Source organism: Mobula hypostoma, chromosome 1 (assembly GCF_963921235.1).
Source record: "Mobula hypostoma chromosome 1, sMobHyp1.1, whole genome shotgun sequence".
Taxonomy (NCBI): domain Eukaryota; kingdom Metazoa; phylum Chordata; class Chondrichthyes; order Myliobatiformes; family Myliobatidae; genus Mobula; species Mobula hypostoma.
The window spans coordinates 114066785-114138873 of NC_086097.1; the positions used below are offsets into that span (position 1 = coordinate 114066785).

Sequence of the window (72089 nt, forward strand, 5' to 3'; positions counted from 1 at the left end):
ACAAACTTATCAATCACCCCTGCTGGGGACCACTTCTGGAGGTCCAAGACGCCAACTTCTACGAAGAAGTGATCCGTATGCTCCACGACCACTGGACTAAGTGTGCAAATGTAGGAGGGGACCATGTTGAAAAATAAACGTGCTAGGTTTTCTAAATTTAACTCCTTCTACTGTAGGCCACAAACTTATCAATCACCCCTCGTAGATTGTAATAGCTGAGTCCTTAGCACTGATCATTGTGGCTGCCCACTAGTTAAAGATTGCCAGTCAGAAAACAACCCAGTTATCCTGACTCTTTGTTTGTAGTTAACTAATCCTTTGTATATATCAGTATGTTACCACAACACCCCCTGCCAAACCCAAGGCGCTTTTATTTTAAGGAAGCCAGAATTCTTAAGGAAATAGGACTGCTGATGCAGTATTACCAAGTTTATCCATCATTTAACAGGGCAAAGCTACAATGAGCAGGATAAGACTACTACTAATAGAGTGGGAACAGCAAAATTGGGATTCTACTAAAGCATAAGACATAGGAGCAGAATTAGGCCATTCAACCCATCACAGCTGATTTATTATCCTCTCAACCCTGTTGTCCTACCTTCTCCCTGTAACCGTTGTTACCCTTACTAATCGAGAACCTATCAACCTCCACTTTAAATAAACCCAATGAGTTGGCCTCCACGGCCGTCTGTGGCAATGAATTCCACAGATTCACCACTCTCTGGGTAAAGAAATTCCTCCTCATCTCTGTTCTAAAGCACTTGTATTCTCAGGCTGAGCTGATTGGACCTATCCAGTACTAATACTGAACAGCATGATTTCACTGCACCGGGATATTGCACCATAAATAGTTTTTTTTTTTGGTCGAAGCAAATTAGTGAAATGATAGGCTGATGCATTATTAATATTAACTTCTATCAGTGAAGCAGCAAGGATTCAACTCCTAATTAGAAACATAGAAACATAGAAAATAGGTGCAGGAGTAGGCCATTCGGCCCTTCGAGCCTGCACCGCCATTTATTATGATCATGGCTGATCATCCAACTCAGAACCCCACCCCAGCCTTCCCTCCATACCCCCTGATCCCCGTAGCCACAAGGGCCATATCTAACTCCCTCTTAAATATAGCCAATGAACTGGCCTCAACTGTTTCCTGTGGCAGAGAATTCCACAGATTCACCACTCCCTGTGTGAAGAAGTTTTTCCTAATCTCGGTCCTAAAAGGCTTCCCCTTTATCCTCAAACTGTGACCCCTCGTTCTGGACTTCCCCAACATCAGGAACAATCTTCCTGCATCTAGCCTATCCAATCCCTTTAGGATTTTATACGTTTCAATCAGATCCCCCCTCAATCTTCTAAATTCCAATGCGTACAAGCCCAGTTCATCCAGTCTTTCTTCATATGAAAGTCCTGCCATCCCAGGAATCAATCTGGTGAACCTCCTTTGTACTCACTCTATGGCAAGGATGTCTTTCCTCAGATTAGATTAATTCTGATATGTGAAATACAATAATAATTTGCATAGTCAGTAATAAACCTTCATCACCAGAACTTGAATTGAATTGAATTGACTTTATTACTTACATCCTACATAGACATGAGGAGTAAAAATCTTTACGTTACATCTCCATTTATAACAGAAGAAAAGAATCATTCAAATGCACTTGTGTATTATTTATTGTATAATTTATACATTAAGATCATTTATTGGAAATTGTTTCATGACAAAACAATCTGCAATAAATGGTTGTAATAACTTTATATCATATTTTATTGTATAATCATTTTAACCTTATTCATTGTTTTCCATTTACTAAATACGTTCAGTGCTTCTAAGCTGTACCTGGAATATTTTCAATAGAAGCTGGGGGTTGTTTTTATGCATTTCTTCACTTTCTGAGTTAGACACTGCAAGGAAAAGTAATCTGTACTGTGATAACAAGCTTGAATGCAATTGTGTTTCAATTCTCCTTTTCTTTACATTCAAGTGAAAAGGCCAGAGAGAAAAAAAATCACCAGCTGAATAGTCTCTAAGAACCCTTGGGCAAAGATGTGAGGAGAAAATAATGGCTAATTTTGCTTTTAATTTATATGGAAATGAAATACTGGAGAAATGTATGATGGGTAATTGATCCAATGTCTTCAATTTTAGTGCAAATACCCAAAGATAAACTTACCCACAGAGTTTTTCTCCTCTAGACTCAGTAGTTACCTTGCAATAGTGGAACTGCCATTTTACGGTGTAATGCCCACAACTCGTGCTCAGAATCTGATCACATGAAAATGAACTTCAAAATAATGTATTCAAATAATGTTGGGTGCTGTATTTGGCATAGGAACAGATGACTTTATCTGCCAGTCTTCACTCTCATTTGATTGGCGTGGCTAATCGATCCTATCAGTAATGGATCAATGGATCACCATTTTCCCTGACTGTCAGTAATCACCGTGGGCAGTGCATTTACATATGAAATCAACTCTTGAATGAAGATTGTCTTTAGTGGATTTAAACATCCTGTTATGTCACTTTAAGGTTGTTAAATATTTCACATAGCTAGGAGGGGAAATGCTACCAGAGGTCAGATTCAGGAAGGAGAAACTGTTCAGTGATTTTACAGGTGGTCTAGGGAGAGGTGGGGATTGGAAGGAAATGCAGGAACGTCACCCCCAGGGATTGGGTTACAGTGCAGGAAGATGTTCATTGATTTCCATAAGAGCTAGAACTGCCAGGCTGGGTACATTCTTCCATTGGATTTCTTACATCCTGCTGCCACCTAGCACACACGTACACCCTGTCCGAACACCCTGCCCTTCCCCTCCTCCTCCTCATCTCACAGACACACTCTCATTCTGCTCTGGTCACTTCTCATCTTCTATTGAAATTGTTTCACATATTTATACTATTTGTTACAGAATGCCAGTAACATTACACTGTCTTACATAAACATACACTGCACTTCACACTTTGTGTCTACATGTCAACCTTCGGGCCATGCCACTCAGGGAATTGTGATAATATTACTTGTGACTGTATGTGCTGCATCGTAACTATATGCCCCCTGTGTGACTAGCCTTTGTGTAACCATGTTTTATTTAGCGGAATCATTCTTTAGGAGAACATCACACTCAACTCCATTGATCACGCTGCTACTAGTGTAGCTACATGTACTTTGATAATCGGTCTCACCGTTTGGGCCATGATGGTACACCCTGTCAGCAAGTCTCCACCAAGAAAATGGACCCAGAAGAGAGAGACAGCTGACCTATTAACAGTGCCTATTACAAGTCAATAAACTATTGATCTCTCTCTCTCACCCCCATTCTCCCTCTCTCTCTCTTCCCCTCCCTCCCTCTCCCTCTCACCCTCTCTATCTCTCTCTCTCTCCCCCCTCCCCCTCCCCCTTGGTTCCCATCTACATTCACGGCATTTCTCATGGCCCTTGATCTACTCAGTAACTTTCAATTCCCCTCATCTTCACTACTGACGTTCAATCCCTATACACTTCTACCCCCATTAAGAAGGCCTCAAAGCTCTCTGCTACTTTCTAGACAAAGGAACCAACCAGTTTCCCTCCACCACCACCCTCCTTCATCTGGGAGAACTGGTCCTCATCCTAAGCAATATTTCCTTCGGTTTCTCCCACTTTCTTCCAAACTCAAGAGATAGCTATGGGCACCAGCTATCCTACCTCTTTGCTGTCTATGTAGAACAGTCCATGTTCCAAGTCTTCCCCGATAATGCTCCCTTACTCTTCCTTCGCTGCATTAACAAATGCATTGATGCTGCTCCATGCACCCATGCTGGGATCATTAATTTCATCAAATTTGCCTCTAACTTCCAACCTGCCCTTAAATTCACTTGGTCCATTTCTGACACCCCCCCCCCCACCTCCTCTTTCTCAAGCGGAAGGGGGTTCATGGAAGGGAGGGGCATGCAGCTACAGTCCAGGTGCGGGTCGATGGGACTGATAGTTTGGTATGAATAGTTGGGCTGAAGACCTGTTTCTGTGCAGTAATGCTCTGGACTCTATGACCTGACTTGAGGGAAGCCACTAAGTAGAATCAAATGAATTAGTGACTAAGTAGAATCAGATGAATTAATAGATAATATTTTTTAAAGGGACAAAAGATTGACATTTATTGGTTGATGATTTAAGGAAACAGTTTGGGTGTCTATTTAAAAACTTCACTACTTTTGCATGCTGACCTGCTGAAAGGCCCTTTCTAAGTCAGGAAGTCATTGTTGTACAAATCATCTTAATGGTTTCAATACTGATTAAGCGAGCAGCAGCTAAGGCTTAGTATAGCAGGGGTTGGTTTCAGGGAGTGGAACTTGGAAGCTCTCTTGCCGCTACGGCCTATTAATTTATTCCCTCTCACTTCCAACTGCAGACCTTGTGACCTTTGCCTTTGAAGAGTGATACATAGGTTTAAGCTGCAAAATATGGCGGTGGACGTATGTTCGCACTATGATGGACCATTAGCTGTAAGATCTAAGTTGCTTTAGATGCCCTCCAGCCGTCTGAAGGGTAAAAGAGTGCAGGCATAGTGTACAGAGTAGAAGGGCAACCTTTTGACGAGCCAGCCCACTCTTGCAAATCGCCTGGTGCTTCCCCACAATGCGTGAACCGCTTCACCTCCGTGTTGATGGCCACTCAGTAGCAATTCCACTGAGTCTACTCTCAGTGGGAAAGAGGCAGGGCTGATGGGGGAAGTGGGAGTGCTGTGAAGACTTCCAAATAAAGTAGGTGACCTTACTTCTGGCTAAGCTGTGGTCCAGTTACCCAATGATGTGGAAATTTGCCATAAAAGCAAGAGCAAATTCTAGAACAGTCTATTTCAAGAGCGCCGTAAAAATATCAGGAACTGGTGGTGTTTGAACACAAATGTTTGAAGGTAACAGGACATTTTAAGAAAGTAAATATTTAGTAAATATAATTAGACATGTAAGTTACAAAAACTAGGAAATTAAGCTGCTTGGACTAAAGCACAGTTGGATCCCAGCTAGGTATGTTTTGCTGGGTAATGAAGGGTATAAAGAACAAACAGATGGTATGTAGGATTGTAGCTATAAGAAGAGAAACTGAACTATTTCTGCTAAAGCATCAGTGACTGCCATAGGGTTGATAAGAGTGTTTAAACTTATGAATAGTTTGGACAGAGAAACTATCTGAAAAAACTTGATAAGCAGAGGCACAGGATGAATTCCACTGTCTCCCACATCCCAAATCTACACTCGGGGTCACTTTATTAGGTACACCTGCTCATTCATACAGGTATCTAATCAGCCAAGCATGCAGCAGCAACTCCTGCATAAAAGCATGCAGACGTGGTCAAGAGGATCAGTTGTTCAGACCAAACATCAGAAAGGGGAAGGAATGTGATCTAAGTGACCTTGACTATGGAATAATTGAAGGTGCCAGATGGGGTGGTTTGAGTATCCCAGAAACTACTGATCTCCCGGGTTTTTCACACACAACAGTCTCAGCAGTTTACAGAGAATGGTACAAAATAAAACACATCCAGTGAGCGGCAGTTTCGTGGACGAAAGTGTCTTGTTAACAAGAGAGGCCAGAGAAGAATAGCCAGACTGGTTCAAGCTGATGTGAAGGCAACAGTAACTCAAGTAATCACACATTACAACAGTGGTGTGCAGAAGAGCACCTCTAATCGTACAACATTTCGAACCTTGAAGTAGATGGGCTACAGCCGTAGAAGACACTCAGTAGAAGACAGCAGTAGACAGTCACTCAGTGGCCACTTCGTTAGGTACATGAGGTACTTCATAACATCACCACTGGGTGTAGATTAAAAACAAATCCAAACAAGTCCCAATCCAAATCTTCAGTTCCAAACAGTTCACCAGTACACAGTGTTTAAAGACCTTAGTACTAAATCCTGCTGGATGCTAAATCATTCCCAACGGTTTCAGAAGCAGATTCGGCAAAAGTTGGGTTTTCTGATTTCCAACTTAAATTCTAATGTTGGATGCCAATTTCACCACAAGACTACATTTCATTCTCTAGGCTTCCGCCAGCTTCAATGGTAGAGACACCAGGACTGTTTTCCAATAATAAGGGGGAATTTGTGGATCAGGGTTGTTAAGGGTGGGGTTTTATGGCAGAATGGAAGTGAGCTTCCTGGTATACCGGAAGATTCAATTGGCCAACATGTAACTATTAACACTCTATGAAATCAGTCTATTACAGGCAAAACCATTCCTACCATTAAGCAAATCTGCAAGGATCACTACCACAGGAAAGCAGCATCCATCATCAAGGTCCCCCACCATGCAGGCCGTGCTTTATTCTCACTGGTGCCGTCAGGAAGGAGGGCCAGCAGTCTTAGGTCCCCACACAACCAAGTCCAGGAACAGTTATTACCGTACAATGATAAACCTTCTGAACCAGCATGAATAACTTCACTCACATCAACTCTGAATTGGTTCCAAAGCTATGGACTCACTTTCAAGTCATGTTCTCAGTGTTAGAACAAGGATTCATCAGTATTATTTCAGAATCAGAATCAGGTTTAATATCAGTGGCAAATGTCACAAAATGTGTTGCTTGTGGCTGTAGTACATTGCAATATGTAATAAGAAAAATATACAATACAATATAGTATATAGGTATATAAAAATATGAAATTAGCTAAGTAGTGCAAAAGCAGAGGTTAAAAAAAATTAATGAGGTAGTGTCTATGAGTTCATTGTCAATTCTGAAATCTTATGGTGGAGGGGAAGAAGCTGTTCCTGAAACATTGTGTGTTTCTTCAGGCTCCTGTGCCTCCTTACTGATGGTATCAATGAGAAGATGGCATGCCCTGGGTGACCGGGGTCTTTAATGATGGATGCTGCCTTTTTGAGGCATTGCCTTTTTAACGTATTATTGATGGTGGGGAGGCCAGTGCCCATGATGGAGCTGGCTGAGTTTGCAACTTTCTGCAACTTTTTCCAATCCTGCACAGTGGCCCCTCCATACCAGACAGTGATGCTACCAGTTAGAATGCTGTCCCCGGTACATCTGCAAAGATTTGTGAATGCCTTTGGTGACATAGAAGGTCCTCCTCAAACTCCTAATGAAGTATATGTGCTGGTGTGCCTTCTTTGTAATTGCATCAATATATTAGGATCGATCTTCAGAGGTGTTGACACCCAGGAACTTGAAACTGTCCACCCTTTCCACTGCTGACCCCTCGGTGCAGACTGGTGTTTGCTCTCTCAACTTTCCCTTCCTGAAGTCCTTGCTCTTATTGACGTTGAGTGCAAGGATATTGTTGTGGCACTGCTCTACCAGATGATCTATCTCACTCCTGTACACCACCTTGTCACCATCTGAAGGTCTGTCAACAATAGCTGCGTCATCAGCAGATTTATAGATGGCATTTTTGAGCTGTGCTTAGCCACACAGTTGTGGGTGTAGAGAGAGTACAGCAGGGGGCTAAGCACGCATCTTTGAGGTGTGCCAGAGTTGATTGTCAGTGAGGAAGAGATGGTTTTTCTGATCCACACACACTATGGGCTCCCAGTGAGGCAGTCAGGGATCCAGTAGCTGAGGGAGGTACAAAACCTCAAGTTTTGGAGCTTGTTGATTAGTACTGAGGATATCGTGTTGAATGCTGAGCTGTAATCGATAAACAGCAGCCTAACGTAGTTATTACTATTCTCCAGGTGATCTAAGGTCGAGGGGAGAGCCTGTGAGATTGCATCCATTGTAGACTTATTGTGGCAATAGGCAAATTGCAGTGGCTCCAGGTCCTTGCTTAGGCAGAAGTTGATTCTAGCCATGACCAACCTCTCAAAGTACTTCATCACAGTAGATGTGAATGCCACTGGGTGATAATACTTAAGGGAGCTCACGTTACTCTTCTTGGGCACTGGTATGATTGTTGCCCTTTTGAAGCAGGTAGGAACCTCCGACTGCAGCAGTGAGAGACTGAAGATGTCCTTGAAGACTCCCACCAGTTGCTGGCATGGATTTTCAGAGCACTACCAGGGCCTGACACCTTGTTCATCTTCTTGAAAGACATTCTGATATTGGCTTCCGAGACAGAGATCACAGTCACCAGATGCTGCAGGGATTCACACGGGGTAGTTTTATTCTCCCTTTTAAAGCGTGCATAAAAGGTGTTGAGCTCATCTGGGAGTGAAGCATCACAGCCATTCATGATGTTAGGTTTCACTTTGCAGGAAGTAATGGTCAGAGCTGACATGCATCTGATTCAGTCTCTAACTTCAGACAGGATTATTTTTTTTGCTCATAAAATAGCCTTCTGTACGTCATACCTGGACTTCTGGTGTTGTTCTTGAATGCCACATCTGTATTTAGCCCTCAGTAGACTACGAATCTCCTGGCTTTTAATTTGGGTATGCCTGAAATGGCGGGGGATAGCCATGTTTTCGTGAAGCAAGTTACACAGCATTGTCCGTAGTGCAACGATCTTGCTCTGTCTTCAATTTTATTTTCCAGAGACTATATATTTGCTAGCAGGATAGATGGGAGTGGGAGTATAACACCTCCCCATTTCATTTGTACCTGTAGACCAGTTCAGCTTCCATGTTTCCATTTTCTTAAAGGGGAATTGAACTCATGACCTGAGTCTGCAGTCTGGGATCTGCTGATTTTGAGAATTGATAGATTTTTTAAATATCTTAAAATGACGTTGCTTACTGAAACTGTGGATTTCAACTACAGTAGTCCTAAACCGGAATATTTGATGATTCCCATCGGAGCTGCACACAAAGAGTCACCTCTTATTGGTGCCATCTTGAATATTTATGTATTTATTTATTATTTACTTGCAGCTTCTCCATGGGCTGATTCAAGACTGGTGCTGCTGCCTGATGTGTTGTGGGAGTACACGGAAGATCGTAAGCAGTGAGTTGGCTGCAGGCTGTGTGCCCAGGGACACGAGTTCCTTGGACACAGAGCTCAGAAAAAGCGACTCAACAGACTTTTAACACCATTAATCAGCGAGTTGTTTGTTATGTCTCCCCTCTCACTGTGAAACGGAGACATCTCTTTTATCCCTTATTAGGGAGAGAGCGAGCCTGTGGTATGCCAAATACCAGATGAACAAGTAGTTTTTGGGGTACTGCAAGTCTGTGTCTTTATTGATGCTTTGCTGCATGCTTGAGTGCTTGGTGGGGGGGTGTCGTTGCTTTTTTTGCTGATGGGGAGGGGTCATTGCTTTGCTGCTGCTTATGCATGGGAGGGGGAGTTGGGGAGGCTTTGGGGTTCTAACATTTTTTTGTAATATAATTTCTATTTAATTTTCAGAAAGAATACATGAAAAAAATAGAATCTACCCTCCCCCCTCCCCTTAACCCTTCCCCCCCCATATATAGTCCTACCTAAAAAGAGAGAAAAAGAAAAAAAAAACATTTCTAACATTTAACTGCAATTCATTCCTTGGGGCTCTCCTCTGTTTTCATGGATGTTTGCGAAGGAAAAGATTTCTGAATGTATACATTTCTCTGACATTAAATGTACCTATTGAAACTTTTTGAAACTTCTGCCTGTCTCTAACAAGATGAAGTACGAAAGGATAGCAATACAAAGAATCATTCACCCACTGTGCCTGTATCAGCTCTTCAAAAGAGCTCTTTAGGACTGAAATTAGTGACAAAAGAAGGTCCGCCTCCATCAGTATTGTAGACATGTTACATTAACAGACTAGTCCCCACCAGAATAGTTCTAAAGCGAGTCACCTGCCTAGAAGTTCAAATCCTGCCAGACATGGTTAGTGAGTCTCTTGAAGCCTTGCTACAGATTCAATGCTGATCTCCTGTGTCTGAGCATTGTTTCACCTCTGACCCAGGTCCTGACTGCTCCATGGTAGCAGGCACTGTCATCTTCCCAAGACTGCAGACTAGGACCTTCCAAACTGACTAAAACAGCATCAGATCCGTCATGGGCACCCGGACTGGCGTGAGGAGGGTGCAAGGACCTGACAGATGATATGGGGGAGTCAAGGCATACTTTCTTCCACAGTGCCTCTCCCAGATACCACACACTTCCAATTGTCCCATGGTCTCTTCAGCTTAGGAGTTAGGGTGAGACTGTTGATTCCAGGCCTCAAACCCACATTTTCTTTACTGACTCTGCTGACATCCCACATCAATGTCAGACAAGGAGACCAAAAACAGAAGACAGAGGAGCCTTTCCAGAATTAGGAGACTTCAGCACCCTGCAAGATCATAATTATCAAAATTGTGTTGGATAGAAAGAAATGGATAAAGATGAGTTATAGAGTCATGGAGAACTACAAAGCAGAAACAGGCTCTTTGGCCATCTAGCCCATGCTGAACTGTTGTTCTTCCTACTCCCATTGACCAATACCAAGACCAAATCCCTCCATACCCCTCCCATCCATGTCCTTATCCAAACCTCTCATAAATGTTGCAATTGAACCTGCATCCACCTCTTCCGCTGGCTGCTTGTTCCACAGTCACACCACCCTCTGAGTGAAGAAGTTCCCCCCGGAGCTTCCCCTTAAATATTTCACCTTTTACTCTTACCCTATGACCTCTAGTTCTAGTCTCACCCACCATGAGTGAAAAAAAGCCTGCTTACATTTACCCTATCAATGCACCTCACAATTTTGTATACTTCTATCAAATTTCCCCTCATTCTCCTAAGCTCCAGGGAGTAATGCCCTACCGATTCAAACTTTCCTCAAGTCCCGGCAACATCCTTGTAAATTTTATAGGTACTTTCCTGTATGTAGGGAACTAGAACTCAAAGTTCAAAGTAAATTTATTATCAAAGTACATGTATGACACCGTATGCCACTCTGGGATTTGTTTTCTTGCAGACATACTCAGTAAGTGCAAAAAACATAATAGAATCAATGAAAGACCGTACCCAACATGACGGACAAAAACCAAAGTGCAAATGCAAACGAAAAGAAGAAGTAATAATAATTATCAATAAATAAGCAATAAATATTGAGACCATGAGACAAAGAGTCCTTGAAAGTGAGCCAATAGGCTGTGGGAACAGTTCAGTGATGGGGCGTGAACTTATCCCCACTGGTTCAAAAGCCTGATGGTTGAGGAGTAATAACTGCTCCTCAACCTGGTGATGTGAGTTCTGAGGCTCCTGTAACTTCTTTCTGATGGGAACAGAGAAAAGGGAGCGTGACCTGGGTGGTGGGGGTCCCTGATGATATATGTTGCTTTCCTGCGACAGTGTTCCATGTAGATGTACTCAATGGTGGGGAGAGCTTTACCCGTGATGGACTGGGCTGTATGCACTACATCTTGTGGGCTTTTCCATTCAAGAGCATTAGTGTTTCCATACCAGGCTGTGATGCAGCCAGTCAATATACTCGCCTCTGCACATCCTTAGAAATTTGTCAAAGTTTTAGATGTCATGCTGAATCTTTGCAAACTTGTAAAGAAGGACAAGTGTGTGATTTCTTTGTCATTTCATTTACATGCTGGGTACTGGACAGATCCTCTGAAGTTCCTCCTCCCGAAGTCAATAATCAGCTCTTTAGTCTTGCTGATATTGAGTGAGAGGTTGTTGTTGTGTCACCACTCAGAGAGATTTTCAATCTCCCTCCTGTATGCTGATTCATCACCACCTTTGATTCAGCCAACGTCAGCGGTGTCATCAGCAAACTTAAGTATGGCATTTGAGTTGTGATGAGCCCTCCCAGTCATAAGTATAAAGCAAGTAGGGCAGGGGACTGAAAACACAGCCTTGTAGCACATCTGTCCTGATGATGATTGTGAAGGAGATGTTGTTGCCAATCCAAACCGACTGGTGTCTACCAGTAAGGAAATTAAGGATCCAATTGAACAAGCAGATTTTGATGCCAAGATCTTGAAGTATTTTGATTAATTTTGAGGGGATGATAGTATTGAATGCCGAGATGTAATTAATAAATTGCATCCTGGTGTATGCATCTTTGCTGTTTAGGTATTCCAGGGTTGAGCGAAGAGCCAATGAAATGGCATCTGTTCTGGAGCTGATGTGCCTGTAGACAAATTGAAGTGGATCCAAGTCATTTCACAGGAAGGAGCTGATATCTTTCATCAGCAACCTCTCAAAGCACTTCATCACAGTGGATGTAAATGTTGCTGGATGATAGTCATTGGGCAGGTTGCAAAGCTCTGAGGCACTCATATAATTGAAACCTGCTTGAATCAGGTGGGTACCTCAGATTGCCAAAATGAGTGATTAAGGATTTTGGTGAACACTCCAGCCAGTTGATTAGCACAGGTCCTTAGTACTCAGCCAGGTATCCCATCTGTTCTGGATGCATTCTGTGGGTTTCACCTCCCATGGAACTGCACGCAGTACTCGAAAATTGGCCTCACCAACGCCTTATACAATTTTAACATAGCATCCCAACTCCTGTACTCAATACTTTGAATTATTAAGACCTATGTGCCCAAAGATATCTTTACAACCTCATCTGCCTGGGATGCCACTTACAAGGAATTATTGATCTGTATTCCCAGATCCCTCGGTTCTTCTGCACTCCTCAATGTCCTACCACTCTCTCTTTGGGAGAACAAACCAGTCCTCTCCTGGATTATTCTCCTAAAGTTCAACACCTCACACTTGTCTGCATTAAAGTCCAGCTGCCATTTTCCATTTGGTCGTGGTCCTGCTGCAAGCTTTGCTAGCATTTCTTGCTATTCACTATGCTCCATATCTTGGTGACATCTGCAAATTTACTGATCTAGTTTATCATATTATCGTACAAATCATTAATACAGATGACAAGTAGCTCTGATCCTTGGGGCGCATCACTAGTTACAGGGGGGCAACAGTGAGAGGGGTAACTGTCTACTATCACCATCTGGCTTCTCCCAATAAGACAATGTTGAATCCAGTTTCTTACTTCATCCTGAGAGCCAAGCAGCCGAACCTTTTGGATCAGCCTTCCATGCAGACTTGTCAAAGAACTTCCTAAAGTCCACTGCCTTTCCTTCATCAACTTTTCCTGGTAATTTCATCCAAAAGATGGTTAGACATGATCTATCACATAAAAGTTAGTGTTGTCTGTCCCGAATCAGGCCCTGTCTATCCAAATACTTATACTGAATATCCTGTCACTTAGAATACCTTCCAATAAAAAGGATCTAGTGCTTTCCTGGCCTACATAATGAATAAACTCTTCTCAGGCTTCCAGCCAGGTATAGGTATCTATTTAACCAACATTTCGATGACAAGCTGCCATTTTCTTCAGCTTCGACATCAAAACATCAGTTAATGTCAATATCTGTACCCGGCTGGAAGCCTAAGAAGAATTTATCAACTTTCCAATAACTTACCTGCTGCTAGACAACAAACTTATGGTTCTTCAATTTCCTGGCTTATTCTTAGAGTCTTTCTTGAACAAAGGAACAACATTAGCTACCCTTCAGTCAAGGATATAAAGAAATTACTCTGCTCTTACATGTTGGTTAAAACTATCCCTGTTATTGTAGATGTAAGCACCAAATCTGTACAATCGTCATGATGGTTAGACCTGTAAAGTGAACACAGTGGCTTATTGTGGATGGCACTTGGACACCATTGTAAATGAGTAATGTGGTGAGGCTACTCTTTAACTATTTGGGTCATCATTTAATTGCCTTTATTTCATTGTTCTGCCTGACCAGCCTTAAACAAGCTGTACAGTTCAGAGAAGGTGCTCTCCGTTGTCTTCTTGTCCACACTGCCATGTCTGGAAAGGTCAGCACACCTTTGCACTGCTTTATACAGTTGGGCTTGCAGTGGGTGGTACACTCTGAGTTCACTCAGCTGGGGTGAGAATAAAGGACGGAATATTTTATCACAAATGACCTGTGAGAAACAAATAAATAAATTAGTCAAATTTAAGCAAGCGTTTTATGGTGATTCACCCACTGCTGGAACAGAAAAACAGGGCCAAAATATTGCAAAACAATTGTAGGTTACTTAAGGTTGTCATAGCTGGGGAGGTAGTGGGGATAAGCGCCCATCACCCATTAAATATTCCCATGTGTCTCAAACAGCCTTTTTTACCAAGTCCAGCTCCTGGCCTTCATGTGTGACCTGGCCACTAAGCCCTGCAGAGCTGTTCCTACTGACAGGAGGAGGAGCGAAAAAGGGCTACTGGTGCCTTAAAACCAATTATTTCAGACAGATCGGGGGGGGGTTGTCAGCTCATCTAGGGGAAGGAAAGCTCTGATCTCAAACCTCCGCTGCCTTGCAGCTATGCCTACTCCTGGGGAAGGCTTCGGGAGTAAACCTCGAGGAAAAATTTGGAGCTAGAGTCTCTATGGCCGTTTTACCTTGAGTCTAACACTGACTGGTAACTCCTACGATGCCGCTGGTGCCAAACTGTATTGGTCTCTGCCGTTCCTTTGGATTCATCAGCTGTGTGGAGAGGAGGAGTGTGCTGCAAGGGAAACCACTTGCTCCCATATCATACTGCCCTGGCTTGCATATCATGTAGACAGCTAGGACACAACATATCGTACTGCCCTGGCTTGCATATCATGTAGACAGCTAGGACACAACATCCACGGTTCAGCCCAACCAATAGAAGGCCTCAGTTATTGAATTGTTATGGATAGTGATTCATTCAGCCTATCAAGCTTATGCCAGCTCCTTGTAGAACAAACAGATGAGATTCCAGGGATGCTGGAAATTCATAGCAACACACATAAAATACTGAACCTGATGAAGGGAAACATCCACTGTTTATTCCCCTCCATAGATGCAGCCTGACCTGCTGATTTCCTCCAGCATTTTGGATTCTTGTAGAATAATCTACTTTGTAGAGCAGGGACACAGCAGCAAATCAGGCTACTTGGCCCATCAAGTAAGCTCCATCACACCATCATGGCATGTTTAAAATCCCTATCAACCTCATTGTCTTACCTTCTCTCTGTAACCTTTGATGCCCTTGAAGAAGAAAGCCCTTAACCCTGAGTGCAGTCATCGGCACGCCGTCTTTTGCCGGCTTTGTTTTTAGCAGGCTTTCTAATTTTTACGAGGCTGACACTCAACCCAGCACGGATGGAAAGTGTGCAAGGGAGCCGGCTGGACTCGAACTCGGGAGCCTTCGCTCTGAAGTCCGGCGCTGATGCCACTACACCACCAGCCGGCCCTTTGATGCCCTTACTAATCAAGAACTATCAACTTGCTCTTTAAATATACCCATTGTCTTGGCCTCTACAGCTGCCCCATCCTCAGTCCCACTCATCTGTTCTTCTCCTGTAGCCCTGCAAATTTATTCCCTCTTAGATCTGCAACCAGTACTTTCTGAAAGTCCTGGCTGAATCTTTTTCCATCGTCCTTACAGGTAGTGAGTTTCAATTGATAAGCATTCTGCGCAAGAAAGCTTTTCTTCACTCTTCTCCTCTCTCCTTTGCCCATCACTTTGCTTCTTGCTTCCCTGGTTCACCAATGACATGCAAAAGGGTATCCTTTCTATCATGGAGTTGGAAGACTGTGTGGGTGGGTGGGTGAACGGAAGGGAGGGTGCAAAGGAAGAAAGGGGCTTGTTTTGCTGTTGTTTTGTTGCTTGTTATGTTCCGTGTGGCTCTGCTGAGCATTCGGGGCATGTCACGTGATGCTAGAATGTGTAACAGCACTTGCGAGCTATCCCCACCACGTTCCTAGGTGTGTTGGTTGTTAAGGCAAACAACACAATTCTTTGTATATTTTGATGTACATGTGACAAATAAAGCTAAGTTTTATATTTATCTTTAGACATTGTGATTATTCTACATTTATAATAATTTTTAAATGACCAACAGATCTGAGCTGGAGCGATAGGTCTATAGGAAAGCAAAAATGGATTGTGCAGCATTCAGGATCAATTTATTTCCTACCTTTGTCTACCAATCCAATATACTACTTTCTATTGCACGTGAAACTCATTCATTTTTAAAGGTAGAATCATTCTGTTCTAGATTAAAGATGGAGTAATATATGTAAAGTTTCTAGGAAGAATTCTTTCCGAGTCAAAGATTTCATTAAATATTGAATGTGAAAGCTGGAGACACGCACACAAATGCATTTGTGAGTCTGACCTAACACTCTGTAGATGGATTCATCTGGGCTCTGTGGGCATTAAAATTTCAAAATAATCGTTATGGATGCCCAGAGAGAAAAATACTGCCAATGTAACAAATCTACTCTGATCAAGGCAGTCACATCATTGACCATAGAGCAATACAGCACACTACAGCCCCTTCGGCCTATGATGTTATGCCGACCTTTTAACCTACTCTAAGTTCAATCTAACCCTTCCCTCCTATATAACCCTCCATTTTTCTATGTGCCTATCTTAGATGTCCATAATCTATCTGCCTCTATCACCATACCTGGCAGGGTGTTTTACACACGCTCCACTGAATTACCTCTGGCATCCCCCTATACTTGCGCCCATTCACCTTAAAATTATGCTTTCTCCTATTAGCCATTTGGCCCTGGGAGAAAGTCTCTGTCTATCCACTTGATCTATGCCTCTTATCATCTTGTGGACCTCTGTCAAGTCACTTTTCAACCTCCTTCAGTTTAGAGGGTTATGGAAAATGTTTGCTCTGTGGTAGCATCTATGATAGTGCAGAAGGCTGGGCTTTGGATCCTTGAGGCTATGGGACCTCTAATGGGGAGACTGAAATCTACATAGGCCAGTTAGTTGCACTCCAAGACTAATAACATCATAGAGGATTTTGCTGCTGGTGTCGGGGAGGCTTTACATGAGTTTGGCACTGGGAAAGGAAATTTAACTATGAAAGGCAAGAGCAAAATAACATGAAAACAGGAGTTTGTAAATGAGCCTGGAAGACAGAGGAATGAATTGGAAAACAGTGAGAAAAAAGCTGGGAAGAAGCATTTTTTTCCATATTTGAGAAGAGGTGAGGGCAGCATCAATGGTAGAGAAAGGGAAACTCCATTCTTTGAAGAAGGAAGACATCTCAGATGTTCTGGAATGGAAAGTCTCAGCCTGAGAAAAGATGTAACGGAGACAGAGGAATAAAAAAAATACAGAATAGCATTTTTATAAGTGACAGGGTGGGATGAAGTACAATGAAGATGCTTACCCACAGCTCCTCCATTTCCTGGACATATCTCAACATATACCCTCAACATATCTTCCCGTTGTCATGATATTAATAGAGTTCCCCTTGTCCTTACCTACCAACACATGAGCCTCAGCATCCAGCACATCATTCTTCATAACTTCCACCATCTTCAGTGGAATCCTACCAATAAGCAATCTTTCCCTTCCACCCACCTCCACATTCTCCATTTTCTGCAGGGATCGCTCTTTCCATGACTCCCTTCTTCATACGTCATTCCCCACCGATCTCCCTCCTGACACTTATCTCTGCAAGCGGGACAAATGCTACACCAGCCCCTATACCTCCTCCCACACCACCATTCAGTGTCAGGACTGCACAGGCAGGCACCTCTCAGTCTCCATCCAGTTAACAGGAATCACCTGGCACTCCTTTCCAACTCATCACCTGCAGCCTATTTAAACCGAGCTCCCACCTACAATCCTTGTTCACTCAAATTAAACAACCAGCCTCAACCAGTTGCTCCTAGCTTCTGTTAACCTTGTTGCCTTGCTGTGTTGAGAACCAGTTCTCCCTTGTTTTGTGATCTCTCATAGCTTATTATTTTGCAGTTTCTTATTAAAGTTATTGCTCACTGCTAAATCACCTCTGCTGCTCTGCATTTGGGTCAAGCCTCGACATTAGTTCAGGATCCAGAAGCAACAGGAAATCATTAACCAGCTTCTCACCATTCTCTTCCAAATCTGTCTTGATACAGAAGTCTCATGACAGTCAATGTCTTCTCTCTAAGCCCTGGATTCCAGTGCCCAAATGCTTGAAGGATTATCAATGCAATGCTGCATTCTCCGGTCTCAGAGTGTCTTACACTTCGAGCTCCAGTCATCTCTGTATTCTATAGACCAAGCCAAGATTGCCTTTGTCACCTCTCTCTCTCACGATGGGATGAGCTCTGACCTGGGCCACTGCTAAAAGGGATAATAAAACCACCATTTCCCATAAATAGGAATTTATTGCTGAGATGTGCTGGGTTGTCAACAATTCAGAAAGCGGAAAAGGGCAGCAAATTGGATACTTCACTTGCATTAAAGGAAGGCTGTGTCCGGGAAATGGCACCATCAGATAAAGATGAGGGGCCTTCTATCTGGTAAGCTCCCTCCAGCGTCTGATTCCAGAACCATAGCCCAACTCACTGTCTATGTCCTCCTCCACACCCCGACAGCTCTATATACATAGGAAATTCTGGTGGATTCCCATTCAACTGGTAATTGTCTGGCCCGGATTCTGTATGGGTAGCTTGGACAGTCTACTAAGCTTATCTCTCACCTCTTCTGCATCACCACCATTAGTGGACATTTCTTGGGGTCTGGGATGGTCAAAGCGCTCGCACCGCCTGTGTACATCAGCATTGGAGAGCACCGTGAGTCCATCCAATTCCTCCTGATTGACTCTAGGCGAGGCTACAGGACAGAACAAGAGACTCCTGGGCAAGACGAGGGAACTCCTGGACAGGATGAGAACACGAAGCCTTGACTTGGTACTCAGGAACCTCAAAACCTTGGTAAACTTGGGAGACAGGAACGCAGAACACAGAGCCTTGGTAATCTTGGGAGACAGGAACGCAGAACACAGAGCCTTGGTAATCTTGTGAGACAGGAACTCAGAGCCTTGGACGAGGACTGGATGCTTGGAGCTTTGGACGAGGACTGGATGCTCAGATCCTTGCACTTGAGAGACAGGAACATGGAACACAGAGCCGGGACCCCTCCATGGGAACAGGAATTAGGGCCAGGACTCGTACATGGGACACAGAGCCAGGACCCCTCCTTGAGAACAGGACTTGGGGCCGGGGCTCTACACAGAATGCCGAACAAGACGAGACGGTTCTCAACACTAAGTAGCGGCAAACAGCCGGACCTACCTAGCGAAGGCGTGGACCCAGAGACAGTTCCGAACACTAGGTAGCAGCAAATGGCCAGACCTACCTAGTGAAGGCGTGAACACAGAGACAGTTCAAAACAATGATAGACAGTTCCTTATTTTGCTCCAGCAGTTGAACTTGACAGCAGTGCAGACGAAGTTTGCAGGTGAGGGTTACAGGTGAGGCAAGGCTTCAGACACAGGTTGCAGGGCAAGGCTTGAGGAGGAAGGTGAAGGGAGGGGAAGGGAACAGTCCAGCAACTGAAGCTTCTTCTTCCTCCTTGAGTTTTTATGGCAGTTGGCATCCACACTGTTGCATTACTACCATCTTCAGGATTTATTGTACCTCATTTTCCATTCACTTTAAAGTCGTTTTTCCAGTCCCGTCGCCCTTAAAACACCAAACAACCATTTCCTCCCCTGATCACTCTCCCCACATTCCAATAAACCTTTAACACTGTTCTCTACCAGTCCTATTTTGCGTAATTGCTGTAACATTTGTTGCCTTTCCTGTGCAAATTTCCTGCATGAAATAGGGATATGCTCTACTGTTTCAGTCTCCTGACATAGATCGCAAAAACCTGTTGGATGTTTATTTATGATGGCCAGAGTACCATTAAGGTTGCTGTGCCCAATTCTCAGTCTACTTATGATTACTTGCTCCTTCCGCTTTACTCCCCTACTTCTTCCCATATCTACTCTGTTCTGAATTGAATGTAAATGTCTTCCTTTTATTGCTCTATCCCAATGCTGCTGCCACTGTTGATTTATCCTTCTCCACACTATGCTCTTCCCCTCTGATTTTGATAGCTTAATAATGACTGCTATAGATCCTTTTTTGACTGCTGCTTTTGCCAGCCCATCTGCTGTCTCATTTCCCATAATACCCAAATGTGCTGGAACCCACATGAATGCGATATTTTTGCCTTGTCTAGCCAGTCTCGAATTTGCAAACAGGATTTCATAAAGCAGATCCTGGTGACCTCTAGCTGTACCCACCTTAATGCTTGCAAGGGCCGATATAGAATTGCTACATATCACAATATTATTACAATCAACCTGCTCACTCCATTCTAGTTTAACAATATGGCAAACATTTCAACTGCATATACACTCAAGCAATTAGGTGTTCTCTTGCTAATTTCCACTCGATAACTTGGTACAACAATTGCAGACCCTATTGCACCTGTTTCTGGATCCTTTGATCCATCTGTAAAAATCTATATGCCTTTATATTTACATTCCCTATAACTATGATATTCACTGAGTATATCAGCCGTCTTATTACTGTGTTCAATCTTAAGCAATTCCAAATCTACGGAGGGATTTTCTAATACCGAGAAATGTCTGACAGGCTACACCACACTTGAACAAAACTCTTTATCGTATACACCCATATCTTTTGCTGTTTGCTCTCCTGTCCAGCCAAAACTTTCTTTTTGTGTCCTCTCCTTCTCCCAGCATGTCTGCAACACCCTTTCTGTAGGATGGCTATCACCATGCCCTCTTAATTTAATTCAGTAATTAGCCACAGCCCCAATGGCATTTCATTTGCTTCAATCTGGAGTGCACACACTGGGGAAGTTCTAACCGCTCCCCAGCACACCATTAGAGCCCGAGGTTGCATGATATCCAGTTCTGCTAGCGCAGATTTTGCTGCTGACCCATATACAATACTTCCATAGTCTAATCTTGATCTTATTAATGCTACATAAATATAATTCAGTGATGCAAAATCGGCACCCCATTCCAATCCAGCAAGACACCTCATGACATTTATCACATTTTTACATTTAGTAACTACATATCTAACATGTTCTTTCCATGTTAATCTCAAGTCAACGTGCACTCCCAAAAAACGAAAACTTTCAACTCTCAAGCAACACACATCAAGGTTGCTGGTGAACGCAGCAGGCCAGGCAGCATCTCCAGCATCCGCAGACTTCCTCGTGTTTGCGAACTTTCAACCCTCTCCAGGTTACTTTCATACAGATTCAAATTAAGTCCCTGAACGTTTTCCTTGTAAAGAACATGGCTTTTGTCTTCTCCACTGAAAATTTAACACCCCACTTTGTCCCCCACTCTTCAACTTGATTAATTCTACCTTGCATTTCCGTAACTATATGTTCAATATTTCTCCCTCTTTTCCACAAAGCCCCATCATCTGCAAACAATGACCTCCCCACTTCCGTTGGAATATTTGTGAATGTATCATTTATCAAAATGAAGAATAAAATTGGACTCACTACACTCCCCTGAGGCATCCCGTTTTCTACAACATACTGGCTTGATAGCTCTGATCCTATCCTCACCTGAATAGTTCTCCCGTTTAAGAAGTCCTTAACCCAATTGAACATCCCCCCCGCCCCGATTCCCATTAAATGTAGATTGATTAGGAGACCCTCTTTCCATAACGTATCATAAGCTTTCTCAACATCAAAAAAAACTGCAACCACTGTCTCTTTATTTACTTGAGCTTTTCTTATTTTATCCTCTAGACACAACACTGGATCCATAGTATTCCTTCCTTTCCTGAACCCGCTTTGATACGTAGCCACCATACTTCTACTTTCCAAGAAGTACACTAACCTCTCATTTATCATACCTTCCATAAGTTTACATACATGTGACATCAAGGTAATTGGCCTGTACTTTCCTAACCTGCTGGCGTCTTTCCCAGGTTTCCTTATTGGAATAATTATTGCCTCTTTCCAGCTCCCTGGTATTCTCCCTTCATCCCAGACTTTGTTATACAGAAGTAGTAGTTTCTCCAGACTTCCTTCACTCAAGTGCTTTATCATACCATAACATATTTCATCTTTACCTGGTGCAATCTTTCCTGTTTTAACTAGTGCCTTTCTTAATCTCCCATGCTGGAAGGGACATCTGGCACACCGTCAAGGTTAGTTTTCCTACATAAAGCCTCCATATTTTCAGCTTTTGTTCTCTCTACCTCTTCTTCCCTTCTCAGACAAATTATTGGAACTATGTACCATAACAAAAGTGTTTGCCAACGACTCTGCCTTTTCCTTATTTGTTACTGCAGTTACATTTCCATCAACCAGAATTGGGTACCTCCACTCTCTCCTGTCCCCTCCCATCCTTTTTATCATCCCCCACACCTCTCCTACTTGAGTTGTGTTTCCGATTGAATCACAGTACTTTCTCCAGTGCGTCCTTTTAGCATGTTTTATAGTCCTCCTTACTACTGCCTGAGCTTGTTTGTACTGAATCATATGTTAGAAGTTATGAGTTCTTTTAACCAGTTTAAATGTCTTATTTCTATTTCTCACTGCTTCCTTACAATTATCATCCCACCATGGTATTATTCTCTTCTTTATTCTTCCTTTACTTTTAGGAATGGATTCTAATGCAGCTGATATTATACCTTGTTTTAATATGCTGTCAAGTGTTTCTACATCCATTCCATCACTGACCTGACTTATATATCTATCACTTTTTTCCAGAAACTTCTCCCAATTGACTTTCTCAAGGATCCATTTCCCACCTGTATTCTCTGTGACCAATGAGGTAGAAATATTTATCTTGCACCAGATTGGGTAATGATCACTCCCTACAGTTCCTTCTTGGTACACTAACCAATCACACACTGATGCAATGGAGTTTGATACTAATGTAAGATCAAGCACAGATTCTTTACCTGTATTAATATCAATTCTAGTACTACTGCCATCATTTAGGCACACTAAATAGTTCTCATCTAGCAACTCCTCTATTACCTGACCATTGATGTCTGTTCTGTCACTCCCCCATAATACATTATGTCCATTAAAATCATCACACCAAACAACATTACTTCTATTCAGCCCTTTTATCTCCTCAAGCTTGTTTAACTCTAGTCTTTTGCATGGATTATAAGAATTCACAATCACCAACTCTTTCGTTTCAGCCCATACTTTTATTACCACTTACTCTTGTTCACTTCCTATACCTAGTATTCTATAAGGAATACCTTGTTTTATATAAATTGCACATCCTCCTCCTCCCCCCTCTCTCCTGTTTCACCTTACAGCCACATAACCATACAAAACAAAATCCAAATTAGGCTTTAACCAGGTTTCCTGGATACACACAACATCTGGCTTTTCTCTCCTACTAGCTATAAACTGCTTGAAATCTTGTCCATTAGCAATCAGGCTTCTTGCATTCCACTGAAGTAGTAAATTTATTAGTAATATCAACACACACATACTGCCTCTTGACTTGACTGTACCCTGAGTTCATTGTTTACTTCTTCCCATTTTAATCCTATCATACCCAAACGGTGCTCTGCAGCTTTCACAATAATCTGAATCCTTTCAGTTTTAGATTTGATCTCATAAGTTGTGTTTACCACTCCTGTTATAAAGGTCACCAATTTCTTCTTCTCTATCCATGCATTCTTCTTATCTTGCCTTTCTTTAGCTGCCGCTTGCTCTTTGCGACATCCTCCCTCATTCATTTTCTTCTGTCCTGCCAACTTGACTGCCTCAGCATATGAGACTTTTTCCTTCACCCTGATCTGCTGCACCTCCACCTCTTTTTTTCAACACTTCACATCCCCAGTACGCTACACTATGTTTACCTCCACAATTACAGCACTTTGGTCTCACTCTGTCTCCACATTTTCCATATTCATGTTCCCCACCACACCTTGCACATCTTCCCTTTCCTTTGCACACTTTGGCCACATGCCCAAACTCCTGGCAATTGAAACAGCTCATAGGTTTTGATATATATTCTCTTACAGTGTATCTGAGAAATCCAAAATATAACTCCTTTGGAGGCACCATATCCTCAAATTCTACCAGAACAGTTTCAGTCTCCCTTTTCTTTGCTCCCCTTGTCATTCTTTTCACACTCTTCACTGAACCATTCCTCACTCTCAAGTTCTCCACTATCTCCTTCATATTAACACTGAGGGGAACCCCGGAGATCACCCCCTTGCAACTATTGACCCTTTGTGCTCCAAATCTTACAACCCTGGACACTTTGACTTTCCCAACATTAGTCACCTTCATTGCCTTCTCCATCTGCTCTTCAGCTTTACATCCTATCAGCAGGTTTCTAACTCCTAAAATTCTTGCATGGTTCACTTCCCCTACCTGCCCTCTGATAATTTTTGTCAGCTTAAGCGGGTTGATTTTATTTACTCCCCCTTCCTCCTCAAATCTTACCATTACATTTAGCAATTTTGCCCTCGGGCCCTTCTCCTCAACTTCTCTTCCCTCACTTTCCAATCCACCTACCCTAGACCCACCTCCTTTCTTTCTCTTCCAAACCTTCACCTTCCTGTTCTTAGTCTCTCTCCCCACCCCTTCCTACTCAAACTCCATGCTGTTGCTGTCACCATCAGCCTCCCTCCCTGCCATCTTATCAGAGTTTGCAAGGAACTGTGTGCGAATATCGTTCCGGACCTATACAGGCCATCAGTCAATATTCCCAAAGGATGTCCCCCACAACACCCCAGCAGTTCCAGCACCTCAGTCTCATCCAGAAACCATGAGCAGCAACCAGCCAATGTCCAACCGCCAGCCGGAACTCAGCCAGCACTCTGCCAGCCAGCAACTGAAGCTGAACCAAGGTGCTATTTGAGTAGCCAGCCCAAAATGTGAATAAACTGCCTCAGTTAGAGCACCCAACAGTAAAAGGGAAAACCAGAAAACCTGGAATAAGGAACGATGGACCGGACCATGGACTGGAATCCGGACTTCATGGACCAGGCCATGGACTGGAATCCGGACTTCATGGACCAGACCATGACAGGAATAGAGATAAGGAGGAATTTCTTTGGTTAGAGGATGGTGACTCTGTGGAATTCATTGCCACAGACGGCTGTGAAGGCCAAGTCACTGAGTATATTTAACGTGGATGTCGATAGGTTCTTGATTAGTCAGGGCGTCAAAGGTTTTGGGGGTGAATGCAGCTGAATGGGATTGAGGGGAATAATAAATCAGCCAAATTGGACTGGCAGAGTGGACTCGATGGGCTGAATAGCCAAATTCAGATTCAACAGTATGTCTTATGATCTTCCATTCCAGTCTAATGATAGGTCCCAGCCTGCAGCGTTGACTGTTTTTTTTCTCTTCTCCACAGAGGCTGAGTTCCTCTAGCATCTTGTGTGTGTGGTACACTGCATTTCCAGCATCTGCACAATCTCTTGCATTTAAGAAAGCAAAAGGTAACTTGAGGTAATGCTGAGTGATACAGGTATTGCAATTAATATGTAATGCATTTTGTATTGCCTGTACGGACTGAATATGCAAAGTAATTAAAGGTGACCTTGAAAATGCTGGTGTACAGGGGGAACTTCGGGTGCAAATGCATGGTTTCCTGAAATTGGCAACACTTGCTGAAAAGGGTAGTGAAGAAAGCGTTTAGCTTGCTTCTCTTCATATGCAGGGTTATTGAATATAGGAGCCGGGACATAATGTTGCACCTGTGCAAAATATCAGTTACGCCACACTCTGAATATTTTAGACTCTTCTGGTCACCACACTATAGCAAGTATGTTCTAGTGCTTGAAAGAGTGCAGAAGAGATCCACCAGAATGTAGTCTGGAATGGAGGACTTTAGTTACAAGGAGAGATTGGATAGGAGGGAATGGTGCTCACTGGAGCACAGGAGGGTGATGGTTGACCTTATAGAGATTTATAAAACCAAGAGGGCCGTAGACAGTGTAGATAGTGTTTTTTCAAGGGTAGGAAAGTCTAAAACTAGAGGACATAGTTGTAAGGTGAGAAGGGAAATGCTTCAACAAGGTCTGAGGGGCAATTTTTCACACAAAGGATAATGCACCACTATTGGTAAAGGAAGTTGTCCTGGTTTCATGAATCTTTTGCCCATCACCGTTTTACTGAAAGCAAAATAAACATGTTAATTGTGATCCAAATAGCAATTAAACAGTGAGAAATATGTCACTGGAGTTGGAGGATTTGATGGTGAAACTGGACTTTTTAATTTTGTTTAAAAGTCTAGACATTTTGTTAAAGACTGAAATGACTGCTTCAAAACTCTGTGTATCTAAATCTTTCTTTAAGGGACCTGAAATTAGCCGTAACACCCATCTGTGGCTGACCAAGACTTTTGTGAAGATTCTGTGCCTTTCTCCATAAATCCTATGTTATCACAATATATCCTGTTACTTTTGAAGATGGCGTGCAAATCCTGTGGAACTGTGTTATTTAATTCAAATTGTCTCCTCTTGTTTATTCTGTCAAAATATATCATTCAACAATTCTCTTCTCATCCATCTCACAGTTTTAGGCAATTGGCAGAAGAACTAAAAGAAAGATGACAAGAAAAAATTTGAGACAGGAATCGTCACTACATTTCGAAAGCATCTGGATGAGCAGCTGAAGAGCCCCATTACCCACCAGGCAATTGGCTGGCAGCTAGGGAATTGAATTAAACTGAACTCTCTTTATGGCAGCATTAACATGATAGGTCAAGTGGCCTCCTGTGCTGCAAATTTCTGTGATCCTGTGAGAGTGCTATGGCTATTGTCAACAGGCAAGTGTAATGTTGAATTCATACCAGTGAGGAAAATGAGAAGATTGCTGGAAAAGTTACTGGGGGGTGCAGGGATGGCTTTAAATGTAAGTGTAGATATGATGCATTGAATGGTTGGATTAAATATAGAAATGTGGAAGCTGAGCACAATAACGAATGCCAGTAACATGATGAAGGATACCAGTCACCCTGCAGCTGGACTATTATCAGGGAGAAGGCTACGTAGCATCCATGTCAGGATCACCAGAGTCAGTTACTTTCCTCAAGCATTAAGGCCGATCCACTCCTCCACCAACTAACCCACCCCTCCACACCCACCAACCCTACTATGTCATTTCCTGTCAGTCATCTTATGTACAGACACTGCTGTGTCTTGCATCACTTTATGGGCATACAAGCTATCTTATGTATTTATATTTATTGTGTTTTGTTTATAATTCTTTATCTTATTGTGTTTCTTTTTGTGGTGCATTGGATCCAGAGTAACAATTATTTTGGTCAAAGCAACACACTCAAAATACTGAAGGAATTCAGCAGGTCAGGCGGCATCTATGGAAACAGATAGTTGATGTTTAGGGCCAAGACCCTTTTTCAGGACTGAGAAAGAAAGAGGAAGATGCTAGAATAAAAACCTGGAAGGGAAGGAACCTAGCTGGAAAGTGATGGGTGAAGCCAGCTGGGTGGGAAAGGTCAAGGACTAGAGAAGAAGGAATCTGACAGGAGAGGAGAGTGGACAATAGGAGAAAGGGAAGAAGAAGGGAGACCCCGGGGGAAGTAATAGGCAGGTGAGAAAAGATAAAAGGTCAGAGTGGGGAATAGAGGAAGTGTGAAGTTTGGAAAATTAGGTTAGTGGAAAGAGAAATCAATATTCATGCTTTCAGTTTGGAGGCTACCCAACCGTTAATGCTTGTATGCTGGAAATGACATTAAACAATTTTGAATCTTCAATCTTGGATACTGAGGACAGGTGATGGAAAGACAAGAAAAAAGTATCAGGAGTCAGAGTCAGTGTCTGGGTGGTAGAAAGATTTAAAGTTAAAGATGGAGCTAGAATTTGGAAGCTGATATAGTAACTGAGTTATTAATAGTGAGCACTAGTCATAGTCCACAACCAGTAACTCCTCCTATACATCATTATATATGGACATAAAATTTGAAGAATGGATAGGAATACATTCAATTAACACAAAGCAATGTTTTAACTAACCTGCAGGTTGCTATTTAAGCGCTGAGCTCTGCATCTTTTTGTCTTTAAATTACATTGTGAGAAACAGTCGAAAAAGTTGCAGTCTTCATCTTTTGTACAATTTTGATAAAGGATGTCACGCATCTTGGGTTCAAAAAAAGCCATATCCACATCTATTGCAACAACCTAAAACAGAAGGATGGAGATCAGGAAGTGTTTCCAAAATAATATTCGAAGTAAAAATTAATAATGCAACATATTGTACCTCACTAATGTTTCTCTTTGATGAAATAAGTTTACTTACACAAATCCCAAAAGGACTGGCAATGCCATTATCAGTCATTAATGCAAAACTCTTCAGTAGCACTCCTCTAATAGGAACATTAACACATCAGATTTGCGAATTTGTAATAACATCAAGAAGTTTGACAAAATGTCACATCTGCACAGCAAAGAGTATCCTGACTGGTTGCATCATGGTCTGGTATGGAAACACCAATGCCCATGAATGGAAAAGCCTACAAAAAGTGGACACAGACCAGTCCATCACGGGCAAAGCCTTCTGCGAGGTCATACTCTCTTCTCGCTGCTGCCATCAAGAAGCAGGCACAGGAGTAATAATAGGAGGCAAAATTGACATAATTTTTTATGCTATTGGAAGGAAGTATCGGGAGAATGTCAGAGATAGGTTTTTTACACATTGTGTGTTTGTTGTTTTTGGATAAAGTGCCAGATCAGCAGAGCAGTATCTGGATTCAAATTCAGTTCATGCTTTTTATCTAAATCCATATAAGAGCATAGAATATGGACCAGTACAGCACAGGAACAAGCCCTTCAGCTCACAATGTTGTGCTGAGTCAGCTAAGAGGTAAATTAAAAAAACCCAAAGTCCAATCCCTCCTACCTACATCATGTCCATATCCCTCCATCTTCCTTACATTCATGTACCTGTCTATAGCCTCTAATGTGTTTGCTTCTACCACCATACCAGGTAGTGCAGTCCAGGTACCCACCACTCTCTGAGTAAAAAAACTTACCCCTCACATCCCCTTTGAACCTACTCCCTCTCACCTTCAATGCATGCTCTTTGGTATTCGAAATTTCCACTCTGGGGAAAAGAAAACACCCTGTCTACTCTATCAATGCCTCTCATAATCTTACAAACCACTAATTTATCCCCGGTGGAATTCTACTGTCCACCTCTTGGCAAAGTACTTTAGGAATGAAAACATGGTTATGGAGAGGCCAAAGGAAAGATTTGTAATGGTAAGATCCTAAGGGAGGGTCTCTGCTCAAAATGTGGACTTGTTTTTCATCTCCATAGCTGCTGCCTGACCCACTGAGTTATTTTAGCATTTCGTGTAAGTTGCTAAGGTAGTTTTAGGAATGGGAATTAATCTATGGAGGTGAAGAACCAGTCCACGTTTTGAGCAGAGAAGCTGGTTTGTTCTCATAACAGTGAAGTGCAAGACATTTGTCAACAGTCATGAAAAGAAAACATTTAAAGACTTTACATATTGAAAATCTGTCTCTAGTGCCTATAAGGAGAAAGAGATAAAAGTTTACGTCATTGGCATAAAAGCCACGTGATACACAGAAATAGTTAGAATATTGTGTGCGGTACCTAATAGTATAGATGATATAAATTCAGTAGTGATATTCAAAAGGCAAGCAATCAATGAGCCAATTAATCAAATAAATAAATAAAGGGATGGATGAATGAATGAACAAATGAATAGATTACTAAACAAGCGAATGGAGTGAAAGATGCTTGAGATTTAGGAAAGGAGTAGGGGGAAAGGGGTTAAGTGGATTGCTCTTACTAGAGCAAGTGCAGGCCCAAGAGTTGTGGGACCTGATACTGAGCTGAAATACTTTATAATTCAAGATCATTGAACAGTTTGTGAACCTTAGGATCTCTCATTATCAGAGAGCCACTACTTTTTCAGCAAACAGTACCTGAGTCCAAAACCCTTAGTTTGGTGACCATGACCATGTGTTTTTGCCTTGTTGGATTCTTTTCCTGCTGCGTCTCTAAGTTTCTCAGGCACTTCCCATCCTGGCTACATCTCACTCACCAAAGGCCAGTGACAAGCCAGCAATATCCCAGTGGTGTTCACTAGTGACAGTAATTCACACGAGAGACTATTTACAAGTTGATGAGTGCGAGTGTACCTGTGCGTGCATGCATCTGGGGTTGTAGTTTTGTGTTTATGTACCCATGAGTGTGTTTGAATATTTTGTCTGTTTCATTTTGTGTGTATGTACAGTACTGCGGAAAAGTCTTCGGCACACGTATAAAAATGCCAGAGTGCCTCAGATTTTTTGCACAGTATCATATTTGTCAACGATGAGTGGAGAGCAACTTTGAAAATCTGGCGAGAGCGAAGGATGTTGGGAATGGTGAGGATGGATTTCCACAGGAGGGTTGTGGGACAGTTGGCAGAGAAGGAGTGTCAGGGGTAGTGGGGTATGGTGGAGCAGGTACAGATCCACCAGCCCTGAGACACCAGGCAAGGTCAGTTGTTTCCAAACAATTTATTGATCATTGCGAAATGTCTCTCTGATCCTTCCCGCTCCTTCCCCTTGCCTCAACCATGATTCCCCTCTCCCTGCCCTCTTCCCACTCTCAGTCCACAATAGAGACCCATATCAGAATCAGGTTTATCATCACTCACATATGTCATGAAATTTGTTTTTGCAGCAACAGTAATAAAATACTATAATAAAATTATTATAGTATTGTGCAAAAGTCTTAGGCACCCTAGCTATATATGTGCTAAGATTTTCGCACAGTACTGTATGTGTGTTATTTATGGTGCATATTCATATTGAGCCTATGAGTATGTTTGCATGTGTAACTAAATGATGCTTACTATGCTTTTTTTTGTATGCCTGTTTTTCTTGTATTTTTGTATATGATTAGTTTTGTGTTTGTGCATGTCTATGTTTTTGTATCCCATTTGTTTTGTGATGTATCTTTCCACATCATCTTTTTCTGGATGTGGGGATTACTAAAAGACCAGTGTATTGTGTTCATTCCCTCGAGAAGGTGGGGTTGAGTTGCCTTCTTTAACCACTGCAGTCACTGCGGTAAGATCTGCTATTTGTGCTGGAGGACAGTGATTCCAGGATTTAGATATGGTGATGATGAAGGACTGGCAATTTCCTTCTAAGTCAGGATGGTGCGTCCCTTGGTGGGGAACCCGCAGATGATGACATTCCCCTGCCCTTTGTCCTTCCTGGGATGGATGGTGCAGGTTTACGAGGTGCTGTTAGATTAGGCCGAGCAAGTTAGACCAAAGGGCTTGTATGTGCTGTGGTGTTCTGTGTTCTAGGTAGTTGGTAAACACTGCAGCCATTTTGTGACAGTAGTAGAGGAGATGAATGTTTATAAGGAAGATAGAATTTAAAACAGTACAGCACTGGAACAGCCCTTTCGCCCTTGATGTTATTAAATTACTAATCGAATGCCTGACTAAAACTAATCCCTTCTGCTTACACAATGTCCATATCCTTCCATTCCCTGCACATTCATGTACCTATCTAAGAGCCTTTTGAATGCCTCTATTGTGTTTGCCCTCGCCATTGTGCCAGGCGCAGCAATCCAGCCACGCACCACTCACTGTGTAAAATTATTTGTCCCACACATCTCCATCTCTTATGTCAAATGCATGCCTTTCGGTATTAGGCATTTCAGCCCTGGGGAAAAAAGATGTGGGCTGTCTACTCTGTCAACGTCTTTCATAATCTTATGAGCGTCCATCAGGTCTCCCTTCAGGCCCTGCTGCTCCAGAGAAAATAACCCGAGGTTGCCCAGCCGCTCCTTGTAGTATATGTCTTCTCATCCATGAGCATCCTGGTAAACCTCCTCTGCACTCTCTCCAAAGCCTTGACGTCCTTCCTATAATGGTCTGATCAGAACTGAATGTAATACTCCTGATGTGGCCGCACGAGAGTCCTATAAAGATGTAATACCTGACTCGTGAACTCAGTTCCATGAGTAATAAAGACAAGCATGCTACTTTCCTTTTTAACCACCCTATCAACCTGTGTTGCCACTTTCGGGGAAATATGAGCTTGGACTCAATGATCCCTCTGATCATCAATACTGTTAAGGATTTTGCCACTAACAGTGTACTGCCTCTTTACATTTGATCTTCTAATGTGCAACACTTCATACTTGACTGGGTGAAACTCCATCTGCCATTTCTCTGCCCATATTTACAAATGATCTGTATCCCACTGTCAGTCTTCTACACCATCCACAACACCACCAATCTTCATATCATCTGCAGATTTACTAACCCACCCATCCATGGTTTCATCCAGCCCATTTGTATGCAGTATACCACAAACAGCAGAAGTTCCAGTACAGACCTCCAGCCAGAATAAGTCCCGTTGACTAAATTCACCACCCATCTTGGCATCCAAAGTTTCCCGGCATTGCTTTCCTTCTTACTGGTACCTACCTGTCCTCTACTCATAAAGTTGGTTTTTTAAACACCACTCACATGTCAGATATGGACTGGCCAAGAAATGACTGTTTGCAATTAACTCTCCCTAGTTCCTGCCTGGGCCAGCTGGTGGTGTAGTGGCATCAGCACTGGACTTCAAGGCTGAAGGTCCTGAGTTCAAACCCAGCCAGGTCCCAACCTGGGCAACAGCAGTATCTGGGCGGAAGAAAGGCCTGGCAATCTACTTCTGTATCTTGCCATGAAAACGCTGTGGTCTATGAGGTCACGAAGAGTCGGACACAACTGAGCAACAAAAGTTCCTGTCTAATGCTCTCATAATTTGCCCTGCTCTGATTTACTTCTCTTCCACAAGGTCTATGCTTATCTTTAAAACTTAAAGAGTTCTCACTGTCCTTCCACTTAAAGGTGGCTCACCTGGTCAGGCTCATTACCCAACATCAGGTCCAGTACAGCCCCCTCCTTTTGTTGGACTATCTATATATTGATTTGAGAAACCCTCCTGGATGCACCTAACCAATTCTAACCCATCCAATCCTCTTGCATTAAGGAAATCTCGGTTTATATTAGGAAAACTGGAGTCACCCACCACCATGACCTTTTTGTTTTAACACCTTTCCCAAAACTATCACATATCTATTCTTCAGTGTCTGTGGACCTCAGGTTGGGAACCCCTGGTTTAGAAAGATTGATGGGGAGCTAATGAATTAGACTATTTGTTCTGAACAGCAGAGAGCTTTTTAAAGAATTTAATGGGTAAGTGGGGTGTTTCATTACATTCCTGACTTGTGCACTGTAGATGGAGGAGAAGCCTTGGGTGAGAGGAGGTGAGTTATTCATCACAACATACCAGAGCCAAGTGACCCTTGAGGGCTGCCCCCAGCACAATCCTCAAAATAACACATTCACTCTATGTTTCAATATGCATGTGACAAATGAAGGTTTACCTTTGTAAGTGCTGTTTAATAACACTGTCAAATTAACTTCCATAATTTTGCTGATTATTGCAATAGAGTAATTGGGCAGGAATTAGCCGGATGGGATTTTTCCTGCTACTTGTCAATGGGACAAATTTGTGCAATTTTCTCCATTGTCAGCTAGATGTCAATACTGTGACTTTATTGCAACAGCTGGGCTAGAGATGCAGCTATTTCTGGAGCTCAGCTCCACAGTAGCAATGTCGCCTGGCCAATGGTCTTTTGTGTGTCCAGTACTCTCGGACATTTCTTGACATTGCATAGAATAAGGTCATAAGACACAGGAGTAGAATTAGGCCATCTGGCCCATTAGGTCCGCTCCGCCATTCCATCATGGCTGATCCCTCTCAACTCTATTTTCCTGGACTCTCCCCATAACCTTTAATGCCCTTACTAATCAAGAACCTATCAACTCCTGCTTTAAATATACCCAATACCCTGACCTCCATAGCTATCTGTGGCAGTGAGTTCCACAGATTGACCACTCTCTGGCTAAAGAATGTTCTCCTCAGTTCTCTTCTAAAGGATTGCCTTTCTATTCTGAGGCTGTGCCCACTGGTCCTAGACTCTCCCATAACAGGAAACATCCTCTCTATGTCTACTATATATAGACGTTTTCAATATTTGACAGGAATGAATTGAATTAGCTGGAGAATGATTTCTGTGATGGAGAGGACTTCAGATGGAAGATGGATCTCCTGTCTGAAAATGATTGCAAATGCAGCTTTTCTCAAACAGAGGCTAATCCTAGGTTAAATGTTCAAATAATAGTGACTTTGCTGTTAATTAATATCTAATTAAGTCAATATATTTATTCTTGCTCAAAAAGGTGTAAGGACTGTTCCTGCTCCTATTTCTCCTGTTCAGTTCAGACACAGCAAAGTGTTGAGTAAATCAAAGCATATGGGAAAAGAAACTAACTTCATAAGTCTTTATACCCAAGTAAGTAAATTGATTTCTTACAATTTTAAAAGGAAGGTTAGTATTAACTAATACTAAATTATTCAAAGGAAGAAGTTCACACTCTTATGAAAGTTAAGTTTATATCCTGAAAACTGACTAAAGCAGGAGAGTAAAGGAAGTATGGAAGGCTGTCGCAAACAAGAGAAATCTGCGGATGCTGGAAATCCAAACAACACACAGAAAATGCTGGAGGAACTCAACAGTCCAGGCAGCATCTATGGAAAAGAGTACAGTCAACGTTTCAGGCCGAGACCCTTCAAGCAGGACTGGAGAAAGAAAGATGAGTGAAGTTAAAAAGTGGGGGAGGGGAGGGGTGAAAGGTGAAAGGTGGAACTGGGAGGAGAGGGGTGAAGTAAAGAGCTGGGAAGTTGATTGGTGAAAGAGATACAGGACTGGAGATGGAGGAATCCAATCGAAGAGGATAGAAGGCCATGGAAGAAAGAAAAGGGGAGAGAAGCGCCAGAGAGAGGTGATGGGCAGGCGAGGAGATATGGTGAAAGAGGGAAAAGCCGATGGGCAATAGTGAAGGGAGGGTATTACCCGAAGTTTGAGAAATCAATGTTCATGCCATCAGGTTGGAGGCTACCCAGGTGGAATATAAGGTGTTGTTCCTCCAACCTGAGTGTGGCCTCATCGCGACAGTGGAGGAGGCCATGGATAGGCATATTGGAATGGGAATGGGAAGTGGAGTTAAAATGGGTAGTCACTGGGGGATCCCACTTTTTCTGGCGGATGGAACGTAAGTGCTCAGCGAGCTGGCTTCCAAATCTGAATCGGGTGCCACACTGGGAGCACCGGACTCGGTATATGACCCCAACAGAATTACAGGTGAAGTGTCACCTCATCTAGAAGAACTGTTTGGGTCCCAAAGTGGTAATGAGGAGGAAGTGTACTGGCAGGTGTAGCACTTGTTCTGCTTGCAAGGATAAATGCCAGGAGGGAGGTCAGTGAGGAGGGACGAATGGACAAGGGAGTCGCGTAGGAAGCGAACCTTGTGGAAAGCAGGGGGGAGGGAAAGATGTGCTTGGTAGTGGGATCCCATTGGAGATGGCAGAAGTTATGGAGAATTATGTGCTGAATGCGGAGGTTGGTGGACTGGTGAGTGAGGGTAAGAGGAAGGGTGGCGGGATGATGGGGTAAGAGCAGATGTGCTTGAAATGGAAGAGATGCGGTTGAGGGCTGCGTTGGTGGTGAAGGAAGGAAAGCCCCTCTCTTTGTAGAAGGTGGATATCTCCTTCGTTCTGGAATGAAAAGCCTCATCCTGAGAACAGATGTGGCAGAGGCGGAGGAATTGAGAGAAGGGGATGGCGCTTTTGCAAGTAATGGGGTGGGAGGAGCTGTAGTCCAGGTAGCTGTGAGAGTCCATGGGTTTATAATAGACATCAGTAGATAAGCTATCTTCAGAGATAGAGACAGAAAGATCAAGAAAGGGGAAGGAAATGGACCGGATGAATTTGAGGGCAGGGTGGAAGCTGGAGGCAAAGTGGATGAAGCCATTGAGTTCTGCATGGGTGCAGAAAGCAGCACCAATGCAATTGTCGATGTCGCGTAGGAGAAGTGGGGGACGGCCACCAGTGAAGTCTTGGAACAGAGACTGTTCCACGTGGAACAGTCCCTACGTGACTCCCTTGTCCATTCGTCCCTCTGCAATAATCTCCCTCCTGGCACTTATCCTTGCAAGTGAAACAAGTGCTGCACCTCTATCTCCACACTCACTGCGATTCAGGGCCCCAAACAGTCCTTCCAGGTGAGGTGACACTTCACCTGTGGGTTTGTTGGGGTCATATACCGTGTCCGGTGCTCCTGGTGTAGCCTCTTGTATATCGGTGAGACCCGACATAGATTGGGAGACAGTTTCACTGAGCACCTACACTCCTTCCACCAGGAAAAGCGGGAACTCCCAGTGGCCACCCACTTTAATTCCACTTCTTATTCCCATTCCGATATGTCAATCCATGGCGTCCTTTACTGTCGCAATGGGGCCACATTCAGGTTAGAGGAACAACACTTTATATTCCAGCAGGGTAGCCTCCAACCTGACGGCACGAACATCAATTTTTCGAACTTCCAGTAATGATTACCCCCCCACCCTTCACCATTCCCCATCACCTTTTCTCTCTCTCACCTTACCTTCCCATTGCTTCCCTCTGGTGCTCCTCACCCTTTTTCTTTCCTCCATGCCCTTCTGTCCTGTGCTATTGGATTCCCCCTTCTCCAGCACTGTATCTCCTTCACCAATAAACTTCCCAGCTCTTTATTTCACCCCTCCCTGTCCCGGTTTCACCTATCACCTTGTGTTTCTCCCTCCCCTCCCCCCACCTTTTAACTCTACTCCTCATCTTTTCTGTTTCTTCAGTCCTACTGAAGGGTCTCGGTCTGAAACATCAACTATACTTTTTTTTCCATAAATGCTGCCTGGCCTGCTGAGTTCCTCCAGCATCTTGTGTGTGTGACCTACTCCTTTCTGAATTTCCTGTACTTTCTCAAGTGCGTGTGTGCGTATGCATGTGTGTGCTGACATCTGAAATTCAGGAACAAAGGCAACAGTGGGTTATTCAACCCATTGAGTCTTTCTATTGGATAGTCACTGAGCTGTAATTCCCAGTTCCTTGTCTTAGTTAAATATCTCTCAATATTCTTAGTTAGCAAAGACCCTTCTCATGGCAATGGGGAGTTACTTTCAGATATTTGATGAGGTTTATATTCTACTTATGCTGTTTTTCTCACTGATGAGACCATGCTGGAAGAACTTGGCTGGTATCTGAACATCAGCAAAGTGAAAAAAAATTTCAGAGCTGATGCAACCTATCTTTTTCTTTTTCTGAAGTTCCATGCTGTGTGATTTTGTCTCCCTTTTTCCCATTTTAGACACTGAAGCTGGTGTAGATTTCTAGTATATATTGAAAGCGTTTGAGTGTTATGGAAGGTTAATTTAGTGTCATCCAGTTCTTGACAACTGTGCACCTCAAATTTATGATATTGATATGTGCATTTATAAACACGGAAAACATGAACCTGTCTTTTTAATGCTGTTATTTTCTGTTCCCACGCACACAATTTACCGTTAGGTCAGCCCTGATGGCAAAGTTCTCTGGCTTGATGTCACAGAGATGGAGCTGGTGGGAAAAGTCATTCTCAAAATGCCTAGCTAGATCTAGGAAGCTAACTGCGATCCCATTAGCTGCCTGCCACAAGGCCTTGCTGCTGCTGCCTCGCCAGGAGTGGGCGCCCAGCTCTTCCAGGGCAAAAAGGTTGTGATGCCAAGCATGTCCAGCTGTGAGGTACTCAACGGCGTAGAAATGACCGCAGGAGCCCACCATTTTGAGAACATGTTTACTGAGATCCTGCAGTAACTGGAAAAAGACATATTCTTCCTGCTGTAGGAGAGACCACATGCTGGCTAGCTCTGCCCTTGAGAAAGAGCTCCTCCTGTTTTTTAAATGCTTGGTCCATAGCTGTGGTACTGTAACATTCTTCACATCCAGACCCAAAGAGTGTTTGATTTCCAAGGCAGTAAAGACCAGGATGTCAATATCTAGAATGGATCCGCTCTCTTGCTCATCCAGCAGGTAAAAGCTGTCATAGCTTAAAAAGTCTTCTAGTTTGGATTTCAGAATTATAGGCCGCCCATTCCAATCAGCCTGTATAACTTTCTTCCCTTTGTCATAGTACAGACATCGTTTATAAACCATTGTCTGTGTGACACACAAGTCCTCGCACAGGTTCCCTGTCAGCAATCCCTGCCGATAGTCACGACACTGTAATAAACATAGAAACCCACAATCAGCTCTATTGCATTCAATCGAAGCAAGCAACACCAAAATATAAGCATCTGGTATATGTGAAGTTAAATCAAGCAAAATAAAACTATGCAGGAAAACTTAACATTAGGTTTGAAATATCATAGAGCAAGGAATAGTTCTCACATGTCTGTGAATGGGATTTGTGGTTTACAAACTCAGCACTGTCCTCCCCAGCATCAAGGCCATCTTCAAAAGGAAGACGTGCTCCCTTCTCATTACTACCATCAGAGAGGAGGTACAGGGGCCTTGAAACACACACTCATTGTCTTAATCAGCCAATGCTCTGCAACTTTACAACACCATCTCTTTCAGTTCCATAACGAAATGAAAGAAATTCATGATTTTATTTCACTTCTTTCAAATCAATCCATGCATCCACTGCATGCTCTGGTGTTAAATGACTCAATGGAGGCATGGAAATTTAAAACCATACTGATGCTTAAATGTTCACTGAGAACTCACACATAATTTTCCCTCAGATAAACTTCAGCAAATACATTCAAGCAATAATAGAATCTGTGGTGATATTTGTTTTCTTTGATGTCCAAGTGATTGTTACTAGTATAATGTTCTAAAGGTCATTCAAAAGATAGTTGCTCATTAATGCAACTATCTAATCAGCCAATCATGTGGTAGCAACTCAATTCAGACATGATCATGTCCAGACCAAAGATCAGAATGGGGAAGAAACATGATCTAAGTGACTTTAACCATGGAATGATTTTTGGTGCCAGAAGGGGTGGTTTGAGTATCTCAGAAACTGCTGATCTCCACGGATTTTCACACACATCCGTCTCTAGAGTTACACACACACAATGCTGTAGGAAGTCAGCAGGTCAGACAGCATCTATGGAAATGAATAAACAGTCAATATTTCAGACTGACACCCTTCTTCAGGACTGAGAAGGAAAGGGGAAAATGCCAGAATAAAAAAGTGGGGGTAGGGGTAGGAGACTAGATGGAAGGTGATAAGTGGGTGGGGAAGGTCAAGGGATGGAGAAGAAAGAATCTGATAGGAGAGGAAAGTCGACCATAGGAGAAAGGAAAGGAAAAAGGGAAGGAGGTAGGGACCCGGGAGGAAGAGATAGGCAGGTGAGAAGGGGTAAAATGTCAGAGGAGGAATCGAGTAAGGGGGGGGGAGAAAAGTTTTTTATCAGATGGAGAAATCTATATTTATTATTATTATGTTTCGATATTCACTCCAGAGTTTACAGAGAATGGAGTGAGTAGCATTTCTCTGGGCGTAATCACTTTGGTATTGCGAGAGGTCAGAGGTCTCACTTTGAAGTGAAAGGGCCACCGTAGTAGATGACCGCACTGGGTTCCACTCCCGTGCCTAATAAAGTGGCCACTGAGTGTATTTTGGAATGAGACAGGAATTTACTAGATAGATAGGCAGATAGATACTTTATTGATCCCAAAGGAAATTACAGTGTCACAGTAGCATTACAAGTGCAGAAATATAAATATTAGAAGAGAAGTAGTAAGAATAAAAAACAATTTACCACAAAGAGTCTACAGGAGGAGGTCATTGCTTCCCTGGCTATAGGTTAACTCATCATGGGGCCTAATTGCTAAGGGTAAGAATGACCTCATATAGAGCTCTTTAGAGCGGCGCATTGTCTTAGTCTATTACTAAAAGTGCTCCTCTGTTCAGCCAAGGTGGCATGCAGAGGGTGAGAAACATTGTCCAGAATTGCCACAGCCTCCAGTGTGTCTGGTTTGACTATTATAATAGAGCCAGCCTTTCTAATCAGTTTATTGAGCCTGTTAGCATCACCTGGTTTGATGCTATTGCCGAACGCATCACCACATGGAAGATTGTACTGTACTGGCAACAACAGACTGGTAGAGCATGTGAAGGAGAGTCATTAACAGGAGAATCATTAAAAGGCTGCTGGACTAGTGTGACTTTCTAAAAACTGGCAATCATTTTCATAAGGAAGAGTTTTTAGCTGGAGTGCTAGACAATGCTATAAAACAGTGGTGGGCAACCCGCGGAGGTATTTTGACCGGCCCGCGAGCGACTTTTCCTCAGCGTGAGTGTTTCACATGACCGCACTGATGGACATGCATGGCGTCTTGTTACACTGGCCCCAGGTTCCGTTTTGTTCCAAACCAAACACTGGTATATACGAAAGACGGGAAGGCAGACTACCTTATTACTATGTATTAGATACTCTCCGTGCACGCACAGGTTTTCAGATGGGATCGTTCAAATTTGTCAACAGAAACCGCGTCACTGTGTTTTAACAAGAAATCCACGCTAAATATACAGATATTTACATGTGCTACGATACTTGTTGAATAACTCGCGTTTCGAAATAAAATCAAAGAAAAACATTCTAGTGGCAATGAATGCAAAACGCAGGAAGGTAGACGCTTAGTACCGAAAAAGCAGTGAAAATGAAGGAAATTCCCGTGGCAGCTACGAAGTCTCAAAACGTATTGCAGAAAAGATGAAGCCTTTTACAGATGGAGAGTTTGTCAAAGAATGTTTACTGGCAGTGGTGGATATTGTTTGTCCTGAAAAGAAATCTTTATTTGCATCTGCAGTATCAGCCTGTCAGCACACGGCGAGTTGAAGAAACGGCAGCAGATGTTAAAAGGATGCTTAAAGGATGCTTAACGGATGCCTGCAACGAATTGCATTTTTTTTCATTTGCGCCTGCTGAGAGTACAGACTTGAGAGACACTGCTTAACTTTCAGTGTTTGCGTGAGGAATGACCTCAACTTTTCAAATTTTCGAAGAGTTTATTCAATTAATTCCTATTAAGGACACGGTTACTGGGGCAGATATTTTTGAAGCTTTGCTGAAAATGATGTCAGAAATGAAACTTAATGTGTCGAAGCTAATTGGGCACCAGCAATGGTGGGACAAAAAAACTAAACTGAGTTCTATGATTACTAATTGGCATCCTCGGTTAAGCACAAATGATTTTCTAGCATGTGTTACTCATTAATTTGAGACAAAACATAACTAGATGTATTTAAATGTATAATTCCCATATTTCAGTTTTAATACTCATTAATACGCGATCCGATCCACAGAGGCGAAAAGGTTGCCGACCCCTGCTATAAAATAAGAGGGATTTTCTTGTTTATTAATTCAGAGTGCATTGTTGTTGTTGGCAATGCTACCATGTATTATCCATCCCACACTGTCTCTGAAACTGAGGAGACAACAGAAATTTAAAGGCATAATGCCCTGTCATTTTAAGGGTTGTATCAATTTCTTCATACTTTTGCATGTAGAATTACACATTCCCACATACTGCAGACATGAAGACTGCCAACGACAGGCCTCTTCACTCATGAAGAAGTAATAAAGAAACTTGGTAAATGGTGTATTGCTCCCCGAATAAATTTCTATGGAAAATCATTATTACTCTGGGTAATTTCCAGGGACAGCAAAGAAATGAGTTTAAACAAATCATAAAACAAAGCATGCCAGGTTCACTTGTAGACTTCAATTGAATCCCCAGTTTGGTAATGATGCTTAATATCTTTAACAGAGTTTCTCAATGTTTTATGTAAAGCAATGGGGACACTTGTGAAACGAACTGGTAAAGCTTCAATATTTCAGATTCTTTGGAGTAGTCAGCAGTAGTAAATCAAGATCTTATTATTTATCAGCCAGTCACCATCTCCCAAAATGAGGAGAAACTTTCTAGCGTCTAGACCTGTACTCTTTCATTTGTCCCCCCATCTCCCCCATCCCTCTCTTAGTTTGTTTCCCAATATATACTTAAACACACTTCTAATAATCGGTAATTAAAATAGCTTGAATTGTTTCAAAATTTTATTCTTTCAGACGATATGTACAGCATGTCGATGACAATGCTCCTATTCTTTGTCCACCCCTGAACTGATGTGGCAATTATGAGTTAACAATATCAGTATGCCTCAAGTCACTTATGTCAGACTAAGTAAGAATAATGAATTTGCTTCTCTGGAGTATTTCAAAACTGTTGCCAGGTCTTGTCTAAAAATCCAACCCAGACACAGACACTTTAACCAAATGTGCTTTTCAGCTACGAGGGTTAATATTGAAATAATGAAATACAGGCATACAGCACTTGATAACTACTGTATATAATGAAGTAATTCCATGATAGCATATTTTATTTATTATGCTTATAGAAGATATTTTTTCAGGGAAAGGTTAAAGGTTCAGGTTTTGCTTGGCTGTTTTAGTTTAAAGAACTTAAGACCTTCGAGAATTGTATTGTCATTTGTGAATGTGGACCTTATTGATGAGGCCAGCATTTACTGAACCAGTTTAACCATTATTATTGAGTAGGCAGTGGTGAATTACCATCTTGAACTGTTTCAGCTTATGCAATGAAAACACTTCCATTTCTGTTAGATCTGGAATAGCAAGATTCCATAAAGATGAAGAATAGCAAACTCTTTTCAAATCAGAACAAGATGTCAATTGAAGACAGCTTACAGTAGTGGTACCCCTATGTACCTACTGTCCTGTCCATGAAAGTGTCACAAGTCATAGTCATAGGATGCACTGGTGAATAAACCATAGCAAGTGCTTCTTTTAGATGGTGAACATTGCAGCCAGCGAGAGTGACTAAAATGAGTAGATGATTAAAATGGCAAATGGGAAGCTGGTCCCTCTTTCAGCTCCTCCCACTTTCTCCAGACTCAAGGGGTAGCCATGGGCCCCAGCTATGCCTGGCTCTTTGTTGTCTATGTAGATCAGTCCACGTTTCAAGCCTCCCCCAGTAATGCTCCCCAGCTCTTCCTCCGCTGCATTGATGACTGCATTGGTGCTGCTTCATGCACACATGCTGAACTCCTCAATTTCATCAACTTTGCCTTTAACTTCCACTCTGCCCTGTAATTCAATAGGTCCATTTCTGACATCTCCCTACCCTTTCTCAATTTTTCTGTCTCCATCTCTGGAGGCAAACTGCTGACTGACATCTTTAATAAACCTACTGATACCCATGGTTATCTTGACTATACCCCTTCCCAGCCTACCTCCTGTAAAAATGCTATCTCTTTTGTCAGCTCCTTCACCTCTGTTCCCAGGATGTGGCTTTCCTTTCTAGGACATCAGAGATGTCTTCCTTCTTCAAAGAATAGGGCTTCCTATCTTCCACCATTACTGCTGCCTTCACCTGCAACTCCTCCTTTTCCCAAACATCTACACTCACCCCAGCCTCTGGCCTAACAGTGATAGAGTTCTTCTTGTACTTATGTATGACGCCATGAGCCTCCACATCCACCATCACCAAAGAGATCCCACCACTATCTTTACCTCCCCCCTCCACCTTCTGCTTTCCACAGGGATTGCTTCCTCCATGATTCCCTTGTCCATTCATCCCTTCACACTAATTTCCCTCCTGGTATTTATTCCTGCAAGCGGCCCAAGTGCTACACCTGTCCCTACACCTCCTCCCTCAGCTCAATTAAAGGTCCAAACAGTCCTTCCAGGTGAGGCAACACTTCACTTACGAATCTGCAGGGTTCGTCTATTGTGTCCGGTGCTCCTGATAGGGCCTCCTCTACATTGGTGGGACCAGTTGTAAATTAGAGGAGCGTTTCATTGAGCACTTCTGCTCCATCCACCAAAAACAGAACTTTCCAGTGGCCAAATGCTTTAATTTCGATTCCCATTCCTGTTCCAACACGTCAGTCCTTGACTTCCGCTTGTGCCAAGATGAGGCCACTCTCAGGGTGGAGGAGCAAAACCTTATATTCCATCTGTGCAGCCTCTGACCTGTTGAAATGAATATTCATTTCTCCTTCCAGTAAAAAAATCCCTTCTCTTCCCTTCTTCTCCTATTCCGAATTCTGACCTCTTACCTTTTCTCACCTGCATATCACCCCGTACCCCCCCCCACGGGCTATCATCCCCCTTCCCTTTCTCCTGTGGTTCTCTCTCCTCTCCTGTCAGATTCCTTCCTTTCCAGCCCTTTATCTTTCCAACTCTTCTGGCTTCAGTTTCTAGCTATCCTTCTTTCCCTCCTCCTGGCACCTCCCCCCTCCTCTACAGTCCAGAAGAAGGGTCTCAGCCCACACCATCAACTGTTTATTCATTTCTCTAGATGCTGCCTGACCTCCTGAGTTCCTCCAGCATCCTTAAATGTGTGGAGCTGGTGAAATAAGTTGCTTTGTGATGAGTACTAGTGAGAAGTTTGCATGCTGCTGGACCCATCCCAGCAAGTGGACTGTGTTCCACAGTGCACCGGAATTGTACTTTGTAGCTGTTTAAAAGGCTTGGGGCATCACAAGGTGAGCCAGTCATTGCAAATGCTCAATATCTAACCCCACAGTGTTTTTGTGGGTGGGGCCGTTCCCCCAACCCCTCCCAGACAGTCAATAATGAAGGATTCACTGACAACAGTGCTGTTGTATGTCAAAAGAGGGCAAATAAACCCCCTTTTGATGGTCACTCACTGGAAATATGTGGTGTGAACTTTACTTTTCTTTTACCAGTCCATGTCTGAATGTTATCGGGTCTTAAAATGTGTGGCCTGTTATCTGATGTACTTCAACTGTACTGAACGCAATCTTGAAGGAATGATCTCGGACTGAAGAAGGCTGTTGATGGGTGCCATGGTAATGTAGCGGCTCGTGTGACACTATTAACACTTGGGGCGCTCCTGAATTCGAAGTTCGTTGCCAGTGCGTTTGCAAGGAGTTTGTATGTTCTCCCCATGGACCGCATGGGTTTCCTCTGGGTGCTCCTGTTTCCTCGCACTGTCCAAGGGTGTTCCAGTTAGCAGGTTAGTTGGTCATTGTAACTTGTCCTGTAATTAATCTAGTGTTAAATAGGTGAGCTGCTGGGCATCGCAGCTCAATGTGTCAGAAGAGCCTGTTCAGGGCCCCTGGTCCCTCTCTCATGTTACCTCCTTGCCCATCCATTGCCTCCCTCTGGTGCTCCTCCCCACCCACCCCCCACCCCCACTTTTTTCTTTCTCCCATGGCCTTCTGTCTCTTTCACCAATCAACTTCCTAGCTCTTTGCTTCATCCCTCCTCCTCCAAGTTTCACCTATCGCCTGATGTTTCTCTCTCCCCTCCCCCACCTTTCAAATCTACTCCTCAGCTTTTTTTCTCCCGTCCTGCCAAAGGGTTTCGGCCTGAAACATCGACTGTACTTTTTTCCATAGATGCTGCCTGGCCCGCTGAGTTCCTCCAGCATTTTGTGTGTGTTGCTCGGATTTCCAGCATCTGCAGATTTTCTCTTGTTTTTGCAGCATCTGGAGAAAGTTCACCAAAGTATTGCAGTAAGGAATTCCTGCAATCTTATACCAGGGTGAGATCACAAGACACCCACAGCAAAACTCTACTTGCTATTGCTTTCCTTCACTGGGATCACTGATAGCAGCTGACATTTCGCCAAAGACCCTTCTTCAGACATTGCAAGCTTTCTCTCAATTAAGTTGTCTGATTTTGCTCTAACTGTGTGGTTGTAATCCAGACAACATGATTTTGTCTCATTTTGTGAAAAAACTGTGTATAGGGAGGAGCATTCAATCACACAGCTATTTAGAAGATAGAACAGAGAACAGAGGATAGTATAGCACAGTACAGGCCACTCAGCCCACAATGTTGTGCTGACCCTTAAACCCTGCCTCCTATATAACCCCTCAAGTTAAATTCCTCCATATACCTGTCTAGTAGTCTCTTAAATTTCACTAGTGTATCTGCCTCCACCACTGACTCAGGCAGTGCATTCCACACACCAACCACTCTCTTGAATAAAAAACCTTTCTCTAATATCCCCCTTGAACTTCCCACCCCTTACCTTAAAGCCATGTCCTCTTGTATTGAGCAGTGGTGCCCGGGGGAAGAGGTGCTGACTGTCCACTCTATCTATTCCTGTTAATATCTTGTACACCTCTATCATGTCTCCTCTCATCCTCCTTCTCTTGAAAGAGTAAAGCCCTAGCTCCCTTAATCTCTAATCATAATGCATACTCTCTAAACCAGGCAACATCCTGGTAAATCTCCTCTGTACCCTTTCCAATGCTTCCACTTCCTTCCTCATCCTTCCTATAGTGAGGCAACCTGAACTGGACACAGTACTCCAAGTGTGGCTTAACCAGAGTTTTATAGACCTGATCATTACCTCACGACTCTTAAACTCTATCCCTCGACTTATGAAAGCTAACACTCCATAAACTTTCTTAACTACCCTATCTACCTGTGAGGCAACTTTCAGGGATCTGTGGATATGTACCCCAGATCCCTCTGCCCCTCCACACTACCAAGTATCCTGCCATTTACTTTGTACTCTGCCTTGGAGTTTGTCCTTCCAATGTGTACCACCTCACACTTCTCTGGGTTGAACTCCATCTGCCACTTCTCAGCCCACTTCTGTATCCTATCAATGTCTCTCTGCAATCTTCGACAATCCTCCACACTATCTACAATCTGGATCACAACCATACAGTGCAGGTTAATAAATCTGCTGAGACATAAGTTAGTTATGATCCTACTTTCAATGGCTAAAGACTGAGGAAACTTCTATTCAGATAAAGAAGAATCTTGTTGGATTATCACGAAAGAGGCAACATGTTCCCAATGCAAATAGTAACATTGCTCACTTCATTCGAAAGGAAAACAATCTTAGCTGGAAATTTGATTTACTGAATCTTACCGAAAGTGACATCATCACTGTGTGATGGCAGTGGGTTTGCTGTCCATGAAGCTCTGAACTCAAATGAAGATCTTAAGCCCTATCAGATATAGATAGCTGTGGGCACCCTCGCTAAACGGGGGTTATACTGTAGCCACCTGCGCTTCAAAGGCTCGATCACATTCCTGTTTATCCTCCATGGCAAGTTTAGCAGCCTATACCCACTATTTGAGCAGTGGGCCTTCCCTCCCTACCAAGAAGATGATACTTTCAGCTAACAAAATAATCTAAGTATAGTTCTTTTATTTTTGGTGATACACATTTAAATATAGATACAATTCTTAAAACAGATTTAAAACTAACAAAGGATTTCAATCTTATATAAAGTGTCCAAACTACAAACAATTTCTAAAACACAAGGGATTTCCAAAACACAGGTACAATTCTTATAACTAAAAAGACATAAAAAGAATGAGTCATCTATCACAGAAATTGTAGACAAAGGAATGGATTCTAGTCACCTTGTCTTTCTGTCATTCTTCCTGTTAATCCTTGACTATTCCTAACAAGCGTGACTGCTCTCTGATATTTATACTGCTTTTTTTTTGCTTCTTATTTTTTCTGATACCTTTGCTGGGAAATTCATATGGATGGTCTAAAATCTCTTGGGGATCAGAGATCCCAGACACCCAAAAGGAATGCTCTAACAGCTGACTCCCTGAGTATATAAATCTCCCAACCATTGATAGATCAGCTATTTCATCTGCTAGGTGATTGTATCAGTCTGGTCAGCAATCTTCCTCGAACTAGAGTAAATAACTTAGCCAGGCCCAGTTAACACTACCCCTTTATCTTACACTGTATCTCTTGAGCACCTAGCCTCATGCTGTGCAGGCATCCTGTGCTCTATGGACCGTGCTGTATATTTACAAAGTTGTCCTTTTAACTTCAGACTGATTATTGCTCGCAGTTTATACTAAGAATTAAAAACTGATTCTTGTTTGCAACAAGAAGCTGAGCAAGGAGTATTTGTTGGGAGTTTGACTTACTCAAAAGCAACTCTTTGGTCCCTGGAAGAATCAGCTGCTGTGTTAGAAAGCTGAGCTTGGCAAAAAGGCCCCCAGGTGTCATGGTCTGGTCCGTGAAGTCTGTATTCTGGTTCACAGTCCGGTCCATCGACCCTTGCTCCAGGTTTTCCTGTCTACCCTGTTTCCGTTCTTGTTGAGCTCTAATTGAGGCAGATGATGCTCGTTGGGGCTGGCTGCATAAATACCTTCAGAGACCAGGGCGTGGCTACTGGATTGTTCTTGTCCTTACTCCTTGTATCCCTTCCTCTGCCTTCTGATTCCTCGCCTGAAGCCTTGCCCGGTAACTCTCGCCTCACCTGAAGCTCTCATTCCACCTTGCAATGCCTGAAGCCCTGCCTTGTCTTGCCAGTAACTCTCGCCTCACCTGAAGTTCTGTCTTGCCTTGTTTTGCTGTCTTGTGCTGGAGCCACCCTGTACCTAGCTCCCTTCCTGTCCCTTGCTTCCGTCGGGTAAGCCAGGCCGTCTTGCCATTACCTGCTGTTGGTTCTGTCCCTTCCTGTCCCTTGCCTCCGTTGGGTGGAGATCCACACCCTGCCCAGGAGGAGCTTCCAGTCTCAAGTCTCCAGCCTCCTGCCAAGCCTCACCTCAAGTCTCAAGTCTCCAGCCTCCTGCCAAGCCTCACCTCAAGTCTCAAGTCTCCAGCCTCCTGCCAAGCCTCACCTCAAGTCTCAAGTCTCCAGCCTCCTGTCAAGCCTCACCTCAAGTCTCAAGTCTCCAGCCTCCTGCCAAGCCTTGCCTCAAGTCTCTAGACTCTAGCCTCAAGCCTGAAGACTCCAGCTTCCTGCCTAGCCTCAAGCCTGAAGACTCCAGCCTCCTGCCAAGCCTCGCCTCAAGCCTCTAGCCTCTAGCCTCAAGCCTGAAGACTCCAGCCTCGTCCTGCCTGCCAGCCAAGCCTCGTCCTTGCCTAGTTCTGGGGTCCGAGCCAGAAGCAAGACCCAGGTACTGGGTCCTTGTCCAGTCTCTGGCTCGGAGTCCAAGCCCGGGCTCCTAGCTCTCTTGTCCAGTCCTGCCGGCGTGTATGACCAGCGGGACTAATGGAATGGAACGAAGGATTCCAAATAAATTGTGCGTTGCAAATATTTATGTTTCTGTGGCGTCCATTAATATAGACTGCGGTTTCAATCGGGAAAGAATGGCGCAATTCTATTTTAATATTTCACATCGTCGTGCGTGTTAATCAATAATGTAAAACAAAAAAAATATATATAGTTGAGTAACTTCTGTGGTAAAAAGCGGTAAATGTCTCTGTGATTACACTACGTGACCAGCCTGATCTCGAATACAGAATGTATCTATTAAGTGAAGGGAGTGAGGGAAATGTCTTTTATTGAACACAACAAGGTTTTAAAGTTGCAAACTAGAGGTTCTGTAAATGCACACCATTTCTCAGTGGAAGCAAGAGAATCAAGCAGCAAATGTTTCGAGAATTTTTTATAATTCGATTCCAAGTGGAAGGCTGGTTTTTATTTAACAATTTCAAACCTTGAAGAGGTTGTTGCACATTATCGAGTGTTCGTTGCCTGTGCTAATAATTGTTGGGCGCACAGCAATGAAACCAGGCTGTGTCGCTCCCGTTACTGTATTTAGTAGCTGGGTGAACTGCGAATTGACGTTATCGTCGGCTGAAGGTGCTCATCCCGTCCCCCCGGCACAGGCAATTAATCATCCACACTGGTGAGAATCAATTGACCAGATCGAGCTTCTAGCTGGCTAAAAGCGTGGCCAGAGGATGAAGCCCGTTTATAATAGCGCTGGGTGCGTGGAAAAGTCACGTCTGAAGTCTGACTTCATCTTCGCAATACTTTTAAATCGTCCTCACCGTAGGCAGACAAGCACTAAATAAAATGCAACTTCTTCAAGGTTTGGAGATGTTAATTGCATACTAAACTCTCACTTTCAATGATTCATGCAAATAACACGAATAATTTGCTATTTAATTCTTTTGCTTCCTATGAGAAATGGTGAGCATTTATTTTTACGGGAAATAATATAACTCTTCTCCAGTTAGAAACACCCGATCGACATCTGGCTACAAAGGTCAAAATATATTTTTAAATGGTTACCAAATTAAACTCGAACAATATTCGTAAGAAAAACAGCTTGCTATTTATAAATTATATATATAAAGAACCTTGAAATAAAGCTTGTCTAAGGAGCAAGTCCCGTCAATAGAAATCCGGAACCATCACATCAGTCACTAGTGACTAAGCAGTAATATTTCGCACATCTGCACTTAGTACTATCTCGTAAAATTCCTTACCAATCGTCCGAGAATTCTTTTACTTTTCTGGTCGGTGCAATATTCGGCGAAGATATTCTTGTGGATGAAGACTGACATGTTTACAAGAAGCCAGCAGGCGATCCATAAGAGGAGGCAGACCAGAGCAGATTTCCTAATGGTCTTCGGTTTCAAGTGCCGACAGCCTACACTCCCGAAGGCTGGCATCGCGGAGGTCACTTGTCCGCCTCCCGTCCTGGGAACCGAATAAACAGGAGGATCGAAGCCGAGTCTCCGGCTCTGCTGACTGTCCCGACATCTCTCTGGGAGCGGCTTCAGCCTCCACAGAGACTCGCTCTCGAGCCCGGGTCTCGCCTGTGATGCGCCAAAATGAAGCAAGAACGAGTTCCCCTGGTGTGCGAAACCACACAAACGTCTGACAGTTCGATCTTTCCTTCGTTCAGCCAATACTTCTGGTAAAATGTGCGCATACACGAAATATTCTCTAACAAGAAGACAGACTTATGCCGAAGCCTTTCTTTTCACAGAGGTTCTCTCAGTTTAATGTTTAAGCCACGTGCTTCCGCATTTCTCCTGCTGTCACTGGCTGAGTGCCACAACCATGGAGCGGGAACTTTGACTGATGTGACCCCGGGCTGCCCCCGTGGAATGTTGCTCGCCATTTCAAGTTTATTTTTTTTAGTTAGGAGACAAAGAGAGAGAAGGGCATGAACTCAATTGATCACAATTGCCACACAGCGGCGGGGGGACGCGTTGCCTGGGAAATAACTGCGCCTGTGCGGAGCTGAATACGATCGGCTGGTGAAATAGAACTAAGCCTACATCCTAGGGAATAAACTAAAGCAGTATGTATGGGGGCGGGGGGGGGGTGTTCGGGATGTGGTGTGGCGCGACTGATTTCACTCTGTGAAACACTGGGGCGCACTGGTGCCACGTAACATGCAGTCTAACCCATCGCTCTCTATGCACACACACACACACACACACACTGTTCCTACAAGTTCGCCTCAAAAATCATGAACTTTTGCGTCTGTTCTTATCCTGACGCATTCCTCAATTGCATGGTGGAAACGAAAGCCGGCTGTACACCGTCCCTGTTCTCAATGCCAACAGACACTTCTGTGGTTCTTCCCGCTCTGGTCAAGCGGCTGTACGCTTAATTCTTCCGCTCTTTCACAGCCTGACCGAGATGAGTCTTGGTGTCTGTAACTCTTTCCCCCGAATTTCGATCATGTGCTTAAGGAATAGTCCTCCCTGCAACATCGGAAAGGGTCATTTGTCCTCACCCCTTCATCTCTCCATTACACCCCGTCCTCCCTCCTCACATCGCCCTGCTTAGGCAGTAAAGGTGTTGCGATACCTTCTGTCTGTTCTGTATCAAACATGTGCCCGTTCTTCAAGTTTCTAAATACTGACCCGCTTCTTCGTCAACCCCACCTCCTTGCCCACCACCCCCTCACCTGGCTTCACCTATCTCTTGCCAGCTCGTACTCTTTCCCCTCCCCCTCCCCCAGTTTCCATGTTCCGATTTCTTCCCCCTTCCTTTCCAGTCCTGATGAAGCTGAAACGTCAACTGTTCAATCCCCTCCACAGATGCTGCCTGATCTGCCGACTTCCTGCAGTACTTAGTGTGTGTTGCTCAGGATTTCTAGCATCTGCTGAAGCTCTTGTGGTTAGTTAAGCGGTTGTCCACATGGGGCACTTACCGCTAATTCCAAGCGGTAAATTCCATGACCTTCATCTGAATCTCACTAGTGTGTAAAGCACTAGATCATACTCTAAACAATCACTGTAAGCCAAAGTTACAATGCCATTTGGCCCACAACCTCCACTGCTCACTCTTTGTAATACAGTCGCTGTCCAATTAGTCCCATGCCTAACTCCTTCCACACAACCGAGTATTTTCTTTTATTTGGACAATGGACCGCATTCTTCCACGCACTTTTATTTTAATGAAAGCCAATCGGGAAAAAAATACGATCCAAACAACATTTTCAACTACCTACCCACATGAAGTCATAGTCTGGGCCTCTTTTTATTAGAAGCAGTTTGGAGAATGAAAGGTGACAAAGGGGTTCAAGTTATGACTGACCTATTTGTATATAAAATAACGTAGGCCTGGATACAGTAAATGGGAAGGGCTTACTTCCATCAATCGGAAATCAAAATTTTGGGACGTAGACAGAAGGATTAGTGGATGATGATAACTGGAAATTCAGTTATTATTGCCATGTGTACTGAGACACACTGAAACACGATGTTTGTATGTCATCCAGACAGGTCATAGACCATGGAACAGTACAGCACAGTGACGGCTCTTCAGTCTGCGAAGTTGTTCCGACCTTCTAACCTTCTCCAATATCAATCCAAATCTTCCCTCCATTTTTCTTCCATCCATCTGCCTATTGAAGAGTTTTTTAAATACCCCTAGTGTATCAGCCTCTACCACCACCTCTGGCATATATCACTCTCTGTATAAAAAACTACCTCTGACATCTCCCCTAAACTTTTCTCTGATTGTCTTAAGAGGATGTCCTCTGCTATTAGCTACTACCGCACCGGGGATAAGGCATTGGCTCTCCATTTTATCTTCGCTCTTATCATCTTATACACCTCTATCCAGATGCCTCTCATCCTCCCTTGCTCCAAAGAGAAAAGCCCTAGCAACACTTTACCTTTCCTCATAAGACTCGCTCTCTAATACAGGCAGCATAGAACATAAAACATAGAACATAGAATAGTACAGCACTTTACAGGCCCTTCTGCCTACAATGTTGTGTTGACCCTCAAACGTTGCCTCCTATATAACCCCCCACCTTAAATTCCTCCATATACCTGTCTAGTATATGGACAATCTACTTAAATTGTTTATCCTGATTGACCTACCTACATTTTGGATTCTTGGATATGAGAAATTTAATAATCTTTGCTAAAAATGAAATGTTTTGTAGTTTGATTTTAAAAAGAGTTATATCAGCTTCCCACCAGCTTTTCCTGACTGAAAACAAGACCAATTCATTTCAATACAACTCCAATTTTTGCCGGTTTCATTTTTGCTCTGCATTGTCAATGTGCTGAGCTTTTTTAAAAAAACACATCCACCTGAAGTCCATGCCTACAAGCAGTAAGACCACAAGACACAGGAGCAGAATTAGACCATTCGGCCTATTGAGTCTGCTCCGACATTTCATCATGGCTGATCCATTGCCCTTTCAACCCCATTTCTCCTGCCTTCTCCACGTAACCTTTCATGCCCTGACTAATCAAAAGCCCATCAACTTACGCCTTAAATACACCCAATGACCTGGCCTTCACAGCCTCATGTGGCAACAAATTCCAGATTCACTACCCACTGACTAAAGAAATTCCTCATCTCCATTCTAATTGGACGTCCCTCTATTTATTACCTTCCATCCATCAGGCTCTTAAACATGGACAACTTCACTCACAACACTTAACTAATCACTGACCACAACCTATGGATCATTTTCAAGGACTCAATAACTCATGTTCTCGGTATTACTTATTTGTTATTACAGTATCTGTTTTTATGTATTTGCACAGTTTCTCTGCTTTTGCACATTGGTTGTTCATCAGTCTTTGTGTGCAGATCTTCACATCCTGGTAAATCTCCTCTGCACCCTCTCTAAAGCTTCCACCTCCTTCCCATAATGTGGTGACAGAGAATTTTGGTAAATATTGCAAATGTTTCTGCTATAACTTCCACCATTTCTTTCCATCAGGATCAGAGGACCAGTCCACCTTTAAGCCCAGTACTTCTATCATCACCACCCCTGTAATGATTTGCAAAGGCAGTGATTGTATCGAGATCCTCACTTTCCAACACCTCTATAACATCTCTCTTTGGCCTGTTAGCTGTGTCCTCTGTCGTGAAGACTGAGACAATTTCAGTGTCACTACTGGTAATTCCAATGACATTACTCTGCGAAAGATGGAGATCTTCTATAGGTAATCCTTTGTTGTTATAGTAATCCTTTGTTTCTTATGCATTTCTGTGCCATCATAATTCAATGCTACCTGATATATTGTGAGATTACCTACCTCTAGCACCTTCTTGCTTTGCAACCCCTTTTTCTGTGGAGATGGGGGAGAGTTGATTTTCTCTCATATTCCCTACAGCTCTCTCTTACTGGTCACCTTTAATCTATGCCCTTTGGTTTTAGGTTTCTGTTGAGAGAAAGTTTTTTCACTATCCATCCTATCTAGACCTTTTACCATTTTGTGCACCTCAGTCAGCCTCTTCAGTCATCTCTGCTGTGAGGAAAGTAAACCCACCCTATCCTGTCCCTTCTCATAACAGAACTGATTCATCCCAGGCAACATCCTGATAATTTTCCTCTCCACCCTCTCCAGGCCATATACATGTTGCTACGATGTGGCGATCAGAAACATACATCATACTCCACTTGTAACCTAAAAATCTCCTGAGCTTTAGGGTTATATATTCAATGCCCCATGCGAATGAAGTTCAGTTCTCTGTTTGCCTTCTTCATTACTATGTCCACATAAGCTGTCATTGTAGGGATCTATGGATATACACCAAGATCTCTCTACCAGGGCTCTAGCTTTCATAATGGATTTCCCACCCTTATTAGACATCACAAGATTGGACCATAAGACATGGGAGCAGAATTAGGCCATTCGACCCACCAAGTCTGCTCCGTCATTCCATTATTGTTGATTTATTATCCCTCTCAACTCCATTCTCCCCATAACCTTTGACATCCTTACTAATCAAGAATTTATCAACTTCTGATTTAAATATATTCAATGACTTGGCCTCCAAAACAGTCTGTGACAATGAATTCCATAGATTCACTAACCTCTTGCTAAAGAAACTTCTCAACTTCTCTGTTCTAAATGGACGTTCCTCTATTCTGAGGCTATGTCTGTCGTCCTAAACTCCACCACTATAGGAAACATCCTCCCCACATTCACTCTGTCTAGGTCTTTTAATATTTTGCTTTTCAATATTTGGTAGGATTCAATGAGATCCCCACTCATTCTTTTAAACTTCAGCGAGTACAGGCCCAAAGCGATCAAACGCTCATGTTTTAACACTTACATTTCCGGAATCATTCTCGTGATCGTCCTATGAACCCTCTCCAATATCAGAACATCTTTCCTTAATAAGAGGACTTAAACTGCTCAAAGCCTTTGGATTACATTCTTGCTTTTGTATTCTAGTCATCTTGAAACAAATGCCAATATTGCATTTGCCTTCCTCACCACCAACTCAACCTGCAAGTTAATCTTTAGTGAATCCTATACAGGAACTTCCAAGTCCCTTTGTACCTTTGATTTTTGAATATTTTCCCCTTTTATAAAATTATAAAATAGGAATAAGCCTTTATTCCTTCTACTAAAATGCATGACCATACACTTCCCTACCTGTATTCCATCTCCACTTCTAGGGCCATTCTCTTAATCTGTCCAAGTCCTTCTGCAGATTCAGAGCTTCTTCAACACTACCTGCCCCTTCACCTATCTTCATATCATCTGCAAACTCAGCTATAATGCAATCCCTTCTCAATTTCCATCAGATTAACTTGTAGCACCAGAAGTTCCAACACATTAGACCACTGTTATACTAAGATAAGGAATGCCTACCATTCCGTGCCCAGACCTCATTTTGGGAAATCTGATCATTTGGCTATTCTTCTCCTACATGCATACAGATGGAGGCTAAAGAACAAAGCTCCAGAGATTAGGACAACAAAGAGGTGGCTGCATGAGACAGAGAAGCAGCTACAGGATTGTGTCAATTTGGTGGACTTGGCCATGTTCAAGGCCCAGATCTGAATGAATACACCATGATTGTCACAGACTTTATAAAAAGAATTGGAGATGCGTATGTATCCTCAAAACCATTCACAGTCTTTCCCTACCAGAAGCCCTAGATGAACCTTGAGATCCACAATCTACTAAGAGCCATATCAGAGGTAGGATCTCTGGAAAGCCATCTCACAGGTAAAGTAGCAATTCTGGACTGAACTGAAATAAATGAAGGATGCTTGACAGTTGTGGCAGGGATCTAATGCATTCACATCTTATAAAGTAAAATCAGGTGACAAAGGTGACAAGAGGGCTTCGTTTAGAGATGAGCTCAATGCCTGTGCTCACCTTGATCATGAGAACATGGAAGGACCATCACAAAATGCCACAGCCCCCACTGATTTCAGTCTCTGGGGCCAAAGTGCAAACATCCTTCAGAAGGATGAACGGATGAAAAGCATCCGGTTCAAATGGGGTACCAGACCAAGGTGTAAAGACCTGCACTGATTAGCTGGCTGGACATGTTCATTGAGATCTTTAGCTTCTCCCTTCATAAGTCTGAGGCCCCCTTCCTGCTCCAGGAGCAGGTATATCCACAGTGATGATGTGTTTCAAGAAGTTGTTAATGAAACATATCAACTCCTCCCTGAGAAATAACTTGGACCCACTTCAGTTTGCCTACCAGAGCAACAGGTCCACAGCGGATACTATCTCATTGTCTCCCTACTCAACCCTGGAACATCTAGACCACAAAGATACATACATCAGGATGCTCTTTATTGACTACAGCATGGTATTCAATACTATCATCTCCTCAAAGCTAGCCAATAAGCTTCAATACCTTGGCCTCAATACCTTGTTCAACTGCATCCTTGATTTTCTTACTTGTAGACCCCAGTCAATTGCGATTGGCAACAACATCTCCTCTGTGCTTTGTGCTTAGCCCCCTGCTCCACTCACTTTACACTTATGACTGTATGGCTAAGCACAGCTCCCATGCCATTTTCAAGTTTGATGGTGACACCACAGTCACAGGCCGAACCAAAGGTGGTGATGAGTCAGAATATAGGAGAGAGACCAAAAATCTGGCTAAGCGGTGCCATAAAAACAAGCTCTTACTCAATGTCAGCAAGGTGAGGATGCCATCATACTCCTAAATTGTGCTTTATAGATTGTGAGAAGGCCTCGGGAATCAAAGATGAGCCACTTGCCACAGTCGTTGAACTGAAGCCTCTGTATTTATGTGGCTGGTCAGTTATGATTCTGATCAGAAGTAACTTCTAGGCTTTTGATGGTTACTGTACAGGGGAGGGTGACTTGGTAATGGTAATGTGCTTATGTATCAAGAGCAAATAGATAGACTCTTTTTGATTTATTTATTGAGATACAGCACGGAATAGGCCATTCTAGCCCTTCGAGACTCACCACCCTGCAATCCTCCAATTTAACCTGAGCCTAATCACAGGGCAATTTATAATGAACAATTAGCCTACCAATCAGTAGGTCTTTGGACTGTAGGAGGAAACCCAAGCACCCAGAGGAAACCCATATGGTCACATGGAGAACATACAAACTGCTTACAGGCAGTGGTGGGAATTGAACCCTGGGCTACTGGCGCTGTAAAGTGTTGTGCTAACCATGATGCCACCCTGCCATCCTATTCTATCTTTGAGATCATCGTTGCCAGGTGTTTATTTCAATGTTGTCTGGGTCTTGCTGCACACTTGTATATTTGTTAACTTAAAATTAACACATTCATTAAAATTTAAAATTATATTTTAACTTATCATTGTGATGGAATGAAGGTTACTGATGAACCAAATGGAGATGCTGTACCTTGGATACTACTGAGAAATGGAATGGTTGACATCCCACACCACAACCATGTTCTTTTGTGTGAACACAGCTCCATCTACCGAAGAGTTTTCTCTTTGGCACTCATTGATGGCAGTCTTAATGGACTGCTTAATACAACAGTCGGTCAAGGACTGCCTTGATGTCCTGTCATTCTCATTCACTTCTGCAATTTAGCTCTCCAGTCAACATTTCGACCAAGATTGTGATGAGGTCTGCAGCTGAGCAGTTCTGGCAAAAGCTAAATTGGGTATTGTTAGTTGGTGAATACAGTTTGATGGCACAACTGCAATACTTTGTAAACACTTGCTGATGTTTGAGAGTAGACTGACATGACTGCAATTTATATCGCTAGTTGAGTAGGACAAACGTGACCTGCTTCTCTAGAACTGCAAACATATTGATATTAATAAACTTAAATAATTAAGATAACTAAATGATCATACATGCAATTTAAGTTATGTATCACAATGAGGTAGAACTCTTTTCCCTATGGTCATATGTTTACATTAGTCATAAGTTTAGAAATTTGAATATCAAATAAGATGCTATTTTCCTCAAACAAGAGATCTATGTGTTTCAGTTAATGAACAGCGAATGTTGCCTTGGCAAAGCTTTTTTCATTTTTACCTCATGCTAGTTTGAAACACTGCTCCCTTGTTGTGTGAGCCTGCTCCCAGGGTCTTTTCTGCAGTCATTGCTTTGCATGTATTTACAGTGAGGACATTTTCCCCCTTTCAATTTGCTTTAGCTGCCAAAAGTAATTCTCATCAAAATTAAGAATTAGTTGTGGGAGACCAAGCAGACATAAAGACTTGGTACTCATTTTCCTCTGGATTGGAAGCTCCTCCTAAATTAGCATAGATTTGTTAATGCCTTTAATGAGTATGTATGTGGACATATCCACTTTTTGAATGCCTCTTACTGCACTGAAAAACTTGTTCAATTGCCGCTTTCTGCGTGATAAATTTTCTCTCAGATGACATAATGAATAAATGTGCTGTTATCAAAATTGTGACATAATTTTGCATGAAACCAGTATTAAATACAATATTAATTCTCCATGATCCTAAGACATTTAGCTTTAAACCTGCTTTTACCACAGAATGGAAAACAGGCGATGCGAGACTGGGTGAAGGGGTTTAAACTTTGCATCATTTTTGTTTCTATTGGCTCTAAGTGTGTAACCCTAAATGAGAAGCCTAGCAGAGGTAAAAGCAGAAATGGATCTCTAGCCCACTAACTACAATTTTATGTGAAGGTATTTTTTTTGAAGGACATTTCATTGTTTTTCCATGGATCGAATAGGACTGAAAAATTATAAATTTAGATTAGATTAGATTATGAGGACACTCAGTCCTCGTTTATTGTCATTTAGAAACGCATGTATTAAAAAATGATACAATGTTCCTTCAGAAAGATATCACAGAAACACAGGACAAACCAAGCCTAAAACTGACAAAACCACATAATTATAACATATAGTTACAACCGTGCAAAGCAATACCGTAATTTGATAAAGAGTAGACCATGGGCACGGTAAAAAAAAGTCTCAAGTCCCGATAGCCCCATCATCTCACGCAGACGGTAGAAGGGAGAAACTCTCCTTGCCATGAGCTCCAAGCACTGCAAAGTTGCCGATGCATTGGAAGCACCCGACCACAGCCAACTCTGAGTCCATCTGAAAATTTCGAGCCCCCGACCAGCTCTCTGATACCGAGCACTGAGCACCATCTCTGCCGAGCACTTCGACCCCGCCCCGGCCGCTGAGCAACAAGCAAAGCCGAGAACTTGGGGCCTTCCCCTCTGGAGATTCTGGATCACACAATAGCAACGGCAGCGAAGTAGGCATTTCAGAAGTTTCACAGATGTTCCTCCATGCTGTCACATCTGTCTCCATCAAATCAGGATTGTGCACGGCACCCTACTTGACAGATAACAGATATCATTCACCGGAGTGGCCGCTGCGAGCTGTGTCGCGCCGCCATCTTCTCCTCCTGCCTATTATCAAAGACCATAAGAATTAGGCCATTCAGCCCATTGAATCTGTTCTGTCGTTTATCATGGCTAATTTACTGTCTCTTCCAACCCCATTTTCCTGCCTTCTCTCCATAACCTTTGACATCCTTACTAATGAAGAACCATTCAGATTCCCGCTCCCAATGACTTAACTGCTACAGATGTCTATGGTAATGAATTCCACAGATTCACTGCTCTCTTGTTGAAGAAATGCCTCCCCATTTCTGTCCTAGACACTCCCAGTATTGGAAAGATTCTCTTCACATCCACTCTGTCTAGGCTTTTCAATATTGGACAGGTTTCAGCCATAACCACAAGAGTTTCTGCAGATGATGGAAATACAGAGAAACAGACACAAAGTGCTGGAGGAAGTCAGCAAGTTTATTCCTTTATGGCAGGGGTTCCCAACCTGGGATCCATGGGCCCCGTGCTTAATGTTATTGGTCCATGGCATAAAAGCAGTTGGGAACCCCTGTTCTTACGAGAGGAATAACAGTCGACAGTTCATGCCCAGAATCCTTCCATGGATTTTAGAAAGGAAGGGGGAAAAAGCCGGAATAAGAAGATGGGGTTGGGGAATGAGTACAAACTGGCTGACGATAGGTGAAGCCAGATGAGTGTCCTCTCCTATCAGATTCCTTCTTATTCAGCCTTTTATGTTTTTGTAACTATCAGCTCCCAGCTTCTCACTCCATTCCCCTCCATCATTCACCCTTCACCTGTCACCTGATAGCTTTTTTTGGCTTCTTCCCCCTGTCCTGATGAAAGGTCTCACTGACTTTTATTCCTCTCCATAAATGCTGTCTGACCTGCTGAGTTCCCCAGAGTTTTGTGTTTTACCCCAGATTCAATCGCTCACTCACACACGAGGGACAATTGGTGGCAGCCATTTAACATACTAATGCAAATGCGTTTGGGATGTGGGAGGGGATTGCTGTACCCAGGAGGAATCGGTCACACAGTCAGAGGAAGAATGTGTAGACTATGTGGGCAGCACCTTATGCTGGGAGTGAACTACAGTGGCTAGAGCTGTAGCACAGGAACTCTACTAGTTAAACTGCTAGGCCACCCAACAGAATCTCCCTGCTCGAGTTTTCTGAGCCTTTGGACAATTAAGGCAATGATCCATGCTGAATTTAACCACCTTAACTACCACTCATGCCATCCAGGGATTTGTAGACCTACACTCCATTTATTTTATATTTCAGAGATCCAATTATTTATGACGTGCATATCAAAACATACAATAAATGTGTTGTTTGTGTTAACAACCTAAGGATGTACTGGGGGCAGCCCACAAGTGTTGCTACACATTTGGGCGCCAACAACGCATGCCCACAATTTTCAGCTGAAGCAACGAAACAACAACAGCAAAACAAGCCCCCATTCCTCCCTCCCTCCCACCTGCATAGACAGTCCTCCAACTCCATGATAGGCCTCTAGGCCCTCAACTCTAGGATAGGCCTCTAGGCCTCCCGCTTCCAGTGCACTCACAGAATACAGCCCCCAACTTCCCCACTGAACTCGCAGACTCAGGATTCCAGCAGTTAGGGTCTCAACCTTCAGGCATCAATATTTAGTATCAACTGCAGGACTAGCCCATGACATGTCCTCAAACCCCGGACGATGAACTCCGGGCTTACCGATGACGAGACCCCAAACTGCAGGCATCAAACTCCAGATTTTCCCATTTACCTACCTCAATGCTCCTTCTGATCAAGTTCCCCTGGGTCCTGTTATACCTCCACACATAGTGTCCATTTATTTCTTGAATTACTTGTCCTCCAAAAATCCATGACCATACACTTCTGAAGACCAAATTTAATGTGCCTTTCTTTTGTTCATTCCTATATTCCTGTATCCTTGAACAGAGCCAATTTAGCTGCCATTGGCAAAATCCTTAATGAAGGCCCAAATATTTAAGTCTATTATTTATACCAGAAAAGAAATGGAGCTTTATACTGATGCCGGTGGAATCCTACAGAGGCACTTTTTAATTCAACAGTTCCACTTTTTTACATTCTTAGAACATTTTTCTCTGTATGGCTTTGTCAAGTATCTTGTTAGCCTCCATTTTTACAACATCAAATGCTTTACGCCCACTCATATCATAGTCACCGCCTCAAAAAAATTAAATTGTTAGTCTGATGTGATATATCCTTAACAAATCTAGCTGACTATCCTTGATTAATCTGCACCTCTTTATATATTTATTTATGACATCCCACAGAAATTGTTCCAACAACATTCCTTTCAGACTCACTGGCCTATAGTTGAAAAGGCTATTCTTTCTTCCTTTTAAACAATGGTGTACATCAGTAACCTTATGGTCCTCCAAAACTATGCCATCAGTAACCTTAAGGTCCTCCAACACTCTGCCATCAGTAACCATATGGTCCTCCAATGCTGTCCTCCAGCACTGTGCCAACAGCAACCTTATAGTCTTCTAGCACTATGTCTACAGCCAAAGATAATTGCATAATTTCCAACCTCGCTTCTTTAAAAAGCCTAGGATATTTTTCTCTGGTCTGGTGACTAATCCACTTTTGAATTAGTACCCTCACTTTCTATGTTTGCCATTACTAAAAATTCATACACTTCCACATTTATGTCAAACTAATTTCATCACACACTGTACAATGTATTCTTCGCTGTTGTTAAATCTATACTCTAATCTTGTTTCTGCCAGAAATTTCCACATGAGGAAAGGAATTATTTTAATGTGTGGCCTCCTCTGCAATGGTGAGACCTTATGTAGAATGGGGAACCACTTCGTCAAGCACTGTTGCATCATCCATCACAAAAAGTGGGATTTCCCTATAGCCACCCATTTCAATTTCATTTTCTATATCCATTCTGACATGTTATTCCATGGCCTCGGTGAGGACATTCTTATGCTGGAGGAGCAACACTTCATACTCCATCAGGATAGCCTCCAGCCTAATAGCTAGAGTATTGATTTCTCCCCCATCTCTCTTATTCCATTTCCCATTCTGGTTCTCCTCCCACCTCCTCACTTCTCCTCACCTGCTTTTCGCCTCCCTCTTGTGCCCCTTCTCCTTTCCATTCTCCCATGGTCCACTGTCATGTTCTATTGGATTCTTTCTTCTTCAGCCTCTTCCACCTATCACTTCCCAGCTTCTCATTTCAAACCCCATCCCACCCACCTATCTTTCCCCTTATCTGGTTTTGCCAACTCGTACTCCCCCTCCCCCACCTTCTAATTCTGGTTCCTTTACCTTTCCTTTGCAGTTCCGATGAAGGATCTTGGCCCGAATTTTCGACTGCTTATTCCCCTCCATAGATGCTTCCTGACTTACAGAGTTCCTGCAGCGTTTCGCGTGTGTTGCTCAAGATTCCTAGTATCTGCAGAATCTCTTGTGATTGTTATTTTAATGTGCCCAGTTTTGACTCAAGGATGCATTCACAGCTCACCTTTTCAGTCTGTGTGTCAGATAGAAAAGTCTGAACAGTTATGTTGTCACATGCTTCAAGCAGCAAGCTTTGCCAGAGTCAGGTCATGGTTACCTATAACCTGCAACGCAGTGCAAAGGTGTACAGCTTCTCGCTGGTGATTGTTGTACTGTGGGTAATGTGATTTGTAGTTGCTTGGAGAAAGGAGAACTGCTTTTGCACTGGATTTTCTATGAACTCTTCAACTGGGACTATTGATTATGTACCACATAATTCAATTATAACCATATGGATTTGCTTTTAATTAAAGAGAGCAAAACAACTAATGCTCTGGTTGGAACCAGATTCTGCTGAATACTACAGTGTTCCAAATTCTTATCAGGACATTGAATTAGGACACTGAAATAGGCAGACCTAATTGTAAAACAGCATGGTTTCTGATTTCAGCCATTCAGAAATTTATTTAAAATGTAAAACTACAAATCTTTCTCATTATACTGAATTTGTGTCTGTTAGCCAGTTTTGATTGCTCGGCCTGTAAACTGATTGAAATTAGAAAACGATAGAACAAAGATTGAAAAACCAGTTTAGACCATGTCCTTCAGGTAGTCTTGAAAATTCCAGACCTCGGGGGAAGGGATCCAGCCAAGTACAGGGGCCTGGTTTCGGGCATAGAACATAGAGCAGTATGGCACAGAAACAGACTCTTCGGCCCACAATGTTGTACTGAACCAATCAAATTAGTGATCAAGAGGCCAACTGAACTAATTCCTTCTCCCTACACAATGTCTATATCCTTCCAGTTCCCTCACATTCGTGTGCCTATCTAAATGTCTCCTAAAAGTCCCTAACGTGTCTGCCTCTACCACCACTCCAGACACCCACAACTCTTTCTGTAAAAAAAACTTGCCCCTCACATCTTTTTTGAACTTACCTCCTCTCACCTTAAATAAATACCCTCCGGTATGAGGCACTTCAACCCCGGGAAAAAGATACCGTCTGTCTACTCTATCTATGCCTTCATAATCTTATAAACCTCAATTAGTTCTCCCCTCAGCCTCATGTGAGAAAGACACGTCTGGGGAAAGGATGGGGCCGCAAGCACTGTGAACAAGGCAGAGCTGGGGATGAAGTGTCACTCAGTGAGCTGTATTGGGCCTGGGCTGAGTAACACTGGAAATCAGGTAAATGACTGCGACAAGCAGGGAGTAGAGATCTAATGGTAGTAAACAGGAGCTGAACGCCTGGCCTCCATCACGGGCCTTGGGCATTCAGCAATATTGTCTGAGATAAAGAATGTGGGCATCAGGGGTTTAGTGAGGTTGAACTGGAAAACGCCAAGATCAGTGGGTCAGGTGGGGAGGGTGGATGGTGGCTGTGACGTTGGTGATGTGTAGGTAAAGGGAATGAGATCCCAATCCAGTGCCATAATGTAAATAACCTACTAGCCCTGTCAGTGGCAATGATGGTCATTTCCTGAAACAACTGGTTTAATTTCTCCAACAATGGTCCAAGTGTACTATTACCCTAGGACTGATGTTGATGCGTGACTGACCCAGGAATCTCGTCAGGCAGTAATGTTAAAGTACGACAGGAAGTGTCCATTCAGTGCTAAAGTTTGATCCTGAAATAGGCGTGACTGCTTTTCACTCTGGAAACTGTCAGCTCAGACATGCAGTTCAAGACAAAAAAGTGCCGAGCTGTGATCTCCGTCGAAGTCATGTCTCAGACTTAGCTTTTTCAAGTTTGTAGGGATGTTTTTAGGGACAAAGAATGGAGTTAGGGGTCAGGTGAAGGTTTAGGGACAGGGATATAGGAGAGTTAACAGTCAGATTAGGGTGGGGACAAGGAAGAGTTAGAGGTCTCCACTCCACACTCGCTTTCAAAGACCAGCAGCGTGGACGGATGATGTTCAGAGCCTGTGCCTCTGCTCTGCACTCCAAGCTCGATGGCCAGCAATGTGCATATGGGACGAAGGACATCCAAAGACTAGGCCTCCTCTCCATGTTTGAAAGCTCTCCTTGTTGTGTTCTGTTTTGATGAGTTCTCTATTGCTCTGACAAGCATCATGGGGGTGAAATTTTACCGCCAGAATGTCTAGCGACATTTGTGGGCTGCCCCGGCGTATCCTTAGGTTGTGCTGGCTATTAACACAAACAAGGCATTTCACAGTATGTTTCCATGTGCAGGTGATAAATAAATAAATGAATTCATCTCATCTGAGTTCTTCAGTTGTAATGTGCTTTCCATTTAAAATTGTCCGTATCTTTTATCCTTCATGGTTTGAATCATATTGAGATTATTTTCCTTAACTAGCGTTTTTGTTGGTTTGCCCAAACCGCCGTGTGATTCTGTGATTTGTTTCAGCGTGTGTAACTTGAGTAATTAGCCCCTACAAAAGAAATGAGGAGAAACAAACACACACAGCATCTCATCTACAATCATTACACTTTAAATGATAAAGACAACTAAAAGCTAAAATTGAACATTATGTTTTGTAACTTCAAAAGCTATCAAAGGTAAAAAGGGATACGTGTTTACTTAGCTTTACTTTCCTCTTCTTTAGTGAGGTGCTCACACATGGCGTGGTGGCGTAATTCTTACATATAACCCATAAGGAATTATGCAAATACAAAAAGAAGGCTTAATCAAACAGTATTACTCAAGTATTATTGAAATATTAAATACACTACACTGCTCCTTGCTTAGCTATAAACTCCAACTCAATCTAGTGGTTCTGACAGCTCAAGACACATTGCTTCTGGATGTATTGGCGTGGCTATCTGCTATCTGCTGATCGATCCAAGGCCACCAGAGAAAGCTTCGAGCCAATGCTTTCATGTTGACCACACCTAGATGACTAACGTAGCTCCGTCAACACTTTAGCCTTCGTGCTGCTGCTGTTAATGGAACACCCTTCTAGGAATTGAAAATGGACACTCGTGGTTAATGATCAGTAATGAGGGTAAACTCTCTCCCACAGAAGTAGTTGTTGAAATGTTTTACACCCCAAACCATATTCAAGGCCTCTATGTCGATCTGCGCATAATTTTTCTCTACAGCAGTAAGGGAACGTGATGTAAAACTATGGGGCATTCACTTCCATCACTCATAATATGGGACATAACTGCCCCCGTACCATCAGGCGAGGCATCATAGGCAAGCTTCACTGGATGACGTGGACCACAAAGTGTGAATACAGGGTCTGACCTCACCTTTCTTTCAGAGAGCTGGCTTTGTCCATTGCTATTTCTTCCCATTCTGTAGTAATGAGCTCAAGAGGTGGAGCGGAGTAGCCGGGTTTGGCAGGAACCTTTTACAGTAGTTGACAAATCCTAAAAAGTACCACAACTGTGACAAATCCTTTGGTCTTGGGAAATCCAACACTGCTTGAACTTTCTCAGAACACCTGTGCAAATTCTAGTGCACCAATGGTGCGACCACAGTAAATGGTGCTTGGTTTGAAGAATTCACACTGATTGCATCATGCTGTGAGCCCATAATCTTCTAATCTTTTTTACACTGTCTTGAGATTTTGGGGATGTTCCTTGCCATCCTTACCGGTAACAATGATGTCATCTAGGTAACACTGAGTGCCTGGGCAGCCTTGCAGCACCTGGTCCATAGCTTTCTGCACAAATGCAGGTGCAGATGCAGATGCTTGTCCAAATATAAGCCTATTATAGTGATAAAGCCCTTTGTGAGTGCCTATTGTGAGAAGCACTTTGGACTCTTCTTCTATCTACATCTATAGGTAGGCCTCAGCTAAGTCCATTTTGCTGAAATGTTTTCCTTCAGAAAGGTTTGCAAAGATATCCCCTACCCTGGGCAGAGAGTATTGATCTACTTTCAGTACTGGGTTGATGGTGACTTTAAAATCACCACAAATCCTGACAGACCCATTGTTCCTGGCTACTGGGACCACTGGTGTTGCCCATGGGCTCCACTCAACCTTGGAAAGAATTCCTTCAGCCTCCTTGCAACCTAGCTCAACAGCTACTCTTTCACAGATGGTATGAAGAAATGGATTGACTTTGTAGAACCTGGGTGTAGCATTTTTATTTGACACTATTTTATCCTTAATATGTTTGAATTTTCCAAAGCCATCCTAGAACATTGTTGTTGCATCATCCAATAACTTTTTTAATTCGCTTTCAGTTGATGCTCTTGCAGGGGGTGTGGCATGCAAGTGGTAGATGGATCTCCAATTGAGTTGTAGTTGTCTGAACCAATCACCATCCCACAATGCTATGATTTGACCGTACACAAGCTCAATATTTTAAATATCATTCCCACAGGGGTTATCCTTTCTCCAGCATAAGTTCTTAGTTGGACATCAGCAGACTTCAGATCAATACCTTTGAAATTACATTCAAACACATTTTGTGGTAGGACTGAAACAGCCAAAACAGTGTCCTTTTAATTAATTTGCCATTCATTTCTGGTGTAAGCTATACTGCTTGTCTATTGTTAGTTTTCACATTGTAAATCTCTAGGCTCCCAGTCCTGTGTCAATCTCACCATTATAAGATTTCTCATCGACTGCATGTGGATTAGTGCTCTTTTTGAAATAGCTTGACTTTTTTTTATCTTTTTCTCTTCCAAGTGCAGTCCACTTATTTTTATGTGGGCCCCTGCCACAGCAGTAACACAATTTGCTCAGCCATGCAGGTTTCTGTTTCACACAAGGGAAACACACGTAGTCACATGGGGAGAACATACAAACTCCTGGCGAACAGTGGCAGGAATTGAACCCCAACGCTGACCACTGGCACTGTAAAGCAATTGCCCAAGCCACTATGCTACTGTGTCGCCCAGTCATCCTCCATCTGCTTCTGATAAACTCAAACAGACTGATTTGAAGGTTAGTTTCTTTCTCACCCCCAAAGCATTCACTTCGTAGTGACACTTAAAACTAAATGAAGAAAGGTTTCAAAGTCACAAACAAGAGAAAATCTGCAGATGCTGGAAATCCGAGCAACACACTCAAAATGCTGGAGGAACTCAGCAGGCCAGGCAGCACCTAGGAAAAGAGTACAGTGGACGTTTTGGGCTGAAACCCTTTGGCAGGACTGGAGAAAAAAGATGAGGAGCAGACTTAAAAGGTGGGAGGAGGGAGAGGGAAACACAAGGTGATAGGCAAAACCTGGAGAGGGAAGGGATGAAGTAAAGAGCTGGGAAGTTGACTGGTGAAAGAGGCAGAAGCCCAGACTCTCACAGTTGTCTGAACTAAACCTCGTCCCACCCTGTTACTTGTAAAAACACGATCCCCTTCTCTCAATTCCTCCATCTCTGCCACATGTGCTCTCAGGATGAGGCTTTTCATTCCAGAATGAAAGAGATGTCCTCCTTTTTCAAAGAAAGGGGCTTCCCTTCCTCCACCATCAACACTGCCCTCAACTACATCTCTTCTATTTCACACTCATCTGCTCTTACCCCATCCTCCCGCCACCCTATCAGGGATAGGGCTGTCCTTGTCCTCACCTACCACCCCACCAACCTCTGCATCCAACACATAATTCCCTGAAACCTCTGCCACTTACAACAGGATCCCATCAACAAACACATCTTTCCCTCCCCCCCACTTTCTGCTTTCCACAGGAATCACTGCCTACGCAACTCCCTTGTCCATTTGTCGCTCCCCACTGATCTTTCTCCTGGCACTTATCCTTGCAAGTGGAACAAATGCTACACCTGCCTCAACACCTCCTCCTCACTACCATTCAGGGCCCCAAACAGTCCTTCCAGGTGAGGTGACGCTTCTTCTATGAGTCTGTTGGGGTCATATACTCTGTCTGGTGCTCCTGATGTGACCTCCTGTATATCGGTGAGACCCGAAGTAGATTGGGAGCATCTACACCCCATCCGCCAGAACAAGTGGGATCTCCCAGTGGCCACCTATTTTAATTCCACTTCCTATTCCCATTCCGATATGTCCATCCATGGCTTCCTCCACTGTCATGATGAGGCTACATTTAGGTTGGAGGAACAACACCTTATATTCTGTCTGGGTAGTCTCCAACCTGATGGCATGAACATCGATTTCTCAAACCTCCAGTAATGCCTCCATCTCCCCGCCTCCCCCCAACTTCACCATTTCCCTTCCCCTTTTCCCTCTCTCATGTTACCTCCTTGCCCGCCAATTGCCTCCCCCTGGTTCCCTCTCCCCCCTCCCATTTCTTTCTTCTATGGCCTTCTGTCTCTTTCACCCATCAACTTCCCGGCTCTTTACTTTATCCTTCCCCCTCCAGGTCTGACCTATCACCTTATGTTTCTCTCCCGCATCACCTCACCTTTTAAATCTACTCCTCAGCTTTTTTTCTCCAGTTCTGCCAGAGGGGTTTGGAAGACATCGACTGTTCACTCTTTTCCTAGATGCTGCCTGGCCTAGTGAGTTCCTCCAGCATTTTGTGTGTGTTGGAAAGATTTCTAGTTCAAAGTTAGAAGTAAATTTTATTTACAAATTCCATAATTCATTTTCTTCTGGACATACACAATAAATCTAAGGAACAATAGTCATAACAGAACTAATGAAAGGCCACCCAACCAGGGTGCTCAACTAGAGTGCAGAAGAGAACAAACTGTGCAAATACAAAAGGAAGAAATAATAATATAAGCAATAAATATCATGAGATGACGATTCCTTGAAAGTGAGTCTATTGGTTGTGGGAACAGTTCAACGATGGGGCAAGTGAAGTTGAGTGAAGTTATTCCCTTTGGTTAAAAAACTTAATGGTTGAGGAGTGGTAACTGTCCCTGAACCTGGTGGTGGTTTCTGATGTAGATAAGTGATTTTTAAAAGTTTTTTTTAACAATTTTGCAATCATGTTTAATGGGCCATAAATCTCTGGTGAAGCTCATTCATAACTATCTTGTCATTGAATATTGACACATTTGAAGAATATCAGTTTCATTCATATGGATAAAATTCTGCCTAATGGAAATTGCCAGAATGTTCGCTTTTGTCTTTTAATTGATTACTAGCTAACAAAATGATTCTTAAAAATAGTTAATTTCAATACTGTAAATTCCCAGTGAAGGAGAAGGTTAAATCCATTACTAATCCTAGCCCTTAAAATGTGTCTGTTAGCAATGTTAGTCAATGAAAAGTATTCCAGCAACAATTTTGTTGATAAGAAGGTAGAACAAGTTTGCTTTTATTAGCTCCAGTCATGCAAAGGAGTCAGCCAGAGGGCTGAAAAATAAGGGAGTGAATCAAGTTATAGAGTGTTACTCTTGTTAAAACTGGTTATTCTGGGTAGCTTAGTGAGGCAATACTTTGAAAAGCACAGCTCTGATTCAGCTCATTAAATGAAAGACATAAAAATGATTGCCAGAATAAGTATTCCAAAATCCAGAAATTCTTGTTAAGAAGAGGTCTTGTGGTCATGGGTTAAGGGTGAAAGGTGAAAAGTTTAAGGGGAACATGACGGGGAAACTCCTTCACTCAGAGTGTTGTGTGGGTGTGGAATGAGCTGCCAGCGCAAGTGGAGCATGCGAGCTCAATTTCAATGATTGAGAGAAGTTTGGATAGGTACATGGGTGGTAGGGTATGAAGGGCTGTGGTTCCAGTGCAGGGTGATGGGAGTAAACAGCTTAAATGGCTCAGCATGGACTAGTTGGGCCCAAGGGCCAGTTTCTGTGCTGTACTATTCTATGACTCTGTGACTCAAAATGTGGTCAAAATCTCAGGCATAAGACAATAAGAGGCATAAATGAGTGGACAGCCATAGACTCTATCCCAGGGCGGAAATGGCTAATACAAGGGACTATAATTTTAATGTGATTGGAGAAAAAGTATGGGGGAATGTCAGGGGTAAATTCTCTATGCAGAGACCAGAGAGTGTGTGGAACACCCTGCCAAGGGTGATGGTCGAGGCGGATATATAACAGGTAATTAAGAAACTCTTAGCTGGGCACATGGATGATAGAACAACGGAAAATTAAGTCAGAGGGAAGGGTTAGATTGATCTTAGAGTAGGTTAAACAGTTGTCACAACATCGTGGGCTGAAGGGACTGTACTGTGCTGTAGTGTTCAACATTCTATGTTCTAAAATTGTTGGTCCATGGTACCAAAGATTACTCCCAAGGTATTGACCTCAACTACGTTTGACTGTTTGTGCGCTAACTGTTTTGTGATTATCATTATGTATTGGTTATGAATGCAAGGACAGATTGTCAGAGGGTCTTTGTCCTGCCAGTGTTGAGTGTAGGATCCACACCTTCATATGCATCAGACTTGGACCTGACTTCAATGCAATTGTCTATGGACTGCAAGAGGACGTTTAAGGCTGGGTATCCTTGGCTCTGGGGTGCAATACTGTTTGCATTGTTTCTGAAGACCAGCTACTCCCGAAGAAAGTGTGTTAGGTCAGGAATGAAACGCTGTGGCAAGGAAAAGTTAGAAAGTGTTCTGGCGTCATTGTTTGACCTAGTCTTCACTAAGAATGCAGCACACACACAATGCTGGAGGAACTCAGCAGGTCAGGCAGCATCTACAGAGAAGAGTAAGCAGTCGACATTTTGGGCCAAGACCCTTCTTCAGGACTGGAAAGGAAGGGGGAAGATGCCAGAACAAAAAGGTGGGGGGAGGGGAATGAGGCTAACTGGAAGGTGGTAGGTGAAGCCAGGTGGATGCAAAAGGTCAAGGGCTGGAGAAGAAGGAATCGATAGGAGAGGAGAGTGGACCATAGGAGAAAGGGAAAGAGGAGGGGCCCTGGGGGGAAGTAATAGGCAGGTGAGAAGAAGTGAAAGTTCAAAGTGGACAATAGAGGAAGGGTGGGAAGGGGAAATTTGTTCACCGGAAGGTGAAATCGATATCGGGGAGGTACCCAGACAGAATATATGTTGCTCCTCCTCCCTGAGGGAGGTCTCACTAAGAATGGTTCTGTTGTAGATCCAACGACTATGATCACAATGACTGCGTGACAACACAGTACAAGCAGAAGTTATGGCCAGATTGTCTTAAGAAGCCAGATCTGAGAATGTAGAACATAGAACAGTGAAACACAGAAACAGACCCTTCAGCCCATTGTGTATCTACTGACCAGGATGCCAATCTAAATCATCCCATCTGCCAGCACATGGTCTAAATCCCTTTATTCTCTTCCTAGTTGTTTGCCTTTTTCAATCCCTCTTAAATGTTATTTTTAATATCAGTTTCTGCCAATTCCCCTGCTGTGCATGCCAGACACCCACCCTTTTCTGTTAAAAAAAAT

The 72089-nt window shown here is 43.0% G+C and overlaps 1 protein-coding gene across 2 annotated transcripts; it reads right to left on the minus strand.

The window, feature by feature from the left end:
- Positions 1-10509: 10509 nt before the first annotated feature.
- Positions 10510-50609, minus strand: dipk1c (divergent protein kinase domain 1C). 2 transcript variants are annotated; one of them, XR_010016306.1, is made up of 5 exons: positions 49809-50609; positions 37113-37808; positions 27657-27821; positions 13277-13805; positions 10510-13142 (listed from the first exon to the last, which is right to left on the minus strand). XR_010016306.1 is itself a non-coding variant. In XM_063034996.1 (4 exons), the coding sequence occupies exons 1-4, from the start codon at positions 49992-49994 to the stop codon at positions 13602-13604; spliced, it is 1251 nt and encodes a 416-aa protein (XP_062891066.1). In that variant the 5' UTR covers positions 49995-50609; the 3' UTR covers positions 10510-13601. The 2 variants fall into 2 exon arrangements, 1 of the variants encoding a protein (XP_062891066.1); XM_063034996.1 differs by having other exon boundaries at positions 10510-13805.
- Positions 50610-72089: the final 21480 nt, after the last annotated feature.

What these genes read in the sequence shown, in the direction of transcription:
- dipk1c (XM_063034996.1), bottom strand. Translation starts at nt 49,994, where the DNA reads ATGCCAGCCTTCGGGAGTGTAGGCTGTCGGCACTTGAAACCGAAGACC. An exon ending in CCATCAGGGCTGACCTAACG is followed by an intron (nt 27,822 to 37,112) that starts GTAAATTGTGTG and finishes CTTCTGTTTTAG; the next exon opens with GTTGTTGCAATAGATGTGGA. An exon ending in GCTTAAATAGCAACCTGCAG is followed by an intron (nt 13,806 to 27,656) that starts GTTAGTTAAAAC and finishes TGTTTCTCACAG; the next exon opens with GTCATTTGTGATAAAATATT.